The 72089-nt window shown below is 35.5% G+C and overlaps 1 protein-coding gene and 1 long non-coding RNA gene across 5 annotated transcripts; one reads left to right on the top strand and one right to left on the bottom strand.

Moving 5' to 3' along the window:
* The first annotated feature begins 9477 nt into the window (after positions 1-9477).
* Positions 9478-17282, top strand: LOC131069767 (ubiquitin C-terminal hydrolase 13). Of its 3 annotated transcripts, none has more exons than XM_058005315.2 (13): positions 9478-9876; positions 9959-10433; positions 10537-10589; positions 14018-14073; positions 14203-14380; positions 14493-14594; positions 14708-14779; positions 15696-15761; positions 15985-16050; positions 16176-16262; positions 16370-16486; positions 16611-16685; positions 16778-17282. In XM_058005315.2, the coding sequence occupies exons 1-13, from the start codon at positions 9631-9633 to the stop codon at positions 16859-16861; spliced, it is 1677 nt and encodes a 558-aa protein (XP_057861298.2). In that variant the 5' UTR covers positions 9478-9630; the 3' UTR covers positions 16862-17282. The 3 variants fall into 3 exon arrangements, with proteins under 3 accessions (XP_057861298.2, XP_057861300.2, XP_057861301.2); XM_058005317.2 differs by having other exon boundaries at positions 9499-9876; positions 16373-16486; positions 16778-17281; XM_058005318.2 differs by lacking the exon at positions 15696-15761 and having other exon boundaries at positions 9499-9876.
* Positions 17283-38034: 20752 nt separating this feature from the next.
* Positions 38035-52981, bottom strand: LOC131069766 (uncharacterized). 2 transcript variants are annotated; one of them, XR_009112216.2, is made up of 3 exons: positions 52487-52937; positions 40739-40846; positions 38035-38945 (listed from the first exon to the last, which is right to left on the bottom strand). It is a non-coding gene; the product is annotated as an uncharacterized LOC131069766 (long non-coding RNA). The 2 variants fall into 2 exon arrangements; XR_009112217.2 differs by having other exon boundaries at positions 40739-52981.
* Between the last annotated feature and the right edge of the window lie 19108 nt (positions 52982-72089).

Raw genomic sequence — 72089 nt, 5'->3', positions numbered from 1 at the left:
TCGATTCTTAAAGAATGAAATCATATCCATCATGAACAAATAACTCGATATCTAGGCATTCCCTTTGGGTTGGGTGTTTCTCTTTCAAAAATGTGGAAGTGGTTTAATACAAAGATGAAAAACAAGCTTTGGAATTAGAGAAATAAATTTTTGTCTTTTGTTGGCAAGATTCAAGTTGTTACTTAGATATTTTTCACTTCTCATGTTTATTATTCCTCTTGTTGGATGCCTTCCAATAAGGGATATGAAGACAACCAAAATGATCTGTCAATTTTTATAATCTAAGTGGGATGGAAAAGATGGTTTTAAAATTACTTCACCAGTTGTACTGCATTTGAACCAAAACCGAAGGTGGTTTAGGGCCTCTTGATCCCAAGACACAAGAGTTTTTTCTTTTTTTCTAAATAGATAGTTAGGGTTGTTGAGGGAGAGGAACCTTGGAAGTGTTTGGTTTGACATAGAATTAACCTAGCTATTGTAAAAAGGAAATGAAATGAGTTTAGATGGGTTGACAAATTACTTCTTTCTCTACTTTTTTGTACGAGAGCTTCTTTCCATTTGCAATCCAGTTGGAAGGCTTGTCAATTAGTGTACAAGTTCAACCTTACTTCCTCATCCATCTAGTGGAATAGTTTAATTCAATACAATCACCAACCCCTTTCCATTGTATTTACTGAACATGAATACTTTTTATTTAAAAAAGGAGTGAGAAAATTCAGTGATGTATACGATTTTGATACTTCAAATTGGGACTCTTGGCAGAAATCTCATATTAGATTTCAATGAAACAATAGGTCTAAAGGGTTATTGAATGTTTTCATATCTTTTGTGCTAGTTGAACTAACTATGAATATTTGCACCTTGTTACAATGATTTTTTTGCAAAGATTAGTCATGGCTTTCTAAGTTCCTATTCTACTACTTCCCTCTAAAGAAATTTATTTGAGCTTCCTTCCGAACATGCCATTAAACAAAACATTGAACCAAACAATGGGATTTCAAGTTTCATGAAAAGACATGGAGAAAGTTGAGTGCCCAAATATTGAGGTTTAAAGTTGAGGCTGACACTCAAATGTTTGCTTGAGAAATCCTACATTTCAAACTACTTGTTAGGGATAGACTGAAATACATGATGGTTCAATCAATCAAATGTCCTTTTTATCAACATCATGAAAGTCTTAAACAATTTTTTGGGGATTGTTTCTATGCTAAAAAAATGGAAGGCTATTGTTAATCTCCCCCTCTCCCCCCCCCCGTTTTTTTTAATCATGGTTTGAGTTGGAAAGCTACAATTTTGGATTATGCTCATCATAACAACGTGGTGGTAAATTCTTTGAGGCATACTATTTTACTTAATATCTAAAAAGGCATATGTTTGATGGTGTTTTCTAGTCATTTAGTTCATCAAGAAGTAGAAATGCTAAACTTTTAAGTTGACACATTGTTTCAAATTGTATTGTTTGATTTTCAATTATAGAGGGGTCACCAGGGATTGAGCTAAGAAAAAATGTTTTTGGACATGATCAGACTCTAATTCCTTCAGCTACATAAATAAAATGTAATGATATGTTCTAGACAGTCACATCTTAAAAATTAAATTATAATTTGTCTTGCTATTTTGTTTTGAATAGTTATTTTTGCAAGCCTTTGGCTTTTGTATCTGTTTTTTCAGTTTGAAGACTTGTTTGTTTGTTTGGACAAATTTTAGTGTTATGGTTGATTCTTCTTCTTTTGCTATTTATTAACAACCTCCTTTGTAATGTTCTTCATGCATTTTTCAATACAAAAACAAGTATTTAAACTTAATATTATTTTAATAATTATCACAAAAGACTTTATGCATTTTCTACTTTAGGTTGATCCATATAGCACTTTTATCAATATTGATTTGATAATGGTTTTTTTTTAATCCCTTAATATTAAGCACTGTGTTTAGGAACCCTTTTAGAAAAATTAGGTAGTTGAATGATTTCTTGCACTTAAATTTCAAACTCATGATTTTGATATCCTAGAAAATGAGCGATAAAATATACACAATAGAGATAATTTAAGAAGAGTATACCAAAGAAGTTATTATCTAGGGAAGGGTGTGGTTTTATTCTTTTATGATTTTTTGTTTGATGATATGAATGGAAATTATTAGCTTGAATGGTTTAAATTTATGTTAATCTATAAAGCTGCAGGGTCTTCTTATTTGACATATACATTTTATGTTAGTGTTTAAATGCAATATTCCACTCTCATCCATAAAGAACCGTACATAGAACATATAAGGATATTGATACACCTTTTAAGGATTCAAATAATATAATAAACTTGATTTTAAAAGATGTCTATAATGTGAATGTGATGGGTGGACCTAGCCTTTTATAGCTACCCATGCAATATATAACATGTAAGTTAAGTTGTCCATTCAAGAATCTACACTTAAACATGCATTACATAAATTAATGTATTACAAATGGCTTGGTAAAAAGGATTTGCATTTACTCTAGACTCACCCCTAAATTAATATAAATAGGGTCTTTAGTAAGATGGCATTTACTTAACAAATTTTACTAGGTACATTCCTCTTATAGTAAAAGGTTCTACCTTATAAATGTGGAATAACACTAGCTTCCCTTCATGATAACAAATTTATCAATTGAAAAGATGGTGGGGAATATAAAGAAGCGAAGTATGATCTAAATAAATGTCAATTACACATTCCACACCACAATAATTGTTGGAACTACTCCAACAATGAATATTCCTATAATAATTGAAAGACCTAATTGAGAAAGATCTCCAAATGAATAGCGGTACAAAAATGTTTGATTTGACCATGATATGATCAATGGTAAATCAACTCCTAGCAATGTGCATAGACTCTTGAACCTACATAATCAAGACATATGTGTCTGATGAATAAATCATATTAGTAAGAATATACCATTTATATAAGTGGCCATGATAACAAAAATACTGTTTATTTGCAATGAAAACATAAAATCAATTGAATTTATTAGAGTTTCACAGTTCGTGCTATTAATTGTGATAGATTTTAGGATTTAACCATGTAATGATTTTTGCATCAATGTTTTGGGTCAAGCTCCATGGACCATCATCAAGATGAAAAGAACAGTCAAAAGAGAGAAATGATAGATTGTAAACCAAGACTAAATAAAAAGACCAAAGGATAGGGGTGGTGATAAGGGTGCACACAATTCAAGGATAAAGGAATAAAAAGACAAAGAAAATATTAAAAATGGACCTAAGAAGAAAAAAAACCAAAAATAGGAGGAAACAAGATATCATTAATAGTACCTTATAATGATGTCATTAATAAGGTATTATTAATAATATCTTATCTAATTGACGTTGTCTTGCTAAAGATAAAAATATATATATCAAGAAAAGAAATACAAAAATTGAAATCAGAACTATAACATAGAAAAACCAAAGACTAAATAAAATATAAATAAAGCTAAAAAATGAGACAATATTTATTAGATAAGAAAATCATTAATAAAATCTTATTAATGATTTCTTATCTAGTTAATGTTGTCTCGTTAAAGAAATCTAAAAAATGACACTCACAATAAATCAAACTAGGAAACCTAAAAAAGCTAGCATCCTCAAAACTCTTATTGTGAGAGGCTTTTGTATTTGCAATGATGAAAACTTACCCCATGAGCTATCTTATCTCTGGAAAGTCTTTATTTTGAATAGGTGTAATAATAAAATCATCTCTAGAACCTTCAACCCAACCAAGTCTAAGCTCTCCTCTAAACCTAATTATATCCAACCCTCTAGCTTACCTATTACCTCCCTCCCTTACATTGAAGGGGTTTCTCACAAAATTTACAAAATTCTTTGTAAGAAAGGCCATCTTTGTGCTTTCAAGCCTTTCTTGAGTTTAAGAAACCTCATCCCTCCTATTAAAGACCCTAGGGACATCTATATTGAGTCGGGCATCTACAAATTTGTTTGCTCTTGTGGCATCCCCTATATAGGTGAAACTGGTCGTGCTTTCATTTGAAAAAATATTGAAAGAGCACAATGCTAACATTAGACATGAGTGTGCCCTCAAATCAATCCTTTTTTACCACTCCACCTCCACCAAGCACCATATTTGCTTATAAGACACTCCAATCTTGTTTAAAGAAGATAATCTTTTTAAGAGAAAACTCAAGGAAGCCATCAAAATACATAACCACCTATCTAATCTTAATAGATACGAATGGTGGTACCTAAGTTTCTCTTGGATTCCTATGTTAAATTACCTTAAAACCCGTAACCAACTCCACTCCTAACCTTCTCTTTCTCCCCTGTCAATCTCCCCTCCTTTCTTTCCTCTTTCTCATCCTTTCTCTAACCTTTGTCCCCCCACCCCCTCGACCCCTTACCTTGATTTCATTTCTATTTTCTCCCTTTGTCTTAGGAGTTTTCTTTTTCCTTCATTTTTCTTTTGTTTCTTCCTCTTGTGTTTCGCGTGTTTGTCTTGTTTGTGAATTTACTTCAATAAAACAACACCAATGAGACAATAAATCATTAATAATACCTTACTAATGATCTTGGTATTCTTAATGATTTCTTAGCTTACTAAAGCTATCTTATTATTTTTGTTTTATTTTCTTCATTTTTGAGCTCTTTAATCTTTGTATTTTTAGATTTTGTTTTTCATGTTTTTCATGTTTTTGCCATCTCTCTCTCTCTCTCTCTCTCTCTCTCTCTCTCTCTCTCTCTCTCTCTCTCTCTCTCTCTCTCTCTCTTCGTATGCATGTATGTTTATTTAGGTTTCTTAATTTAATTAATTATGAGCGTCATTTTTTATCTTTATTTATATTTTACTTAGTCTTTGTTTCTTTGATGTTATAATTTTGTATTTCTTTTCTTGTTTGTGTTTGTAGGTCCTTTAATTCTATCTCTTTTATTTTCATTAATATGGTAATATTAATCATTAATAGTGCCTAAATAATGTTGCTTCTATCTTGTTTCCTCCTATTTTTGATTTTTTGTCTTCTTAGGTCTATTTTTTAACTTTTTGTTTTGGCCCTTTTATTCCTTTTACTTCTAATTATTAAATTGAACGTGGTTTAAAATAGCCCTAAAAATTACCAATATACTAAATGAAGTCATCCTTCTCAAATTAAAAGTCATATAATAAATCTAACTTAAATAATTTTGATACCATTAACTCATAACTATGAATTAAAAGGTTGACCATTAAAAAAAAAACCTATCTCTCAAAATTCTTAAGAGGTTGACCATTTAAAAAAAAAACCTACCTCTAAGAATTCTTAACTTCATGATGAATGCTTTACCTATTCTTCAAATCTATTGATGTTGAGGAGAAGTTAGGCAACTTAGGCTGAGGTCTCAAGGAGGGGGGTTTCCTAAAAAATACAGTTGGAGCTCCAAAATTTAGGGAAGTTGGTGGTTTCATGAATATACAATTGGCCTTCTCTACTAAGTGCACTAATAAAACAAGTCAAATTTTCCGAATGGCACATAATGTCCTAAGATAGTGGGGCAATTTCTAGCTACACCCTATTTTTACGGGCTCAAATATGCAACCCTAAAAAGAAGGAACTTCTAAAAAGATTCCAAATAATCTTGTAACAATTGTTTCACATGTCAAGAGGCTTGGACACCTTGCCTTAATTATGGAGGTAATAAGGAGAAAGATCTATTGCATCCAAGTAGTGATAAGGACACAGATATAGTTGTGAATGGTGCCTTGACTTATGAGGAGCAAGCTACAACAACAATTTTCAATACACCTGATATGAGGCATGTTGAACATAAAAGGGATGATGGATACCAATCAACTAAGGTTGATATTATTGAGAAAGAATCAATCTCTATAGGAGAGGGGTATGCAAAGCTCTTAATTGGTGACCTTCAGATCATTATTGATAAAAAACATGATGAGAAAAACTCTCTTGATGATTCCATGTATGTTCATAATGTTGTTCCATTATGTCTACATGAAGAGTGCATGACATCGTCTAGAGAGACAATTAAGTGTGATGGTGAAAATGTTACTATAGTTGAGAATGAATAAAAAAATTCAATTTGTGACAATTCATTTTCCTTAGAGTAATTTGAACTAAAGCCTTTAGCATTGAAAGATTTGAAGGATATAATATTGGTCACAGAGGAGAAGATTGTGCAAGTATTGACAAGGGCAGATGATTCTCACAAGTACATTGAAGGTCTTATTTGGAAAACTGAAATTAAGGAGTAGCAAAAAGGTGTTGCAAGAGGAGTTACTAGTATTCATTTGCACATGGTCAAAATTATGATTCTCTCAAAATTACGATCTTCCTTTCAAGTTCTTGTCCATCATTCTTAGTTTGCAGGAATTCAAGCTTCAACTGATCATTCTCATATGTCAATATGCAACATTCATCAGATCTATCCTTCAATGATTGAGTCAGGGTTTCTTCATTCTAATTTCGGTCTTCAATCTCCTTTGTCAGCTTTATGATAATAGAATGCATTTCATTTTTCAGAATTGCATTCTCCCTAGCCAACTTCTCACATTCATCTATCTTGTCTTGTAGGGCTTGATTGTCTATGCTTTGATCTTCTTTCTCCTTTAGCTTATCCATCAACTCCTTTCTCTTCTCTCTAGAAGTGCAAAAGTATCTGGAGAAATAACTCGCAATCAACCAAATAAACTTCATTTAATTAGATTCATACACATGTGTACATACATAGACATGTGCATACACATGTGTAAATACATATACATGTGTAAATACATACACGAGTATATACATACACGTATGTGCATATAGATTTGCACATACATGCCACTGTTCATGTTTAAGGGTTTGAGGGTTTCTAATTTATTGTTTGTGCATTATTTGAAAGAAACATTGAAACTACTGAAACTTGAAGTATTGAAACTATTGAAACATGACAACATTGAAACTATTGAAACATCGTGAACTATTGAAACATGACAACCATTAATGAGTTCATTGAAAGAACAATAAAAGTATCTTGACAACTAACTTGCAATCAACCAAATAAACTTCATTTAATTAGATTCATACACATACGTCAATACATAGACATGTGCATACACGTGTAAATACATAGACATGTGCATGTACATGTTTAAATACACACACATTAGTACATACATACACATGTGCATACACATTTGCACATACATGCCACTATTCATGTCTAAGGCTTTGAGGGTTTCTAATTTATTGTTTGTGCATTATTTGAAAGAAACATTGAAACTACTGAAACTTGACAAGTATTGAAACTATTGAAACATGACAACATTGAAACTATTGAAACATGACAACCATTAATGAGTTCATTGAAAGAATAGTAAAAGTATCTTGACAACTAACTCACAATCAACCAAATAAACTTCATTTAATTAGATTCATACACATGTACATACATAGACATGTGCATACACATGTGTAAATACATAGACATGTGCATGGACATATGTAAATACATACACATGTGAATAGACATGAGTATATACATACACATGTGCATACACATTTGCACATCATGCCATTGTTCATGTCTAAGGGTTTGAGGGTTTCTAATTTACTATTTATGCATTATTTGAAAGAAACATTGAAACTACTAAAACTTGACTAGTATTGAAACTATTGAAACATGACAACATTGAAACTATTGAAACATGACAAGCATTGAAACTATTGAAAATTGACAGCATTGAAACTATTGAAACATGACAAATATTGAAACGTGACAGCCATTAAGTCACAATCAACCAAATAATCTTCATTTTATTGAGTGTAAACCCTCAGACATGTAACCATTGAAGCATTGAATGTACATTTAAGCATTGAAGCAATGTATTGAAATTAGGTAAAAATCGAGACAATGAAACCATTCAAACAGTGAAACCCTTCGAACCAGTGACAAACATGTAACCATTTAAGTGTTGAAGCAATGTACATTTAAGCATTGAAGCAATGTATTGAAGTGAAAGCATTCAAACCCTCAAACCCACAAACCCACATACTCACAAAGACTTAAACATTCAAATATTCAAATATACACTTGCACCATTGAAATCGAGAAACGCATAAACCCTAAAAAATTCCAAAATTTGACAAATTGAAACCCTTGAAAACCGAAGGCATTGAACTCTCCAAAGCATTCGAGCATTGAAACCATGTAACAAATATATCAATTTAAATCCTCAAACCCCCAAACAAAATTCCAACATATATCAATTCAAATCCTCACACCCTCAAACCCTCAAACCAAATTTAGTTGTACATCGATTAGAAGCCATCAATAGAAATAAAGATGCAAGAAAAGTAAACCCATCTTCTCGTAGCGGTGAGCAAAAAAAGAACAGCGAACCTTGAACAAAGGGTTACGATTCCGTTTTGGCATGTAATTGTGTTCAAGAACACACCGTGTTGTGCTCATAAACACAAAGACTTGCAGAAAGATAGAGAGTGATAAAAAAAACTGAAATACCAAAGGGAAGTAGCCTTCAAACAAAAACCGGATCGACATGCCTTAGTGAGGACATTTCCTCACTTGGGTCGAAGAGGGAACTGTCGTTGGTTTGCCGCAGCCATCGCAATGCATCCTTGTCACGGCTAAACCCTGCAGAAACCAAATGAAATGTCAAACAGTGGAACGAGGGCAAAAAAGTCGAACACAACCCAAAATTCGAAGGACAAAAACAAATCACATACTCAGCTGAAGGTGCGCACGTTCTGGATCCTTGCTGATTTGGTTGCATGCCATGGCGAACATGAGGTGAGCTGATTGAAACCCTTCACTGGAGAAAGTGTGCGAAATGGATGACCCTTTGTAGGAGCGAAGTGCGAGGAGATGAATGCCATGAATGCATCTCTGCTCGAAAAACGTGATGGGACAACTGGACGTAGGGCCAGTGGACGCAGAGTTAATGTGGCAGGTTGGAAAGTTTGAAAGTGGCGGCGTTGTTTTTGGAGAGAGAGCTCAGTGAAATGGATTGTCTTCTAAAAATTTGCCACGCGTAAACCATGTTCGAGATTGCCAGATATTGTCGACATGTAACAGGGTGGGTTCGCCAACGTTTCGATCGGAGGTTAATTTTTCGACACCTCAAACCAATGCACGACGGACACGTGGCAAATGAAAGGAGTGGACATCCACCTCACGATTTCGGGTTGCCAATTCATCGGTTGAGCTAGGGAAGGGTCAAACTTGATCTTTAGGTCCACGTGAGCCCCGAAGTTAGGGTGTGCACGTACTGACTACTCTCCCCTAACAATTTTTTTTTCCTTCCTGAAAAATAAAAGCTGAAACCCCTCCATAAGCACAAGAAATTAAGGCATTTTCCTTTATTCCCCTCACACTAGTATCCTAATCCTATTTTACCTGTCTATATTGGGAAAAACATTGATTCCGATAATAATCGCCTTTTAAGGAAGTTGACTTCCAGAAATGCAACTTTATTAATAATTTTTGCCTCACAGTTTTCCTTGCTTTGGTCACTTCCACCACTTCAAATCTCTGTTTTTTTCTTTATCCTCCGTCCGCCAAGCTCCATTGCCGTAACGAAGGAACCGGTTTTTGCTCTCCTTGCTTTGCTCACTGTACGTTTTTATCAATTGATTTTTCAGTGCTGCAAATGCAGCACATAAAAGCAAATTCTCATCTTTTATGCAATTCATGTGATAGAGATTTAGGGTTCGTTAGGCGTAATATTAATGTCGCACAATATCTTTACTGTGACGAATGTGTCATAGCTCAGAAATTTCACCCTGACAATGCATTCCTACAAACCTGGGACAAAGATGTATTCCTTGAACCTTTCACCGATTTCTCATTGGAAGGAAGCGATGGAGGAATTTTGAGGGCACATAAGGCCGTTCTGGTATATTAGAAACCCTCGCTGTTTACAAACCCCAAATTTTTACTCTGTTAAATGTAATATTGATATGTCACTTTTTTGGCAGGCAGGGAAGTCCAAAGTTTTCAAATCGATGCTGAGGGCAGGAATGTCTGAGTCTGTTAGCGGTAAAGCGAAAATATCAGATATGACAGCTGAAGAATTGCGTCCCTTAATTAATTTTCTGTATACAGGCAGAGTAAATCAAGGAAGCTTGGAATGCCATGGCGTTGCACTTTACAGGTCTTCTGTTAAGTATGATCTGCCTCTTTTGACGACCATATGTGAGCGTTTTCTTGAAAGTAATGTGTATAGAGATATTCGTGGAGTTTTCGAGCTTGCTGTAGATCATGAAGTGGAAAAATTTCAGGAAGCTGTGTTGCCTTTTATTTTCAACGAAGCTTTTGTTGAAAGCAATCCTCCCGCTTTAGTTTTGAAAACCGTGCGAACGGCCTCCAAGTTCGAAAGCTTTGCAAAGTACCGAAAGAAGAATTTTAAAGCGGTTTCTTTCCTTATGGAGCTCGCTTTATGTCGCATGGCTGGTACACCTGCAAATAGTTCAGAATAAGTATTTTTATTTATTTAAATATGAATTGTCTCTTCATGAAGTAAAATAAACGTTTTTTTTTGGTGGTCCTGACCTAGATCATCTTGACGACCCACACAAGGGGGTGGAAGAACTAAACGAAGTGGGGTCGGTAAGTTGAAAAACCACCGTCTATTTGTGAAGTAATAGGAATGTTTGGGTTGTCTTATGTCTACCATCTTAGCGTGTTCTATTATGCTTTAGATTTTTCATTTCATATAATATTGTTCTTTGTTCCTTTCAATATGATAGTTTAGGGAATGTTATATCAATTGAAGAGTTAAATATGTTATTATGTAGTAATTGAATAAAATTAGATATTTTTAATATATCTAAGTAAATAAATAAAATTATAAATCTTAAATATATATATGTAAAAATTGAAGAAATATTAATTTTGAGTTATTACTTTTGTTTAAGAATTGTTGTATTTTATTTTAAAATAATTTTAAAATAATGTTTTTATTTGTTTACGTTGTCTGTGATTGTTTTTGGCTTAGTTTGTGTGTTAATAATACTTACATTGTGTACTTAATTTTAATTTGAAGAGTTGGTTTATTTACTTAAGAGTTATTTAAACTTTCTTTAGAATTATTCTACTCTTTAATAGTTTTTGTTAACACATTCACAACATTACGCTCCATCCCTTACACTTTTTGGTAGTAAAATAAAATTGATAGCTAATAGATGGCTAATATTCTTCACATTAGTAATAAAGTAATGGTACACATATAATTTATATTTGTACGTAGGTACTATAATTTATATTTTCTTTCAAAGTCAATATATGTAATGTTTGGCTTACATTGTATGTCTATGAAAAACATATTAATACTTTGTTAGTTTATAATAATATCATATCTACAATAATTGATGAGATCTATATTAAAAAATAATTATTTTCAAAAATATCATGATTTATCAATATGGATAATTATTTGTAAAGACAAAAGAAAAATACAATAAGTGCCTTTAAATGTATTATACTTTATCAATATAGAGGAACATTTGCAAAGAAATTATAAAAAAAAAACTGCATTAAATATCAAGCATAAGGATTTTAATTTTTCAAAAAAAATCCTTTTAAAGGAAGTAGGGTATGCATAAATACTTCCTACTCTAGCATTTGAAGAGAGTGTTGTGCAAATTTCAATCATTTAACGATTATAAAATAGAAATAAAAATGTATGGGGTAATAGATTAGAAGCTATTGAGTGTCCTTTGGAGCACATGAAAGTATTGGAAGGTGATAGTGTAGATGAGGACAAGAAAACAGAAGATATTGCAATAGAGGATGAAGGAGAGGATGGTGTAGAAGAGGTAGAGATGGAAGAAGAACTTTGGTGGAGAAGGCTATAGGATAATGTTTTGAATCCCGATAGAGGGAGAAGAGGAATTAAGGAAAGAGAAAAGATGATGGAGGAGAGGATGGTGTAGATGAGGTAGAGATGGAAGAACAACTTTGGTGGAGAAGGCTATAGGATAATGTTTAGAATCCCAACAAAGGAAGAAGAGGAGTTAAGGAAAGAGAAAAGATGAAGAATATTGAGTAGAGGGGTATTTAAAGGAGGAGGTTGGCTGTTGTGGATTTAGTGCCATGAGAGAGGAGAAGAGAGTAGAGTACATTTAGAGGAGGTGATCAGGCTATGGTGGGATCAACCTCATAAAAGGGAAGAAGAATGAAGAGCAAACTAGGTGGAGGAAGACAATATTTGTCCCAACCAAATGTTAGAAGAGGCGAAGGAGGAAGACCCGATGAGCATGCTTCAATGATGGTGTTTGTTGTAGGTTGGGCACAACTTGGAAGGGTAGTTCTACTACTCAACTTCATTTTATGAACTCTTCCCACAAACTTCTTACTCAATTTGTTTGATGTAGGTGCATCCAAGATCATAAACAATTCAACATCAACAAAAACATCTTAAAAAGTTCGTGGTTTTCCAAGAGATAGCTTACAATGATAACTACCTCCTTCAGTTGTTCCCTTGTAGCTTGGGTGGTCAAGCCTTGGAGTGGTTCTTACACCTTCCCCATGGGTCTATAACTAGCTTTGCAGAGCTATTGGGAAATTTGTAGCTTGCCTTGGAGTGGTTCTTACACCTTCCCCATGGGTCTATAACTAGCTTTGCAGAGCTATTGGGAAATTTGTAGCTTGTTTATCCTACAATCTAGAACATGATATTACCATGTTAGATCTTTGTAATAAGAAACAATGTAATGGAGAAAGTTTTGTTTGCTACCTACAAATATGGAGGGATCTTGGCAACAGCCTTCTGTGGCCTTTACCTGAAAAATAACTGGTCAACATATTTTTGCAAAGATGAAAAATAGAAGAAAATAAGTGGAAAAGGGGAAAAGGAATGGAAAATTAGGCAAAGGAAAAGTGCAAATGAGCTCATTTGCGCAATGCCACTTGGAAAGAAAAGGGCTCTCAAGTGTGAAGTGAGTGGAGATGGCAGGAATTTGTCGTACTTGTCATGCAAGTCATCAAGCAGAGCTGGTGAGGACACATGATCAGCCTGAAGTACATGGACCCTTGGTATGTAATGAAATCCTAACTTTGTTTTTTTTTTGTCGTATATGCATACTTAAATGATTTGTAATTATATCAGGTTTCCATAATCTATAGTGAATAATGTAATTGTTTCTTGATTAGATTGTGTAGAGATTTTTTTATGCACAATCTAATCTAGAAACTAATCTAGAAACAATTGTATTATTAAATATATTTTTTTTATTCTTACATATAAATGGTGTGAAGAATCTAGGGCCTTTTCTTTGTCAGGGCAAACCTAGGGAAAAGTAGGGTAAAATGGAGGCAAAATTAGGACAAACCGGTGGCATTTGTTGTTGATCTGGCACCACTGATCATAGAGAACACATTTCTATAGCCAAGCCTAGCAGTTTGAAGGCAATTTTGCCCGTTTTGGTTCCTGGAATTGTTTTGGCACATTTGCAATCTCATGGTGCCATTGGTATAGAGTGGCGCACCTGTTTTGAGCCACTATGGCACCAAAGTTGGTTTGTGGTGCATCTGTAGTATACTCACGCAAGCGGTATAAATTGGCGCCATTGTTGGTTTGTGGTGCATCTGTATTATTTTTGAATAATTGAAGTTCGTATGCTTAGATTTGTGTTTTTGAAGTGCTTCTGTTTAGTCCTGTGTTGGCCCGTTTCTCATGATGTTCCAGATTTACCAATATAAATAATTTATTTTTGAATAATTGAAGTTGATATACTTAGATTTATGCTTTTGAAAGCAATTGGAATGTGAACCTTGAGAAAGTGTTCTGAACTCTCTTTTGATCAGAATTTAGGGTAATAAATTTCCATTCAGAACAATTGTAACTGCTTAGTCTTAAAGGAGGATTATGTTTCTTGTTTATTAATGATGATTTAGGATTTCCTCCCTTTTCAGTTGGATTTTTTTTTTTTTTGCGCTCTGTTGTCTTAATGAGAAATGATGAAGTGTTTTATGTAACAGAATTAGAATCTGACTACATTAGCGATGCTGATTTTGGATAACGTGTTTATATGTAGATTATTCATTTTCGAAGCTTGGATAAGCCAAAGGAAGATGGCTTTTGTCTTGAGTTGTAAGTGAAATTAAAGTAGTGTACTTCTTGGTTATGTTTTTCAAAATTTATCTATCATGACTTATAAGACAAATTGGTTAGTGGCTAATGACAATGGCTGATTACTATTTAAATTTCATTGCATTCCAGATCAAAACTCTACACTTATGATGATGTTATAGATAGAGTTGCACATACACTTGGTCTAGATGATCCTTCCAAAATCAGACTCACGGGGCACAATTGTTACTCTCAGCAACCAAAGCTCCAACCTATAAAGTATCGTGGCGTGGATTACTTATCTGATATGCTGGTTCATTACAATCAGGTGTAATACTTTTTTGAAAAATTTTAGTTTGTATTTTTAGACATAATTAAGAGAGATATATGCATGCTGCTTCGTATATTATGGCAATATTATTGAACTTTTTCTGTGACAGTGTTCTGATATCTTGTACTATGAAGTTCTGGATATACCACTCCCAGAGTTGCAAGGGCTAAAATCCTTAAAAGTGTTTTTTCATCATTCAACAAAAGATGAAGTGAGGAAAATTTCTGTTTATTAAACACACATTACTGGAGGTGTTAGGTTGTTGTTGCAGCACAAGTCGACTGCATCACTAATGGTTTAAACTTTTTTTCCTTGTATGTACAGGTTTCTGTTCACACTATTAGATTGCCAAAACAAAGTACTGTTGGAGATCTCTTTAATGACCTCAAGACAAAGGTAATCGCAGTATTTCTTGATGCCTGTTGTATTTATTAAAACTATTGTTTCCTTGTAGTTTCTAATAAACATAGCAAATGAATAGATTACTACGTGGTGAGTTTTTTGAAGTTAACACTTCATGGCTGTCTCTGCATATTTTTATCTTCTATATTTTTGCTGGTTCGATATCTCAGTTAGTGAAATCATTACTATCTATTTCTCATAACCAGTAATGGCCATGGTATGGGAAAGTACAGTCAATTCTGTTTTATTGGTATCGTTTTTGGATTTGGGAAACTCGGGTTTTTAGTCTGGACTGAGCTAAGAGAGACCACTTACATTCCTCTCACTTATCCTGTTCAAACTTGTGATCACAATGGTTCAGTGAAGGCACAAGACAGCAGTCCAGTAGAGGTTTGAAGTTGAACTTTGGTAACGTGTTTCTACCATGACACTAAACGTCTAAAGACTATTTCATTGGTATCTTCATCTTGATCAAATTATTTTTAAATTTTCTTCTGGATATTGTGTTTTGTATAACATCTTGAAGTGTGCTAATACCATGTCACAAGTGGTTAATATCTACCAAAAAAATTATGTGTCGTCTTCAATATATTTAATTTGATCAGAGTATTCATTTTTATAAATTCATTGTAAACGATGTGTGCAAATTACATTTATGATTGCACAGGACATCATTGGTAATTTGGATCTCAGGAACACTTCGTATTTCAGAAATCTATATCACTAAGTATGCTGTATATGAATATTTGATGGTCAACATCATGCGCTTGTCCCTACACTAGGAATATTGAAACTGGAATTCTGTGTTGAATGAAATGAATCAGATCTTAGAAATAGGAAAATGCTTATAGTCGTAAAGAAACAATTATCGTTGTAATTAAACACAGTGGCATTGTCTGATGTTAAAAAGGTTGAGTTGTCCAATCCCGATGCAGAGATTCGACTGCTTGAGATTTTCTACCACAGAATTTACAAGGTTAGTTCTTGGATGTTCGTTTTAATATGGTGGTCGTTTTTATCCTTTTTCCTCTTTTTGGGAGTATGTTTTGATTGTAGATTTCCTATAAATGATTTTGATCATGTAGGAAGGGCCTGCGTATGGTGTTTTTGCAACAGCTGTTTCTTCTGACATAATATTCCTGACTTGTTTCTCAGTTTTGTTTGTAATGTTACTATGTTTGTTACTATGTTTGTTACAGATTTTTCCACTTCATGAAAAGATTGAGAATATAAATGATCAGTATTGGACTTTACGAGCGGAGGAGGTATTCTATCAATTCTTGTGTTGCACTTCATGCATGAAGTTGTACCTGATTTTTTAATGCAATCTCATAATCGTTTGGAGGTGGCATTTTCTCTGATGAGCTAATTGCAATATTTACTTTAACAGATTCCAGAAGAGGAGAAGAATCTGGGTCCTAATAACCGTTTAATCCATGTTTATCATTTCACGAAAGATGCATCCCAGAATCACATGGTATATCAATTTTAGCATAGTTTGTAAGAATTGATATTATGGGCTAAATAAATCTATTGCTGTCCAATAAATTATATATTTGTGTGATATTTGATGATTGGATATAGCAGGTCCAAAATTTTGGAGAGCCTTTCTTTCTGCTTATCCACGAAGGTGAGACTCTAGCAGAGGTTAAACAACGAATCCAGAAGAAGCTGCAGGTGTCTGATGATGAATTTGCCAAGGTAGAATTTGATATTTTCAAATACTGTTTGCCTCATATAAGGCTTACTTTCATTTCACCCACTTTTAATCTATTTCTTTCTTTTTATCTAAAGTGTTTTATAATCTTATTTTGCTTGGAAATAGTGGAAGTTTGCATTCCTCTTCCTCGGTCGGCCTGATTGTCTTCAAGATACAGAGATTGTTTCAAGTCGCTTTGAGGTAAATGTCGTGTTTGTTGTGATGACTAATGTTCTTTTTAGAAGCAACACTAAAAAAAATATTTAACTCAATATTGGACACTACTCTTGTAGAGAGGTGTTTATGGAGGTTGGGAGCAATATCTTGGGTTGGAGCATTCGGACAATGCACCAAAAAGATATCGTCGGAACTTTTAATAAAAAATTCTGTCAGAAGTTTGCAGGATCTTATAAATAACAATCTGTCTTGCTGATTCGCTATCCTCGTAACTTTTAATGCTACTACCTAACATCCTAACTTGGAGAGTTGATTTTCGTCCAGTTTATATGAATTCTAGGAGATGGTTGCTCTTACCTTTTGAAGAAAATTGTGTCAGAACAGACTGGATCAATACCAAGGGAATTCTGCAATGAAGGTAGAGAAGAGCATGGATTTCACCCACAGATCATTGTGGGAGCTTTCTCTAGTCTTTTATGTCAAACAATTATCAATCAAATCTGTTGTTTTGAGGATGGCTGCATATGATTTGCAAGGAACATGTAATTACAGGCAAATAATAACAGAATGTTTTTGTTGTTGAAAACTGCAGTTATAGACTACTTTTTTCTTGAATGTTAAGGAGTGCTCTAAACCAGTTCATAAAATAGCCTGTTAGTATTTAGAAAAAAATTAGAACTAAACCATCAGATTTGACCATATATTCCCGAGTCCTAAGACTACAATATGAAAGGCACTGTGTTTATTTTAACTCCCAAAATAAGCAAAAATATGGAGAACTGATAAGTTCTTTTTTAATAAAAACTATAACGTAGTTTTAGATGAATTTTTCTTTGAATGTATGCTAGAGTTATGAATCAGTTCCGAGGTAGTGTAGTATTAAAGAAAAGAATTGGAGCTAAACTATCAGATCTAACCATACACCTCCACACACTACTCTACGATATGAAAGGGACTGAGTTTATATAGTTTAAAATATTCTCACACCATATTAATCAGTTGCCCCTACTTATAGCTTATGTACACAATGGAGTGAGGATATATTGACCAGTGATGCAGGGGTGTCTATTACTAACGGTGTTCAACGTAACGTTATCCTATGTGATGCCCCTTACATATATATGCAAAACATATTGGGCCATGCCAAAAACAAATGTGAGGAATTAGAGAGTTCTGTTAAAAAAAAGCTTAGAAGTATATATATATGTATATCATAGTTGAACTACTCATCAAAATCAAAAATTTGTCAAGGTCTAAAAAAAAATTCAGGAAAAATTCAATCAATATTTGGCAAAAAATTCGGGAACTTAAAAAATTGCTTAAGTTTAATTAGAAATGTATTTTTTTTGCAAAATTCAATGAGAAGATGCATCCCATGAGTCAATAAATGAGAAAACAAAAGAAACAAGTTGAGTCTAGATATATTTAAATGCAAAGTGGGTATTGTAGGCATCTAAAAATGGCCAACGCTTGCAGTGTCGTACTTTAACATGTCCACGTGACCTTATTTTAGGATTTTCGCATCTTATTAACATTTATTATATGTCGCGCACTTGATCTTTGTCATTTGTCGACATCTTGTCATTCTTCTGTGTTTCTTCACCCGTTCGATTCTATTTCTCTTGCATTTCAATTAGGTCTTGTCGACATCATTTTCGAGTTGCAATCAAGTGGTCATGATCAACTTGTCATGTCAATTGGACATCGTCAACCCTTAATTGGTGTTAAATTAGGGTTTTGTCCTAGATCTCAATCATTTTCAATCGTTAGTCAAACATCCTTGATCAATTGTCAATCAATGTGGATCATTTTGGACTCCTTTCAATCTTCAATTATCATCATTGTCAATCATTTTTCAATTTGTGATCAATTTGTCATTGGTCTTTTGTCATTCGACCTTTCATCAAATTATTTTTTTGTCAATCTTTGATCGATTTGTCATTGGTCTCAATCAATCATCAATTCTCGTCAACTTTGGGTCGATTAGTCATTGATCCTTGTTAATTGTCGTCTGTCAAATCAATCTTCCCGACCAATTTGTCATTGGTCTTTGTCAATCAATATCAGTTTCATATCATTATCATTTTTTTGTCATTTGAGGTTTTGATTGCGATCCTTATCGTTTTTTGGCTTTAATCATGTCAAGACCTAATTTCATTTCTAGTTTGTTTTCCTAGGGTTTTATGATTAATTCATTTAATCCTGTTAACATTTCTTCCCTTTAGGTTAAATGAAATTATTCATTTATTCTAAGTGTCCTTTTTGAGTCACAATTAAATGAATTACTTAATTGGCTAATTTGTTTTCTCTTTAGTTAGTTAATTATAAATAAAAAATTATTAATTAATGCCATTTAATTTTCCTAATTCTTCCTAATTTTCTAATTTCCTTTTTCCACCCAATTTTACCCTAATTTTCCCACTAATTTCTCTTCTAATTTGTTTCCATTTTTTATGCTCAATTATGTCATAAGTTATGAAGCTATTTTCATGGCCAATTCGTCATATTTTTAAAGTTATTTTCTCTCCATTTTGTCAGAAATCATGAAGCTATTTTTGTGGGCCAATTTGTCATAATTTTGAGGCTTAAATCTCTCTCAATTTGTCATGAAATTGACATAGCAATGTGTCATGATCTTGCATAGAAATTTGTCATCAATTTTGCATAGAATTTGTTATAATTTGACATAGCATTTGTCATGCTTTGTCTCCTCAATCATGCCAATTTCGAATGAAGTTGCTTCTTCCATTTTCTTCATGCTAATTCGGTCCTTTCATCAATTTGTCTATAAATTGGTCTCTTTCATCAATCATTTTTCAACCACAATTCAAGTACCTTTATACTGTCGCTTTCAAATCCATCTTTTGCAATCAAACTTGCTCTCACTTCCACTTGCATTTGTAGGTGACACCCACATAATTTGAAGGAGAAAGAATGCTAGTGGAGGTTAATGAAGGAAACACCTTGCGATGGTTTGCGTTTTTGTTTTAGTGTTTTGCCTTCATTCTTTCATTGTGTTTATTAAGATTGAATTTCATAAGCTTGTTAGGTTTGTGGTTGCCTAATTGTATGCTTTTGATTTTTTTTCCCCAAAATCCTATTTACATTTTCTTGTGAACCCAACATGAACATAACTAACTTATTGCCTTTTAAGTGTTCTTGAATCATTTGCAGGTCAAATTTGCAGAAAAAAGGCTTTCTAGACTTGATCAGGACTTCTGCGCCTATGTGGAAGACTTTTGCGCTTGTCTTTAAGTCTTTTGCGCTTGTGTTGAAATATTTTGCGCTTGTGGTCAAGAGATTTGCACCCATGTTTGGCAGATCTGCGCTTGTGTTGCCCAGACCTATGCATGTGCAGTGTTTAGGGCTAGTTTGTAATTAGCACTAAATTGGCTTAGTTTCTCACTCTGTGGAGTTTGTAGGGATAGAATAGAGTTAATTGAGGATCAAAATGCCTTAAAATGAGCTCATCTAGCATTAATTAGATCTTGGTTAATGAACAACAATCCTCACATTTGATTTTTTCATGCAATCGGTTTAAAAGAACATCACACTTTCAATTTGGGACATAAAATTGAACACAAACTTTTTAAATTTTGCCACAATTTGCTTTCAATTAGTCTAATTAGGGTTAAAAAGATTGAATGAACTCATCTAAGGCTAATTACGGCGGAAATCAACAACAAATTCTCACATTAGGGTTGTTAGGGTTTTAAGTTCCCTAAGTCTCACATTTTGTTATCATGAGCTACAAACTTCTGCATTTTTTGGTTTAAGGGTTGATTTGGATCCTTTAGGCATAAATTCATCATGGACCTTTGGAACTAGACCAATAAATTGCAATCATAGTCAATTTTGGAAGTCAAATAGGTCAAATTTCATCATAATTAGGCTTTATGTGCTCATTATGGCTTCAATGTCACAGGATTTGTCCTCTGTCTGACTGATTTTTCTATGGTTTGCAGGTGCATTGAACTTATGTGCCTGTGCAAGGCTGATCTCTGCATGTGCAGGGATTTTTTGCACATGTACAAGCCTATCCCGTACCTATGTTTCTTTGTTTTGTGCTTGTGCAGAAGCAGAACCTGAGGTATAACCGTTCAATTTGATTTTCAAGCATGGCAATTTCATTTTACTTTCAGATGTTGGGTTTTTTGTGTTACCGATATTCAATGCAATGCTTTGGCAATCATCGGGAAAAGAACTATAAACATAAACTACTAATCCATTTGGTGCAGGACGCGGTCAAAGACAAAACTGGAAACAAATTGTCTTCCTTCTTCATAGTTAGACAACATTTGAATTTGGGCATTAAAAAGAACATCTATCTTTTGTGTTTGCTTTGCTTGGGCACATTTGTGCATGTGAGTGGTCCCACATATGACACACACTATCTTCTCCCCTTGGCCCTCGTGGTCCTGGGTGCACAAGAATAGTGTTAGCGACACTCGTTTTTCTTTTTTTTTAGGTAGAGGGTCTGCATCCTGAGGAGCCCATACGACCAAGTGAGAGGGAACGATCCAAGTGGCAATAGCTGAAAGCGAGCTCTTCCAAGCCACTATAAATAAATGCATTTGTGAGGAAACTTGTAGGCGACAGGTGTCGACGTGTCATATCGATGTCTATCTCCCTTAGTACCCTAGTGGTGCATAAAAACCTGAAAGGGCTAAGAAGCCTCATTAATTTGAGAAAAACACCGCAAGTATGGCCACCTGAACGAATGCCCAAACTAAAAGAGCAATTGTTTTAGATTTGCCAAAAATCTTCTACTTGTTGACTCTGGTGTTGTGATACATGCACGCTAAAGAAACCCCTCATGTACCCCTCAATTTGAGATAGTAAATTTCTCGGGATCTTCGGGTCCTTAGAAATTCACAGCTTGGTATACTCGAGAAGCGAGTGTTGTGGAGGGGAGCTAGTGCTACAAAGCTTCTAACTATCCGGTTGAATGTGGTATTCTGGGCAAGGGGATTCAACAAGTATTGTCTTGGCCAGCCTTAGGATTATGCTTGAATGTTTATTTTCATGTAAAAATCAAACAAACAAACTATTTCCTATGCTTGTTAAAAAGTGAACCATAAACAAAGGACATAATCAATGTCACAAACAAACATTGGCAAACAAAACAACTTTCAAAAGCAGTCATAATCAACCTTGGTTCTCAAAAGCTACAAACAAGTGTCTAAACAAACTTCACTCAAATTCAAATTTGTTCCAAAACATTTCAAAGTATTCATCCAACATTTGAAAAGATTTCATAAACATGGCTTATCAAAATATTGGATATCCTTGTTTCAAAATTCAAGTCAGTTAGGATTAGCTCTTGCATAGTTCAAACTTAGGTCTTAAGTCCATTGCATATTCATTATTCCTCTTGCACTTAGGTTTAGAATCATTTCCCTAAGTCTTCATTACATTATCCTTATCATACCAAAACTAGGTCTTGGCTTAGGTTACATTTTGCATATATCCTCATTGCATTAGCTTTTATCATTGCATAGTCTAAACCTTAGGTTTTGTCTTAGGTTGACATTTCCATACACTCACACTCATATCCTTAGGTCATATCATATTATTGGGTCATATCATAACCCTAGATCACATCATTGCATCATAATCATAACTTTGGTCCATATCATAGCATAAGGTTGCATCACATCTTTAGAGCATATCATATCTTAGGTTACACCATATCCTTATTTCATTTCATATCTCTAGGTCATAACACATCTTGAGATCATATTCATATCATATCTTCGGTTCATACCCTAAGTCCTTGGCATTAATCATTTTCCTCTTGCATTTAGTCTCAAAATTAGGGTTTGTCAAAATTCAAAAAATCAAAACGTTAGATAAAGCCCTAAGTCATTGTGCAAGAGTCTAGACATTGTAAATAAATTCGTCCTTTTGTCAACATCATTTGTCAAACCTAGCGTAGTATCCAAGCGTATAGGTGAGACATTGTCATTTGTCTTATCATCATTTTGTCCTTTATCCTTTTGTCTTGCTAAGATCTTTGAACCAAGGGAAATTTGAAATGAAAGCAAATGGTTAATCTAAGGATAAATAAACATGAAATCAAACAAACTTAATGAAAACCATTATACCTCCATAGATCTCCTCTTGTTCCATTGAGTGTGATGAGGTTGGAATAACGCCCTTCTCCAACCTGATTGGATTTGCTCTTGGATTGTATGTGGTTGGCTCTCCAAATGTGCACAATATGATTGATGAGAGGATGAGATGGATGGATAAATGACTAAGTGATGGATTGCTATGGATTTGGCTATAGCTTGGATGATTATTTAAACTCAAATGGGAGCATAAACTTACTTGATTTGGAGATGGATAATAAAAGAGTGGAGTCTCCAATTTACAGAAGGAGAGAGGAAATGGAGGGCTAGGATTGATTGAAGATGGAGGGTCAAGATTACATGTGAGCCCACACATAGATCAAGAGGAGTTGACAAGACAAGTGTGGAGTCCAAGAGATATGCTATAAAGACATTTCTTGTCTCCACACTCCTCAATGTTCATTAGGAAGGCTTCCCAATGCACCTAGGGAAGACAAAAGAAATAAAAATATCCTTTGGATGATGAGGAGAAGGAATTAAAAATTCCCTAAAATGAGGAGCATGGGGATTAGAGGAATAGAAAGGAATTAGAAATTCCTTGGGTGAAGGGATACCTAGAGGAATGTGAGATTTTGAAAATCTCACATTCACCTAGGAAAAGAGCATTTAAGGTGGTTGAGTGAGAGGATAAGGAGTTGACTTTGTGGCTAATCATGAGGATTAGCCAATAGCAACTCATTAGAGGAGAGATTAGAAGAATGATTAGGTGAGATTAGGAAAGTGAGATTTGTAGAAGGATTTGACTAGGAGAGAGAATGAGTGGAGGCAATTAAAAATTAGGAAATAATGGTAAGTGGGATTAAGAGGACTTCTAGAAGAATTGATTAGGTTAATGATGGATTAGGAAAATGTGATTTGTAGGAATCACCTAGGTTAAATAATTAATTGAGATAAATTAATTAAAGGGGTGATTTAGAAAGGATTAATTTTGGATACCTTGGAAGAGTGGGGGAGAATTGATTTATTAAATAAATCAATTATTGGACCATAGTGACAATATTAATTTAATTTAATTTAATTAATACTGAGGAGAACAAGGATTAACATAATTAAATAAATTAACTATGTGAGGGAATTAAATTAATTAAAATAATTAATTTAAGTGTCTATAGTCTTGACTTCATTTCAATTTCCCAAGGTTGCGTCTTTAGGTTTGTATTCCAAAAGTTTATAAATCCAAAATTAAAAAGTTCAAAAAACATAGATTGCATTCTTGTCCTAGATTGAATGATCATCTTTTAAGGTTGCACTTAGTTGCATTTTATTATCATTCCAAAAACTCAAAAGACCAAAAAACATAGGTTGCATTGTCATCCTTTAGGATTGTGTTTGTCATTCCATTAGTTGCATTGCATAGTGACATGCATGTTGAAATGAGATCCCAATTTTTATATGAGACCATGTCATCACAATTGAACAATCAATCATGTCAACCCAATTTATACATGTCTCAAAACTTGGATCAAATTTTTTCTGATGAAACATGTGTCCAAATACAAAAACTAGAGGCAAAACTAGCTCGAGAAAAAGAGATATTGGAACAAAAGGAGAAAAACATTGAAAAGAATAGATCCCAAATGTTTTAAAAATTTCAAGGTCTGAATCTAAGTATTCAAGCAATTAATGTAAAATCTCTCATCGAACGATCAGACATACCAGCTCTCATTTCACAAATAAAGATGGTGAAACAATTTCAAGCAACAAGCACAAATTTTAACCAAATCCCATTTCAAACCTCATGCAACCATATTCCAATTCAAACCTCATTTGATCAAAGTACTTTCAACCAAATCTCGAATCAAAACTTATTCAATCCAACACAACCAATTGTCCAACATTTCCAATCAACATAACCAATGGTCCAACATATCCAACCAATACAATCAATGGTGCAATTTCAACAATATGCTCAACCAAACACACAATATCAACAATTCGTTCAACCAACTGTGGAGTATTGACAACAACATCAATCAACAACTCAATATCAACAAATACAACCAAAAAATCAAAAACAAAAGTTTCAATTCACATCAGGCAAAACTTCAAACATGTCTGACCAATTCAACCAAGTCCTAATTCAAATCCCATTCGACCAACATCCAAACTAAAATCAAAGCATAACACTGAACCAAAACCAAATCACCTTCGAACAAGTTCAAAATCAAAACTCAACCATGTCAAAATCTCGCAATGATTCAAATGCCTCTCCAAAGAAAGGTAGCTCTTTTACACATCTACTTAAAAAAATCCTAAGCTATTCTTGTGAGAAAGGTCAAAATTGTGTACCTATGTCTAGCAATGGCTCATCCCCTCATAAACAAATTGACTCTTCAGTGGCCTCTATTCCTACACCTTTCAAAGCTTCACAAGATCCTTCCATATCATCCTCATCAAACAATACACCCGGTGATGAAATCCCCCAAGGGCTATCCACAATTGATTGCCAAAATAATCGAATTCATGATGCAAGCCCCTACCATGCTTCAGAAATGTTAGACCCAATGCCACCATGTGCTTCATTTCACATCAAACCTATTTCAAAGGATCCCATTCAAATTCCATCTCCCTCATGTCAACACATTGATTCCTTGCTAGAATCCCTCGCATATATCCAAAGTCCAACCCCATGTCAAGAGGATAATTTGGAACATGAACAAATGAGTCCTAAAACAAATCAAGATCAAGATCCTCAAACCTTATCATTCCATCCAATTGTTGACCATGATCCTATCTTCCTAGACACTTATGATGATTCCCCCTATTCCTATCCATTCTATCCAAGAACATAACACCATTCCAAATATCATTGGCCTTCCACTCCCTGAGCAAGATCAAGATATCCCAATCCATCCTATCCCAAATTATCTCCTTCCATTTCATGACTAAAATGTCCTCTTAAATCCTCTTGGCATTCCACCTCATGAGCACGATCAAAATATCCCTTTCATTATTCCTAGATCCCATTGAAAGTCAAGAGCAAAACACCATTAAAATGAAATATGATGATCCTCGTCCTTATCAAGATCCCTCCATCTCCATGTCTTAATCCTCCATGTACCCCACCAGATTCCATCTCCCGAGAAGAACCTATCATTCCTCCTATTCTACCCAAAGAGCTTGTCATTGATCCTGATCCCCCTCATGATTCTAACATGTTGGTGCAAAATGTTTATGATTCCCCTACATGCACATTGGGTTCCTCCACTTTGTTCCAGTCCAATCCACTTCATGATCCCATCATTAATCTCATATCATATCCACCTCATAATGGACTCACGTCTTCTTCCCAAAGAAAAGAGTATCCTACGGGTCAACATATTTATAAAGTCAAAGGGGTAGACCTTCATAAGAAAGAACCCCTCATGACCAAATAAAATCTTAATGGTCATGGCTACATAGCCCACTCTCAAGATGTTGGTATCCCCACTAAATCAAAATCCAAACGTATGCCTTTCCCTTCATCCCTTCCATCCATTTTAGGTCCTCCGCCCACTATGAAGGATCAACAAAGGCACACATCTTCAAGCACCTTCCATCCATAAATTCCTTTCCCCTCCAAACAATTTGGATGCCAGGAATAAAATTCATACGTCGAACAATCCACATGTGTTTAAGGATCAACTTGTCACGTCTAATCGACATGTCAAAAAAAATAAAAATATGATCCAAAAATAAAGAAATATCCTAAAGGCCACAAAGGCCCCTTTCTCAAAAAGACAAGTCAAAAGCTATATAGGTTCCTAAATCCCTTGTGCAAGAAATGCATTCCGGGGAACTAGAAACGCATGAAAAATAAAAAACAATGTGGATTTCTAAGCGGATCCTTGAAGCATAGAATTCTAAAGAAAAATCTAGATTGACATCCAAAATTGCTATTCCTCCATCCAAGTCTTTCAAATCTATTCCTTCATCACCTCCTTCATCCATTTTGGGTCCTTATGTCCCAAAATCCATAGCTACTCCTCTATCAAAATCTCAATATCCAAGATCCATTTTTCCTCCATCAGTCCATCACCCGTCAAGGTGTGTGGCAATGTTGATCTTGCTAGCATTTCCATCTACTCAAAACCAATTCTTCCAATACCCTATATGTTTTCCAATGCATATTTTCCATCCTTCCATCCCTCTAATCCAATCTTTTGCGTAAATGAATGCTTACCTTAGTTCCAACTCATTTCCATGTCATTATTCTGCTAACGTCTTTGAGCACACTTTTAATAGTCATGGTCCATTTTTCAAGGTACCATCTAGACAATGAGATGCTTCAGTCCTTCCATCTCCTACCATGTGTCCATTTTCTTTTAAAATGTAAAAAATACAAAAAAATGAAAAAAAACAAGAAATCATCACCTTGGTGAAAACCTGACAAACAGGTGCCTTGTGTGAAATTAAAAAAAAATTAAAAATAAAAATAAAAATTTGTCCACTGGTGAAAACCTAGCAAACAGGCAACTTGGGCAAGTACCATGATGAAAACCTGGCAAATAAGAACCATGTGTAATCCATGAACTTCTTGCATACCACACTTGGGGATAGGGTTCATTTATGCTACCCTATCATACCCTCCATTACCTGATGTCCCTCATATCCATATCCTTTTTCCCACCTTTGATCTTGACAAGGTTGAGGATCTTCATGACTGTTATGCATCATGTTCACAACTTTCAGTCAATCATAGCTTTTGGTCTTTATCCATTGGCTTATTATGATCTTTCATCCATATTCCTTTGGCTTATTGCAACCTTCGTTTATTATCCCTTAACCTATCACATCCTTATCATATTCATGTCCCTTATCCATTTTTGATCTTGCTTATCCTATCCATATCCTATCACTATCCATACACTCTTTTTTGTCCCTTGATCTTGATCTGACATAAGGACATAAAATGCAAAAAAAAAAAAAAAAGTTTCAAAAATCCTCTTGTCATGTCCCTCATGTCATTCCATTTGCTTTACATTGTCATATCCAATCCCTTTTCCCATTGCACGATAGCCCTTGGAAATTGAATTTGCTTTAGTTTCCATAATAAATGGCCTCTGTCCTCCCTCAATCCACCAACATTTCAGCAAGCTTATTTATCCATTCATCATATTCCTTGCCTTGCTAGACAATGGGGGCAATATTATAAAAAATCCCTAAAAATTACAAAATGTCTTGAAAAAAAAACAAAAAAATTGAATAATGTCGTGAAAAAAATAGAAAACATTAATAAAATGTCCTGAAAAAATCCCCAAAAAAAAATCGTTTTCATTTCATTTCACTAATGAAATGTCCCCTTTGTACATAGACATATGTTTTAGTAGACATTAGACAAAAAATATAGAAAGCATTGCGCTTAAACAAGATCATGCAACAACAGATGAATAGTTCAATCAACTAAGCATTCAAACTGATCCACTTGTCATATCAATCAACCACCTTCAACATCAACATCATCATGGGTCTTATACAGGGTGTGGTATACTCGAAACTAGATTGTGTCCTATCTTAAACGGGTTATTGCATTCCTTGAAACTAGACAATATGATCATCCTATCAACCACAACATCATCCACTTTTACAACGAAGATTAGAATGGTTGTTTGACTTGTTTGAATTTGTGAGTCTTATCTTTTATTGGTTTATCTACGATCATGTTCCTGTGATGTATGAAAATGGAATCAAGTAAACTAAGACCTAATCCCACTCTCATGCACACATTGGAATACGAAAGAGCCTAAGGAGATGATTCACTTTGACTACTTCTTGTGAAAGAGAGTCAAGGAATATCTTTTAGGGTTTCTATTCCTTTCTTGCAATGATAGGAAGTGTGCAAAAATGTGATATTGTAATCAAATAGGCTAAGGAGATAACTAGAGATGCTAATATAAACTGAAAATACAAAAAAATGCAGATTTGGAACTAATACACAAAGTGCAAAAATGTATATCAAACTCAAATGTGTACCTGTCACCAAAAAATAGGTCTAACTAAGCAGGACCAGGATGTTGTTGCCATTTTGAGTTTGTTGGTATTTTGCATAAAGATTGCATTAATGATATGTTGTCATTGATGTCAATTAAACCGGTAATGGTATTCATGTTATTGTTGATATTGTTGGTTTTGATATTGGCCAGTAACTAGTAAGAAGAGCTTTGTGGAAGATATTGTAAATCGGTATGTAAAGTTTGTGAGTTGAACCGATGTAAAGGGTTAAACCTTTCTATGTAATGCAACCGGTAAACCTTATCAACTGTTAAACCCTAACCGATCAAGTTTGATGGTTTATTATCTGATAAGCGGTAATGACAGAGACACATGTGATCATTGAATGAGGATATGTTCAAATTGTTTTGGCGCGTTTATTTTTTTCTAGGGAAGGAGCAAACTGGATTGCATCTAATGCACAACGCATGATGAGTTACAAAGTCCGATGAAGCGGTGATCATATAGCGGTTGGAGTTTTATTGAAGAATGTGAAGAGATTGTTATGATTTCTAACGATCAAGATTGTACCGACTTGTTTGTAATCTTGATGATGAGAATTAGGTTTTTCTTGTGTTACCGACCTAATTGATTTGTATTTAAGGTCGATGAAGTTGTTTGTAAAAGTAGTTGGCAAGATTGGTAGAAACCTGTTGAGTGTGTAGTTGCCTAACTGGTGAATGGATCGACACTTTGAGTAAAGGAAGATTGAAGCTTAAAAGGATCTGATCAAGCAAATGTAGTGCTATTTAGACAGATCAAGAAAACCTATTGTTTTCTAAGAATTACAGCAAAAGTGAAATCCCTTAACTGGGTAAGCTCTAACAAGCTTGGTTACTTATTAAATCCTCTAACAAGGTGGTCCATTAGGTTGGATTCTTAAATCCTCCAACGAGGTTACTCCTAATAGGGTATTGTGCTTTTAATGAAGGCATATTTATAAATCCCTTAACCGGGTGATTCCTAACTGGAATTAGTTCTTAACAGGACTTATTGTAAAGCTTTAATAGGCTTGGCTCCTAATAGGGCGAACTTCAGAAGAGTTCAGATAGCTATCCTTGTGAGTCTCGTCTCACCATGGTTTTTACCTATTTGGGTTTTCCACATATAATCATTTGTGTCAAGTGGTGAATGCTTTTGTGGTTGTAATCTTATTTGTTGATGTGGTTAATTTCTGATAAGGCATGTTAAGTAGAAGTCTTGAGAGATGAATATGTTGAGTTATGATTAAGAATTGTTGATGTTTACAAGATTGAAGTTGTTTACTGTTAAAGTTGTCATAACAGTTAAACCGGTTGATATCAAGTATTCTTATGAATATTGATCTTGACTGAGATATATTTACTTTGTTTGACTGAGTTTGAGTTTGGGAACTTTGTATTAGTTTTTCAATATACTGATTCACCCCCCCCTCCTCTCTTTATTCTACCAGATACTTATTCTTTCATCATACCATCAGATGCCACACCCTGGTCCCTGATACTGTAAAGAGTTGTACTTCTGGAAATTGTTGTCTAAGAGTTTGCACTGTTGAACTATCAAAAAATGCTCCAAAACACAGAGGACCAGGATGCCATGCCATGGTCTTAGAAAACTAAGATTTGCCTCTGAGACTAAGTCTTCACTTGTGTGTTCCGTCGGTCTCGAAGATCGTGCGTCTGTCGAATTCTTGTATCTGTACCTACCACTTGAAAAATGGTGTCTAGGTGGCTATATAGGGTTTTGCCTTAGTCAAACCCCTTGTTTTGGTGATTTCCACCTCCACAAGTAGCCAATAATGTACTGAAAAATGTGTGTGTTAGAATCTTGTGTGTGTGCAAGATCCTAGAATGAACAAGAAAGTAAATCTAGAGTTCTACCCTATGCTTGAGAGTAAACCCTAAATGAATGTAAATGATTTAAATAAAAAATGCAATAATGGATCTAAAGCATGAATATAAATCTGAAAACGATTGTTATGAAGATCATTCAAAGACATGAAACCATACCAAACCCTAAGGGAGAGGTACAAGTCAACCAAGAGTTAGTGATCTCCTATTATTCTTCAATGTCTTCAAAGCTCCAATTGATAATGAAAATGGTTGATGTAGACTTGATAGATGTTTGATTTGTTGATAAATAATTCACATAAACCTACACTTTCACTTCATAAGAGACTCCTTCAATATTGCTAGATGGATCACTCAAATGAGGAAAGTAAAGGCTATATGTATGAAACCCCAACTTTGTTTTTGATCATAGGCCGACCTAGAATCAATATAATTTCTCAATTCTCTGGATTCAAACATTAAAATACCGCCAAAACATGCTCCCGAAATTCAGGGAGAAAAAGTCGGGACCAAGAGGCCGCCTCTTGGTCTGACCAACTTTTTTCCAAATTTTCGGGGAAGCAAGATATTGTGATTCTAAAATCAATTTTAGGAGTATGTGAAGATTCAAGGTGTTTAGATATGCAAAATCGAGCCTTGAAGTTTGAAATAGGACATGATTAGGGTTTTTGATAAATTAATTAATTGAAAGAATAAAATAAAAAGGGGCACACTTAGGGTTAAGGGCCCAATTTTATGATGTGTGGAGTTATGAAAGAATACTTTACATTTAATTAAATTAATTAATTAAATACTTCAAGGGAAATTAAAATGCAAGACGCAACACACTAAGGCAGGTGCTAACCTAAGCGTGGAATTGTACCACCCAATTAAGGGTGTACAATTTACGACACTACAGTTCCTATGATGTTCGATGATGTCACTGAGTTAGTTAGAGTGGTCGGGATGGTTCATGGTCTCTTTTGTTTTATTTTCTATTTGCAGAGTGTTTCATTGCATTATGGGGCAAGTATGTCTTGGGTGTCTGTGTTGGCATGTCCACACCATGGCTATCACACATACCTCGACCTTTGACACACCTATTGTCTTAGGATGGTTGAACCATTACTTGTCTACGACGTGTCTATTTTATGCAAAGGCATTTCATTATCCCCCCGACCTTCCTTGCCATGGTGCACAATATCCATTTTTCCATATTAAATAAAGGATCTCACCTACTATTTTGCATTTGTGAAAGCGAGTTTTTTTTCACTACTAACTGTTCTTCATCTAATCTCTGCTTACTAGCATTTCTTCCGTCGATCCTCTCAATTATCTTGGTTTAGTGTTGGCATTATTTTCAACAAATTGGCCTCTTTTTTGGATTTTCCGACCAATTCCTCGAGGGGGTATACATATATCCTATTATCATCTGAGGCATATTTTTTTATTGTTCTTTGAAACAACGCTCATAATCGCATTGTCTCAAAGAGGGGCAAAAATGTAGGCATATAAAAATGGTCAATGCTTGTGGTGTCATACTTTAACATGTCCACGTGACCTTATTTTAGGGTTTTCGCATATTATTAACATTTCTTCTATGTCACGCACTTGATCTTTATCATTTGTCGATATATGGCCATTCTTCTGTGTTTCTTCCCCTTTGGATTCTATTTCTCTTACATTTCAATTAGGTCTTATCGATATCAATTTTGAATTGCAATCAAGTGGTCATGATCAGCTTGTCATATCAATTAGACATCATCAACCCTTAATCGGTGTTAAATTAGGGTTTTGTCCTAGATCTCAATCATTTTCAATCAATTGTCAATCGTCCTTAATCAATTGTCAATCAATTTGGATAATTTTGGACTCCTTTCAATCTTCAATTATCATCATCGTCAATCCTTTTTCAATTTGAATCGATTCGTCATCAGTCTTTTGTCATTCAACTTTTCATCAAATCAACTTTTTTTCTCAATCTTTGATCAATTTGTCATCAGACTCAATCAATCATCAATTCTCGTCAACTTTGGGTCGATTAGTCACTGATCCTCGTCAGTTGTCGTCTATCAAATCAATCTTCCTGACCAATTTGTCATTGGTCTTAGTCAATCAATATTAGTTTCATATCATTATCATTTTTTTGTCATTTGTCGTTTCGATTGCGATCCTTATCATTTTTTGTCTTTAATCGTGTCAAGACCTGATTTCATTTCTAGTCTGTTTTCCTAGGGTTTTATGATTAATTCATTTAATCCTGTTAACATTTCTTCCCTTTAGGTTAAATGAATTTATTCTTTTATCCTAAGTGTCCTTTTTGAGTCACAATTAAATGAATTACTTAATTGGCTAATTTATGTCCTCTTTTGTGAGTTAATTAATAAATGAAAATTTATTAATTAATACCATTTAATTTTGCTAATTCTTCCTAATTTTCTAATTTCCTTTTTCCAACTAATTTTCCCCTATTTTTTCCCACTAATTTCTCCTCTAATTTGTCTCCACTTTTTATGCTTAATTATGTCATAAGTTATGAAGCTATTTTTATGGCTAATTTGTTATATTTTGAAAGCTATTTTCTCTCCATTTTGTCATAAATCATGAAGATGTTTTTGTGGGCCAATTTGTCATAATTTGGATGCTTAAATCTCTTCAATTTGTCATAAAATTGACATAACAATGTGTCATGATCTTGCATAGAAATTTGTCATCTATTTTGTATAGATTTTTTCATAATTTGACATAGCATTTGTCATGCTTTGTCTCCTCAACCATGCCAATTTCGAATGAAGTTGCTTTTGTTAGAGTTATCTTGTATTAGCTAATAATTACTTATTTAATTATTAGTCTATTAAACTCTGTGCTTAAGCTAAACTTAGGCATTTAATAAATATTGTAGGTATCTAATTATTAAATACACATTATCCCTTCAGGGTTTCTTTAGGGTTGCACACCTTTAGGGTTGTTATTATCCTTTTATAAGGATTGTATTGTACTTTTTCATTAATTGATTCCCTTTCTGAATGATAATCTTCTTCTTCAGAGCATTTATGTTTTTTTGCTTTATGTCCCTCCATTCTTCTCTTGTGACAGGTATTTGCATGCAGGTGTTCTTGGGATCTCTGAAGTTGTATTTCCTCAACTTCTTCAACTTCTTCCATTTTATTCATGCTAATTCGGTCCTTTCATCAATCATTTTTCAACCACAATTCGAGTACCCTTACGTTGTCACTTTCAAATCCATCTTTTGCAATCAAACTTGCTCTCATTTCCACTTGCATTTGTAGTTGACACCCACATAATTTGAAGGAGAAAGAATGCCAATGGAGGTCAATGAAACACCTTGCGATGGTTTGTGTTTTTATTTTAGTGTTTTGCCTTCATTCTTTCATCGAGTTTATTAGGATTCAATTTCATACGCTTGTTAGGTCATTGGACCAGCTGGTGCTTCCTCTACCTTCCTTATGCACAACCGAAGATTATATTGCACAAAGACAAGGTCATTGAGGCATTTTTTAGCTAACTAAATCCTCTTCTTCGTGTGGATGGCCTCAAACAAGCTCCAATTGCATTCACAACTGGATGAACTACAAGGTTGACTTAAGATTCTGAGGGCAATTTTTTAAAGATTTGGGATATTTCCACCCCAACTTTGCCACCAATTAGTTGCAAAATAAAATTAGGTTGAGGGTAGCACCCCTAGCGGGGGTCCGAGGGTGAGAAAGAGAGGGGTAGAGAGATAGGTCAATATCTTGGGGGAGAGAGGAGAGAGTGAGATGGAGAGTGGTAGAGAGGGGGATAGAGGAAGAGTGATAGGGAGAGAGATAGGTCTAAAATTCGGGTCAGATAAAGTGAGTGAGATAGAGAGAGAAAGAGAATGCTGATAGGAGCCAATTGATTACTGAAATTTGATTGTCTGAAAAATTAAAAGATCTTATACTTAAATGTTATATTTAATGTATATATTTCGATGAAGAGAATGATACCAACTTGAAGAGAAAAGAAAATAGATAATTTTTTGACATGTTTGGGCCTCTTTTTTTAATGCAGTCGAGTTTTTTCTAGAAACTCGTTGAGTTTTTGTGAAAAATTTGCGAAAAACTCAGCAAGTTTCTTCTGCGAATCAATGGTGTTACTACTCATCAACCAAAAAGACTTGCGAGTTTTTAGAAACTCACAGAGTTTGCGGCTAGTAGTCTAACTATGATCATATATCTATATATATATATATATATATATATATATATATATATATATATATATATATATATATATATATATATATATATATATATATATATATATATATATATATATATATATATATATATATATATATATATATATATATATATATATATAGTGATGGAAACAAGTTGGTATACATAGATGTTTTGATTTTTTTTATGGAAACATGGTTTTGATATTCAATTCATGTAATTATGAATGTGGTTTTAATGTCTTAGGTTTTTGTAGAGAGAATTCCGACATTACAAAAATTTCTTGTTGATTTGATGGCATAGCGTCACAAAAGACGAAAGATGCTAAGTTAACATGCTTTTATCAAAGTGATTTTTAGACAATTTTCATGCAAGTGATGTCGAGTGTGACTTCAAGTTTATTTTGTGGCCTTAAAGAAAGTTATATGGGAAGGTGATGTTTGGTATTAGTTGGAGGTGGTCTATGCTTGGAACCAATTTGAGTTTACTACCTTTGTGTGATGGAGTGATGAATCATGCAAGAATTGAACCAAAGAAAGGTTCACAAACATGTCTTGAACGTAATTGGAACCAAATGGAATTTGATGATTTGTGTTTCTTGGAGTTGAGTGGTGTGTTATGTATGAGTGAGGTGTGTGGAAGGAAGAAAAGGGAGTTTCATTTGTGTGACTTAAAAGGTGAGTTATGTCTAGAAACAAAGGAGTTTGGTGCCTTTGTATGACTTAAAAGGTGAGTGTATCTAGAAATGAAGGGGGTTTGGCACCAATGTATGGATTTAGCCAAAACGAGGTTGATATTTATCACATCCCAAACTTTATATGGATGTGATGGGAATAAAAGAAAGTTTAGTATATGTGAGTGAGACGTGTATTAGTGATGCGTGTTGAATCAAAGTTTGATGCCTTGTGTGTTTTGGATGCAAAGTTGTGTATGAGTGGAACCAAAGTGAGGTTAGGGGTATGTTAAAGATCATATGAAAATATGATATTAGTCATACAAAAGGGTACACCATTATGTATGGAAACCATAATAAAGATGTAAGACAATAAATGAGAAGAAAATAAGTACAAAAAAGGCCTTATTGAAACTCCTTGACAAAATGTCATGATGTGTCAATGAAAATAAACAATTGATTAATTTCAAGAGGTCTTAGGCACAAGGAGAGTTAACCAAACATCCCTAGGAAAAAATGATTTATTTGAGTAACCAAAAAGAGAGATAGCAATGAAGAAACATTTTTTAGTTAGAAGGCAGATATTTAAAATTCAAGAATTAAAATATAAGGATATGAGGTGAGATGTAAATGGTTTTAAAAATCAAAACAATAACTTCTAATTTTTTTCTTTGTTTTTGTTTTATAATTTAAGCTTTATGATCCTAATTCTATATGGCACGATATGCTTCCAACTTATTCATAGGAAAGCTATAGACGGTAAATTTATAATGCAGAAAGCTATTGAAAGCTTGCATGTAAGTGCACTTTTACTATCCAAGTAATCATTTTTCTTAGTTTTGTTTTCTAGTGTTATCCATGTGGGTGAAAGGATGTTTTACACTAATTCTATACCTATACTTACAATATGCCCTTAATTTCAATTTTCAAATTTGATTTTGGTCTAAAAGATTAGATGGTTGGAGAAACAAAACAATCAATCAAAGGAATTTGTATAAGACTATAAAAAAAATCAAGAGATACCATTTTTCATGTTGCATTACTAGATAATTTGGTACTCACTCGAGAATGATTCTACAAACAAATTCAACTATGAACAAGCATTCACAACTCGTTGTATTGCATTAACCAAACAAGATTGGAAAATATTCATCTAGCTTAAGTTCCTTCTTAACTATATATTCAGTGACGAAAGAAGCCCTAGTTAACATATTTTTTAATTAAACTTTGAGAGAGTAGAACCACCAAACTATTACCTAGATTGCCTTATAGATCAAGATGAATATAATTGATTAAACCAAGTTATAGAAAGTCACCGAGTTGTTGGGTGAGCTATAAACACTCACAATGAGTCCCATACATGATGGAAAGGAAACATTTTCTCTCCTCTAAGGGTAAAATGAAAGATGTCTCAAATAATAACATAAATATAATAATAAGCTATGTCTATGTTTATAATTATGCTAAGGTTTATAGTGGTAGCAAGGGACATAGGTTTATAATTGATTAAACCAAGTTATAGAAAATCACCGAGTTGTTGGGTGAGCTATAAACACTCACAATGAGTCCCATACATGATGGAAAGGAAACATTTTCTCTCCTCTAAGGGTAAAATGAAAGATGGCTCAAATAATAACGTAAATATAATAATAAGCTATGTCTAGGTTTATAATTATGCTAAGGTTTATAGTGGTAGCAAGGGACATAGGTTTATAATTATGCTAAGGTTTATAGCGGTAGCAATGGGTGGAATGTCTTACCAAAAGTTCTTATCTTTTGTCTTTAAGTTTAAATGGATATTTTTAATATTAATGGATATTTTTAATATTGCCAAGCATGTGAATGTGTCAACATATTAATATTTAATAATAAGTAGGATGTTATCATTTAAGAATAAAAATGAAATACAAATGAAGACAATATAGAGCGACGTGAAAAAAAAAGAATTAGAGTTGTCATTAGTGAAAAGATATCATAGTTAAAAAAAGGTTTTTGTTTGTTTATATTATTATTGCTAAAAGTTAATATTTAGATTGAAATATTTTAGTTTTTATAACAATTTCACAGTGGTTTTATTGAATAGAATTGTTGTCTATTTTTCATCTATTTAGTTATCTAAGCAATTTGAAAAGTGTGTAATTGAAAATTTTGTCATGCTTTCAATTCAGGCATTCTAATTAGTGTGGCCAGTTCCACCTTAAGCTTCACCAGCTTCAACATGGAAGGAGAGCATTTCTCTTGCTTTACTCAGATGGATTTTTCTGTTAGATACCTTGGTCATAACAAAGAGACTAATAGCTCCAAGTTAAATGATACAGGGAAAAATTAGATGGAGATATGTAGCAATGGGAGGAGCAGACAAATGAAGAGTGACAAAAATATCATTGCTATAATTCAATTTGGAAAGAACCAACTTTAAAAACCAAATGCAGATATCAAAATAATTTAATCTAATATGATTCAATTAATTAGTTTGAAATTTGTGAACTCCGATTTAAATCATAAATCCAGATTTTGATCTTTAAATAGCCTCGGTACACCAAAATATCGTAACTTGGCAATACAGAAACTAAATTACTAAGTGCTTTGCTTAGAAAAATAGTTTTGGCATATGAGTGAATGCTTTCCATAGTACTGCAAATTAAAGCAGCATGCAAAATGACAGCTAAGGAAAGAGAAAACATAGTCCACACAACAATAATGACACAAGACATATCCTGAAGAAAGCCACAAAGGATGAGAACTCCAACATATAGTGGGTTGTACCAGAGTTCAAATCACCAAATTTGCAAGAATACAAGCCGAGCTCAACTATGGAGCATACAAAGACCACTGTTCAATATCAACATCACTATAATGATCTCCAACAAGACATATCCTGAAGAAAGCCACAAAGGATGAGAACTCCAACATATAGTGGGTTGTACCAGAGTTCAAATCACCAAATTTGCAAGAATACAAGCCGAGCTCAACTATGGAGCATACAAAGACCACTGTTCAATATCAAAATCACTATAATGATCTCCACAATTGCTATGCAGTGAAATGCCACTCAACAGCAGTCTAAACTGTTCCTAAACTCAGTTCAAATGTTTCTCAAACTATTGATGATATTCTTGGGCTACAACATTGATGCTTATGCTTGCACAAGGTTATCAAATGTTTGCAGAGATCTGCAGCCAATAAACCATTTTAGCATTGGACAATTTCCACTTCCATTATGACCAGTTGCAGCTCTTCAATCTATTATGTTAAACACATTCAACAGCTATGCCCAATTAGTACTGTCTGAATTTAGCAAATTTGGCAGGAGCTGAATCTGCCTAGTGTAGTTCCATTGTGAAGCAGGCATTGCTGAGACCTGCCTTGGCCATTCTAAGCACCCCTAGATTAAAATGCACGACTTTGTCCATATTCAAAATACCCCCTAGCCAAGATCACTGTAATTCCCTTTCAACTGTTGGGTGATGCTAGACCTGCATTGCATAAAATCAGTAAGAGAAACAAAAAGAAACATTACAACATTACCCTATTAAAACACAGAAATTAATTACAGGTGTTAATCTGTGACATCACTAAATTTCTTGCGGTTTAGAATAATCATAAAAATTGATCAGATTAGAAAATTTATCTGAATGTCGTACAACAATATGATCATAATTTAATTCAGACAATCATTTGTTGAAAGTTCATATTCTTCCATACAATTTGTGGGAAAATATTCAACACAATTTACATGCGAAATGATGGCTAATTAACCAAAATGAACACTAATTACTTTGTGGAAAATATATATCAAATCGTTGGTATGACCATCAAAATTATGAATATCAACATGTAGATTTTAGATCTAGGTGGCTTTAATAGAATCCGTCTCCACTATGATTTTTACTTCCAAAAATAAAAAATCATTCAATGCTCCAGTGATTTAAATCCTTCCCAATATTTGGGTTTACATTTGACTGTGGAAGAAATTAAACAAAATAGTTCCTACAAATACCTAAATCAGAGAAATTCACATCGCATGCTCCACTACAAACTGTGTTTCATCTTTCATGTAGCGTAATAGAAGTAAGTTTGCACTCTTATGGTCTCAAGAGTACACATACCACACTGTTACTAGCTGAGTCAATAACACTCTCCAATTCTGACCAAGAAGTTGTAGTGTCTAGATATTTTCCGCTACGAATTTGTTCCTTTATTTTCAAAGCAATTCTTTGGCACAAAAGAACTACCTAATGTCAAGAAAGTAGAGATGGATGGGAACTTTGCATGTTCCTAGGTCAATTCATGAAAAACAGTTCCATTTCCAGCTAATGTGTTTTCAACTTGATGGGACCATTTCAGTTTACTAAAACAGGAGAGAAAAGTTTGTGCACTATGAGCACAATGTGTTTAGCTGCACCTTGTGATATTTTCGGCATCAGCCAGCTCCAAACATGACACGTCTTTAAGCAAAGGTCCCCATGAAAGCTTGTAATCAATAGATATTTATTAAATGAGTTTTTAGCTGAATTGGAAGTGAATACTAAATTTCAATCAATAGAGCTTTGTCAAGCGTGATCATATCTGAATTGAATGTGAATAATAGTATCATTTATTAGGTTGACTGTAAATACTAAGCTTACCACATAATCCACATAAGCTTAAAGCTAGGCCTACCATACTTGCAGGTTTTCCTCCATATGATTCTCCAAAAATGAATATAACTCCTGCAAAGTACTATTTTTAAAGAACTGTTCCAAAAAGGTTAACAGGTCAGCTGCCACTTGTGCATCGGGTTTAGATAGCAGTGTTTCGTTTTCTACATAGCTAAAGCCTGTAGAAAAGTCACAAACTAATCAATTCTCAAAAGAACCATAGCCTTGGATTTGAACATTATTGCCAGTAAGCATGGGTTAGAAAGGTCTTTGAAATACTTATAACAAAGAAATGTAAAAAAAAATTCAGTGAAAGAGAAAGTTAACAATACCTGTACCAACAGGGCTATCCTAGCAAACATTCAATTGAAATTTCATGGTGATTGCATCACAAGTCAGGAGTTACGAGAGTGAGTAACAAGTAGTACAAATATATTACAACTGATAATTTTTATACAAAAATTTAATTGACGAACCATTTGAATGCATATAGATGACTCAACTTAACAGGAAAGAAATACGAAAGCTCCTCTCTACATTAAGAACAAATATTCATTTTACACCTCTCAGCCTCACAACATAAATGTCGATTTCACAATGTAAGCTTATTAAATAATAGGAGCCATTACCACAAACACTAAATCAGGTTTTTGCAGCCATGCTGTGTTTCTGGGCTACAATTGAGTGTCCAAAGGACCAACTTCTTGAAAATTGCCTATTCCAGTCCCTAAAGCTCCCTGCAAAATATTTGAAATTTTATGAATGTTGTGATTTCATGTCAGAAACACATGATCATAGGACTGGTTTTTTAGTATCAGTAATATGTATAGAACTTGTAGTCAAAAAAAAAACTGGTAGTTTGCAATAAAAAAAATGAAGTACTAATGAGAGAGAAATTTCATGCACCCACCGGACCTCCCTGCAATCACATAATAATAGGCCAATCGATTCCTACTCTCTGAGGGCTGATGTAGGGCTACCAGAATATGTGGGCCTCTGTTGTACATAATGACATCAATATACAACTTCTTATCAAAGCTTTTCTGAATGAGCCTCTGAACAAGTCAGTCCACTAAAAGCAATCATCAGAAAGCTTGTAAAATGAAGTAAAATCGGCCTTACTTGGCCTGACTTCAACATAACCCCACTCTTTAGATCCATCAGGGGTTCCAGCCCTTAAATTCCCTTTACATTCAACACTGCTAATTCCCATACACAAGAGCAGACTCAATAAAAATACCAGCACATCGGAGAGAGACATGGCTGGATCTTGCTCAAGGTGATTCACAATCGATTTTCCACACAATGAATATAAGAGAAAGGTCAAAATTTTCATTTACTTATTTTTTGGGGACAACTATATGCAAGTTATTGATATGAACACTTATAATGGGATCATACAGGGCCTACCCACACTTCATTAATTGACCCCTGAATTATAATTTCTCAGGATGACTGAACGTAGAAAACAAGATTTCCTAGCACCCTGACATGCTCTTGAATAAAAAACTCTACACAAACCAACTCCTCAGAAGAATGAAAGTTGAGGGCATTAGGCCTCCGAGTGGTACGTATACTCATATTCTTAATGAATTTGTAAAAGGTGGAGAATTTGACAATGCACATTTGATTCTACTTCAGGAGAGCAGAAATAATCCTAGCTTGGATTCAAGTAACTATGAAAGCTTGATCAGGGCATGTAGCAGTGTAGGCATAGACAAAGAGGCATATGGGCTTTTTATGGAGATGAAATCCAGAGGCTTTGAACTTTTGAATGATTGGCTGTGCAAAGAGGTTTTAGAGATTCTACAACCAACCAAATAAGTAAACAAGGGTAAGAATAAAGGTTATAAAAAATACAGGAATGTAAAGAACACAAGATTCCTGATGTACAAAGTTACAACTTACTTGCCTTGTGATTCTCAACAACCACTATGAGCCAACTCTGCAGAATTGCGGCAATGAAGAGAAAGATTGAAACACATTCCAAACATGATTGTGATTGGGAAGACATTGACCTTACAAAAAAGCAGAAATTGAAGTAAAAGAAAGATTTTAAAGTCTCCAAGTAACTCACATCCAAGTGAAACAAATGACTCATGCCAAGACAAAGATTTAAATTGCAAAAAAATATTAATCCTCAGTGAGTACTAGATGTTATTCTCTACGTTACCCGGGGACATGTCCCTGGTATTTTTTCAAATGTCCCCATCCCGAGGACGTCCCAAAGACAGGGACTCTTAGGGGACGTCCCCATAAATTCTGCATATAGACAGTGAATTTTGACAATGAATTCTATAAGCAATTTGACTTTGACTCTCAATTTAACACAAATTTGCCATAAGAACTCTGCTGATTTTTATATGTTAAGGTTCTATATTGTATATGTGCATGTTTTATCCATGTTTTCATATGAATATTTTAAATTTCCCTATTTTTATATAGTCGTCCCCTTTGCCGTCCCCTTTGCCGTACCCAAAATTGACAAAAACAAAATCACCGTCCTGGAAACGCGTACCCTGTGATGTCCCCTTCTAGTTGACATCTGTCAGCTGAGTAGATTAGCCTATCACTGACCCTCGTAAGCTGATGAGGTTGGGTAGAGGGTCCTCCAGACTTTGATTCACCACCTTCAGAGCAAGCACTCCAGGTCTGGTCTTCGTTTGAGGTCTCCAGGACTCCGTTTGAGATACTTTCTATTTTTAGCAGTCCTGCTATTTATAGCCAGTAGGTTGGGCAAGGACAAATTATGGTTTGGCAGTCTCCAGTTCAGACGGCAGGCATTTCTGATGAATACTTAGAGAGATATTAATATTTAATTATTTTTAATTAAATATTAAATGGTGAACTTTAATGTTTTAATGTTTTAAAAAGTCACTTTAAGTTATAACTTAAGTGAGGGTCTATTTCTCATCAGATGGGGCCAGTTTTTATATTAAATGGAAGATGATTTATTTTTGACACTTCAATAGTCAAAAATAAATAATAAAAGTTAAAACATCATTAAAGGCCAAGTCGCACCTTTCTTGGGAATCGCGCCAACCCTAAATGGAGAAGATTAAAGAAGATTTTAGGTCTTCTTTTTCATTATGCTAAGTTTCAATATTTTTGTTTGGAGCTCTGAGAAGAGTTTTGGCCTAGGGTTTCAGCAAAAGATTCTTCTGCAATGATCAGAGGTATCGGTATAGGAAAACGTGGGATTCTTGTGCAACAACATCAGAGGTTGTGAAATATCAGCTGATCTTGCTCTTTCAGTTGGTTTTATCCAGAAACCAAGATTGGACAGATTGGAAAGGGGTTTATTAATTTTTATGCAAAAGATTGATTGCAGCCGCAGAGTCAGAACAGAGGCAGAAATAAGTGTGTGACAGAAGAGGGTTTTGTGCATGTACAGCTTGCTGATCTGTCGTACCTTTCTTCCTTGAAAGGGTACGATTTTTGCTGAGGAGGAGTCCAAAAATTCCGAAACAAATGCCAGAAGGGACACCTTGCCAATGCCTTTCCATTGGGCTAACATGCGAGTATTTCGGGTCAGTTTGAAATAAATTGCAGCTTGCTGTCATAAAATCTGTGCATGACCAGCAATAGGAAAATAAGGGTTTTAACAGAATATACTGGTATTTATCAGTTCTTCTCTAGCTGCTTGTTATTTTTATTAAATAAATGATGAATGGATGTAATGAGGGTTTGATCAATGTTGTTGCATATAAATTGATTTCCAGCAAATACCATTAGTTGCTTTTTGTGCTTAAGATTGTCAAAATTCTATTTGCTGTCATTATTTGCAAAGAACACACTTGAAATGCAACAGGTTCAGCAAAACGTTAGTTGTCTTAGTTGAGGACCTTTTGAGGTTCTTACAGTGATATCAGAGCTAAATCCTGCCATCCTAAGGGTTTAGCAATTACATGCAGTCGCAGGAAACGGGTTCACACAGGTATTACACACGCAACAGAGCCTTTCATGAAGGAGAACAGAGTTTTAACAGGCAGTCAAATACCATGGGTGAAAGGCATACAGGCAGTCCAACCAGAGGTCACAGAGCTAAGGATGAGGAGACAAGAGAATTTTTTAGGACTATGGCCACTAGGTAGCAGCAGGTTGCTTAGGCTTTACAGGCACTCACCACCATGATGAAGCGTATGAATCCTCCAAACCGAAACAATCAAGAACCAAAGGACAATAGGAGTGTAGCCAATATTCCTAGACCTCACAGGGTAGCTACATGCACAGTTGACAGGCCTTCAAGGCCTAATTTTTTGGCAGACGAACCTGAGGATGTTGCCAGAGCTGAGGCAGAACCCGTCTTTGTTGATAATGTTATGACGGTACATGATGAGTGGAGTCTTCTTCCACCTGATGTGAGGCAGAATCTGAATTTTGATCAGTTCATGAGGCAAAAACGGGAGGTAGAGAGAAACAGGCAAGAGAGGAGGCTTCGTTCCCAACATAGAGATCTTGAGTTTGAAACAAGCAAGCTCACCCTACCTTATTATGATGGCAGCGGTGCAGTTACAGCTAGATCTTGGATCCATAAACTGGATACATACTTCATACTGAGACCCATGATTGAAAGGGAAGCAATTAAGTTTGCAACCTTACACTTGGACGGTACTGCACATGAGTGGTGGCATAATGGACTCATCACTCTCCAACATGATGAGATTACCACCTACCAAGAGTTTGCTGATTTGTTAGTTGAGAGGTTTGATAAGAAAGACCCTGAGTCATACTTCTGGGAGTTAGCACAGCTGAAACAAACAGGGGAACTTGGAGGTGTATGTTTCAAAGTTTTTGAAGCTGTCATGCATGGTAAATGACATGTCAAATCAGCGATTAGTAGTGTTGTTTATAGAGGGACTCATGGAGCCTTTGAGAGGCTGGGTAAAGGCATTTGATCCCCCAACACTTCTACTCGCCATTAAAAAGGCACGGAGTATGGATGGGACAGCCACTCAAAATAAATTTGGGACAAAAGGATCAACATCTTTCAAAGATAATAGGAATTTCAGCAAAGGGAAAGAAAAATCAGACTTTAGAAATGATTACAAGCCAAAGCTAGTAGCCCCTCCCTTAGATCGGGAGACACTTAACGATTTAAGGCAAAAAAAACTCTATTTTTATTGCAAAGGTCCATATGATGCCAACCATGACTGTCCTTTGAGGCCTAAGGGCAGGGCAAACAGAGTAATGTGGGCATATTATGAAGATTCTGAATCTGATCATGAAGGTCAGCCTGCTGGTTATGAGAATTTAGGGGCTGAAGATGACACACAGGGTCCTCCGAGACTCGACAAAATGGATGCAGAGGGTGATGAGCACCTTAAGGAGGCACTTCTCACGAGTATTCAACGGGAAGGGTCATTTAGAATGAGAGGAGTACTTGCTGGTCAGAAATTTATTACACTGCTAGATACCGGAGCCACACATAACTTTATTGATGCCAGGTTGGTGGAGAAGAGAGGAATCCAAACTGCTGGATACCGGAGCCACACATAACTTTATTGATGCCAGGTTGGTGGAGAAGAGAGGAATCCAAACAGAGGAGTTTGAGGGCATTCGTGTGAGGGTGGCAGATGGTTACACTTTAAAGTGTAATAGGATGATCACACAACTCCCATTACGTTTAAACAATTATGAATTCAAGACTGATTTCTATGTGGTTCAGATGGGAGACACAGATTTGGTCCTTGGTATGAAGGGGTTGCATGAACTAGGCAAGTTTACACTTGACTTGCAGGAGATGGAGATGTCTTTCACCATTGATGAGAAAACACATGTGCTGAAAGCGATTAAGAACAACAATTTCAGAATGATTACACTCAAGCGGATGGAGAGGCTTGTACGCCATGATCAGACTGAGTGGGCAACAGAGTGTATGATCATGCCCATACAGCAAGATGCTCAAAAAGTTGAATATCATCCGGACATTCAGATACTGAGAACCAAACATAGCAAGGTTTTCAGTGACATACCATCAGGGAGGCCACCAAATAGGGGCTTTGAGCACATCATTGAGCTAGAGGAGGGAGCGAAGCCAGTAATGATTACTCCATATAGACATCCGAAGCGCCTGAAAGATGAAATAGAGAAAACCATACAGGAGCTTCTGGCCATGGGACATATTCGGCCTAGTAAGTCCCCCTTTGCTTCTTCAGTTGTTTTGGTGAAGAAGGCTGGCACATTGCGGATGTGTATTGATTACAGGGTCCTTAATAAGCGGACGATCAGAAACAGATATCCCATCCCGCGTATTGATGAGCTCATAGATGAATTACATGGGGCCTGTTATTTTTCAAAGATTGATTTGAGATCAGGCTATCACCAAATCAGTGTTCGTGAGCAGGATATTGAGAAGACTGCTTTTCGTTGTCATTATGGACATTTTGAGTTTGTGGTTATGCCATTTGGGCTAACCAATGCTCCTGCTACTTTCGAGTCCACAATGAACAAAGTCTTCAGACATCAGTTGAGGAAATCAGTATTGGTGTTCTTTGATGATATATTGGTTTACAGTCGTACTTGGGAGGAGCACCTCAGTCACCTAGATACAGTTTTGAGCATTCTGAGCAAGGAGTCCTTGTATGCCAAGGAATCCAAATGTGACCTTGGAATGACTAAGTTATTGTACTTGGGCCATATTATCAGTGCAGAGGGAGTGCGGATGGATCCCGAGAAGATCTGTGCTATTGTAGATTGGCCTACTCTAGTGAACCTCACTCAGTTGCGTGGGTTCTTGGGCCTATGTGGTTTCTACCGCCGTTTTGTTAACAGTTATTCGCGCCATGTGGCGCCTTTGACAGACTTGATGAAAAAGGGTGCCTTCTTATGGACTCCTGAGGCCCAGGAGTGTTTTGAGAGGTTCAAGGAGCTCATGACTTCATGTCCAGTACTTGCTACACCTGACTTCTCGAAGTCATTTGAGCTACAATGTGATGCCTCTGGTGAGAGCATTGGGGCGGTGCTTATGCAGGACAAGCACCCTATTGCTTATGAGAGTAGGAAAATCAATGGACCTGAGAGAATTTACGACATTTATGATAAGAAAATGTTGGCCATAATGCATGCACTGGCCAAGTTTAGACAGTACTTAGTGGGCAGCAAGTTCTACATTAAGACTGACCACAATAGTTTGAGACATTTCCTTGGGCAGCGTGACTTAAATGACAAGCAACAAAAGTGGGTCAGCAAACTTCAGGCTTACAACTTTGATATTTCCTATATCAAAGGCACACAGAATGTAGTTCCAGATGCCTTGTCACGTCGTCCCCACCTGAATTCTATGGTCTAGATAGCAAAGGATTGGCGGCATATTATAGTGGCTGAGTACGCCAAAGATAGCTGGGTTGTAGGTGTGATAGAGGGGTCAGTAGTGGACAGCAGGTATACAGTTGTAAATGAATTGATCATTTACAAGAGGAGAGTGTACTTGATCCCAGGATCAGAGTTGAGGAGTAGGGTACTACGGTTCTGTCATGATGAACCGATAGCAGGACATCCCGGGTTTTTCAAAACCTACATACAGGTGCATGAGTGCTTCACGTGGAAAGGGCTCAAGGCGGATGTTCTACAGTATGTTAGAGAGTGCCCTGTTTGTCAACAGAATAAACAGGAGCATACATACCTTGCTAGTTTACTTCAGCCACTTCCAATTCCTGACAGGAAGTGGGAATGTTTGTCTATGGATTTCATCACAGGGTTACCAAGAGCGTAGGGACGTGATTGCATATTTGTGGTTGTGGATCGTTTGACGAAGTATGCTCACTTCTATCCGATCACCACCACTTATTCAGCTATTTAGGTAGCAGAGTTATTCTTCAAGAGGTATTCAGATTACATGGGTTGCCTTGGACTATTGTTAGTGATAGGGACACGCGGTTTTTGAGCCACTTTTGGCAGGAGCTTTTCAAACTCTGTGGGACCGATCTTACACCGAGTACCAGTTACCACCCTCAGACTAATGGCTAGACTGAGATAGTTAACAAATGGGTGGAGGGATACCTTAGGAACTATATTTCAGGGCAGCAAAAGGCGTGGGTGGAGTGGATTTACCTCTGTGAGTACTGTTACAATACCACTCACCACATGTCCATTCAAATGACTCCATTTATAGCACTGTACGGGTATGAACCTCCCAGTTTCATTGACTTATTGCTGAGTGACAGTAGGGTGCCTAATGCGGGAGACATGATACAAGAGAGTCAGGACATTGTGAAGACTCTTAAGGAAAATATAGCCAAGGCACAAAATCAGCAAAAACAATATGCTGATCAGAAGAGGGCAGAGAGGTCATTTGAGGTAGGAAACATGGTGTATTTGATGTTGCAGCCTTATCGACAGTCTACTCTTATGAGGAGTGGAGCAGAGAAGCTCAAACCTCGATATTATGGCCCTTTTAGAGTAACCACGCGTATAGGTGAGGTGGCTTATGAGTTGGATTTACCGGCAGATAGCAGAGTACACAATGTGTTTCATGTGTCAAGTCTCAAAAAGGCGTTGGGACACCGTATTGTTCCTTCCACGGACTTACCACCCCTGGATGATGAGGGAAAGTTGATACTCATACCTGAGGCTATCATTGAGTTCAGGGAGAGGAATTTCAGGAGACAAACTATCACAGAATACCTGGTGAAATGGAAGGATTTGCCGGTAGAGGATGCTACTTGGGAGAGCGAGGAGATTTTACAGCATCCGGAGTTGAGATTGCTTGAGGACAAGCAATTTCGGGAGGGGCGGACTATGATGTCCCCTTCTAGTTGACATCTGTCAGCTGAGTAGATTAGCCTATCACTGACCCTCGTAGGCTGATGAGGTTGGGTAGAGGGTCCTCCAGAGTTTGATTCACCACCTTCAAAGAAAGCACTCCAGGTCTGGTCTTCGTTTGAGGTCTCCAGGACTCTGTTTGAGATACTTTCTATTTCTAGCAGTCCTGCTATTTATAGCTAGTAGGTTGGGCAAGGATAGATTATGGTTTGGCAGTCTCCAGTTCAGATGGCAGGCATTTCTGATGAATACTTAGAGAGATATTAATATTTAATTATTTTTAATTAAATATTAAATGGCGAACTTTAATGTTTTAATGTTTTAAAAAGTCACTTTAAGTTATAACTTAAGTGAGGGTCTATTTCTCATCAGATGGGGCCAGTTTTTATATTAAATGGAAGATGATTTATTTTTGACACTTCAATAGTCAAAAATAAATAATAAAAGTTAAAACATCATTAAAGGCCAAGTCGCACCTTTCTTGGGAATCGCGCCAACCCTAAATGGAGAAGATTAAAGAAGATTTTAGGTCTTCTTTTTCATTATGCTAAGTTTCAATATTTTTGTTTGGAGCTCTGAGAAGAGTTTTGGCCTAGGGTTTCAGCAAAAGATTCTTCTGCAATGATCAGAGGTATCGGTATAGGAAAACGTGGGATTCTTGTGCAACAACATCAGAGGTTGTGAAATATCAGCTGATCTTGCTCTTTCAGTTGGTTTTATCCAGAAACCAAGATTGGACAGATTGGAAAGAGGTTTATTAATTTTTATGCAAAAGATTGATTGCAGCCGCAGAGTCAGAACAGAGGCAGGAATAAGTGTGTGACAGATGAGGGTTTTGTGCATGTACAGCTTGCTGATCTGCCGTACCTTTCTTCCTTGAAAGGGTACGATTTTTGCTGAGGAGGAGTCCAAAAATTCCGAAACAAATGCCAGAAGGGACGCCTTGCCAATGCCTTTCCATCGGGCTAACATGCGAGTATTTTGGGTCAGTTTAAAATAAATTGCAGCTTGCTGTCATAAAATCTGTGCATGACCAGCAATAGGAAAATAAGGGTTTTAACAGAATATACTGGTATTTATCAGTTCTTCTCTAGCTGCTTGTTATATTTATTAAATAAATGATGAACGGATGTAATGAGGGTTTGATCAGTGTTGTTGCATATAAATTGATTTCCAGCAAATACCATTAGTTGCTTTTTGTGCTTAAGATTGTCAAAATTCTATTTGCTGTCATTATTTGCAAAGAACACACTTGAAACGCAACAGGTTCAGCAAAACGTTAGTTGTCTCAGTTGAGGGCCTTTTGAGGTTCTTACATACCCCCATCCCTTGCCGTCCCATCCTGGAAACTCGGGGTAACATAGGTTATTTTGTATTAGCAAAATGCATACTAAGATCTTGTGGGCTTACATTGTATAGCACAACACAAACAAATATGTTCAAAGGCATGTGGAAAAAGTTCATAATTGTGCTTCGAGCCTCCTCAGGAATATATTGTGATCGCATTTTCATTATTGAGGGCCAGAATATCCCCACACAAGCCTCAAATACACAAAATCCAAGAAGTTGGAGACATCATTGTTACAATAAATCATGAATCCATTTTTTTTGTTGCATATTGGACAAAGTAGTACAAGCATTGAGAAGTAACAGATAGGTGAAAGAATCAAACTCCACAACTGCCCATTTCATTTGATCGTGTAGATCAAGTGCCTCCTGATATAACCATTGTTGGCATACCCTTATCATTACAGTATAGAAGAAGGTACTCAGACAAGGCATTTTATCAAACAATTGCCATACATCTTACATACTTGAGCAGGACAGGTTTGGATAGATTTAGTTGCACCATAAATAGAAGAAAGTGCATAAGAATCTAAGACGGGATAAGAATTCCAGAAGAACGTATTTTGAGCGTAGAAAACACTGTATTACAAAATAAAAATGATGGGCTAGCTTTTACGAAAAGTAATTGGAATTTTTTTTGCCTCCATGCTTCTAGAAGAATCCAAGATGGAGTTGTATAAACCAAAGATAGAATTAAAACCAGGAACAACTTGAGTTAGCTTTAAAACAATCCTAGAATATATTCAGTTGGCACTACGAATAAATGTCTACATGGAACCCTTTGTAAACAGTCGTAACACATAGCTTTTAACTCACAAATAGATATAGCAAAGGTTTGCAAAAATCAGTACGTAATGCTTTTTCCATGAATATTTATGAATGCTTTGTATGCTTTATCAAAGTGAGATTAATAGCGTGCATGGGCCTCAAGCATGCCTTAGGTGAGCAGAGTTATGCCTATTATGCCGCTGTGCAAGGGTTATTAAGTGATTAGGCTAAGGCCATCGAGACACATGGATAATAAGGCTAACATAGTCAGCAAGTGTTTAAATTATATATGACCATGCTTGTATATATGGAGGGCCAAATGCTCAATAACATCTAATTGACATGAACAACAAATGCACTGGGCAAAATTCAAAACATCGGTTGCTTGGGCACATTAAGTGGTAAATTTAATATCATGTACATAGTTGACTTGAGGATAATACATGTTGATCTCTGTATTAGAAAAGTAGATTGAAACTTAAAAACTACTTTGCCTGGTTGAAATTCTAAAAGGGATGTATATCAACACCCTGGATCACATTCTGCTTGTGGAATGTTATTCTTGGGACCAGGAGTAGATGCTTAATGATTTGAATGATCTCATTCTTGAAATTCCACAAATCTTTTAACAGCTAAGATATAAATATAAAATATCAACTAAACCACAGATGGTAAAAAAGCTTATCATAAAATGAATGGACATGATCCGAGGGTTTGTCGTATGATGGTAACAAAGGTGTAAGCTGACTTTCAAGTCCCCGCACTATAATAAGGCCGACAACCAACAAACGGGTAGAATGTGGCCTAATGATTGGGGGTACACTTAAGCATGACCAAAGTTTTAAAATATTAAGAAAGCAATCCAAGTGCACCCGCATTGCATTATACGAATAGCCTAGTTTCAGCGAGACAAAAATAAAACAACAATGTGAGGTGCTTCTCACAATCTACTCAAGTAAACTGAAACTTGTAGAAAAGTCTCAACTTAGAGTCACCTAAAGCTTTAATTAAAGAGTGTTTTTTCCCAGCCAAACCTTACAAATTAAAATGACAGCAACTTGCCACATAAATATCTTAAAAACACAGTAAAAGAAACAACAAATCTGGGTAACAGTCATTTATTCCCGAATCTTGCTCTGAACACATTTTATATGTCGATTTCTAAGGTTTATCTAACCTTCAATTCTTAAATTGTAATATGTGAAGATTCTTTTGATTTCAGATCTAAGCTTAGAAAATTATTTGAATGTAAATTGTGTTAAGAATGAAAATTGGGCTAGCTTAGCTATCATGAGACTATAGAAGACAAGATAATTGTTCTTGAAAGTTTAAAGGAAGCCGGAGTAGGAAGGCGATCTTTGGAACCCTTGGTGAGCTCCAAAGCTGCTACCACAAGTGTCATTACTCCGAAAACGACATAACAAAAGAATTCCATGGCTTTCAGAATTGGAAAAACTTCAACGAGTCAGACTCTGATCTAATACCGAATCTACACGCACCAGGGGAAAATTTGAGCGACACAATGACAGAAACTGTCCATAACACACTTGTGAAATAACAGGTCATTTCCGCATGCAAACACGTGCACAAACCCTAATCAGCAGTTGTGTCACTCGAATCCATGCTATGCAGGCTGCCATGTGATTTTCGCCAGCTGTTCCTTTCAACCTGCAGGCCCTTTTTGACGACCATGTCTTTTGAGTGACTGCGTCCTCTGAATATTCTGTTTTGGCGGCCCCTGCAACTACCTCTGAAGATGCGCGTTCTCTCCCGTTGAGAACCGAGCAAACCCCCTGCACACCGCTAGCAACTCCAATAAGTAGGCTCCATCAAACTTGCCAGTAATATTTCGCCTAAATAATACGCAGGTTTTACGGGTGGAGATTAGAGAATGCAAAAATATTTGCAAAAACGTGACTTCTGATTGGTTGATTGCAGCGGGAAAAATCAGGGGTTAATGGGAGAGGCCTTTGCTATAATTCCTACGTGCAGGAACTGATAATCTGTTTCCATAAGACTTTGACAATATTTGATATAATTGCATAAATATATTTTTTTAAATGTTGGCATCTTTTATATATATATATATATATTTTTAAGCCGATAGGCTTTTAGTGGGGGCTTTTGCCCGTCGAAGTGTAAGACAATCCAATCATTGACAATTTTCGGTGATTGGTTGTTTTTTCGGGCAAATGGTGCGTGGCATTTTTTTGTTAGGTGAAATTTTAATTGTTGTCTTTGAAAATCGTACCCATATTGTGGCAGGTTTTTCGTCAATTATCTGCACTCCACATTTTTGTCGGCGAAAATGTCTGACATAGCCAAGCTTTCGTGGATTTAGCTGCCCTGCAAAAGGTCGTGCAATACATCATGTGAAGTCTTTGATAATGTAAACATGCATCGGGTTGCTTCTTAAGTCATTTTTTAGCCGGTATTATATTGTGGGCATTGCCCATCGGATTTTAATTTCTCACGTCGTCGGTAAATTTTGCGAACGGTTTAAACAGTCCTCGTTTCATACCTAAAAATTAATTTGTCTCCCATGTCGTCTAAGGGAAAGAATGCTACCTAGTCGTTCATGAATGTTGTGGGTAGCAGCGGAAGCTTGCAGAGTTCAAGTCCGTTCATTGTGGTTTCGTATAACAAATGATCACGTTCGTAATGAAATCCCCTGCCAAAGCCGCCCATGGATGGCAACTCCATTCTCCGAGTGTGGTCTCTCCAACCATTGTCGCCGCCCTCCATTTTCCCAGTCGCTTCCATGTGCCTGTAAGAAGAAAAGATCAGAGGTTATGCACAAAATGGATTGGTTGGAAAGGCGGTAGAGACTTTCAAGGAAATGCAATTGGCAGGGTAAAGCCAAATTCCACAACCAAAATGGGAGCTTTGGAATAGGGTATGGATATGCATCAAAGAAAAACGGAAGGAGGGCTTTTGTCAGATATTATAGTTGGGAATGCTCTAGTAGACATGTTTGCAAAATGTGGAAGCATCGACAAGGCACGCAAACTGTTTGACAAAATGCCTTAAAGAAATGTGGTCTCATGGAATGCCATGATCACGCGATATGCACATTATGGATTCATTGAAAAGACTTTAGAAACTTTGAAGAAAATGCAATTGGCAGGTGTAAATACGAATTCCACAATGTTTGCCAACATCCTCCCTCCCTATGCCAAAATTGGAGCTATGGAACAGGGTATGGACATCCATTAATCCATAATTGGAAGGGGATTTCTTTCGCTAGATCTGCAACTTATAGAATATATGCTTTGCTTCACGATAAAGTTAGAAATCATGCATTGACAAGCGAAGGGTGTGGCAGAGGCAGGGGCATAGTTAGATTTATCCCATTTTCTGGGTGCGTACAGGTACAAAAGCAATCATCATTATTGGACTCCCGCAAAGTCTGTTCACAAATTATTGCAAGAGAGGTACCATCAAGACCCCTAGCAGATCTTGGTTAGCTTCATGCTTCTCAACAAAAGCAGTGGGGGCCAGGTATGCACCACCTTACACATCTCTTTGCCCTTCACATCTTCCATAGGTTTTCAGTAAAGGGATTTTAGTTTTTTGGCTTTTTCAATGACTCACAATAAACTTTACATGAGTTAGTAAGGGGATTAAAAATTTAAGACAAACGGAGCCATATACCCCTTCAGATATTCCATAAATGATCAGAACTCGAGAGATGAGAAAAGTCCTATTCCTTTTACTTTAGTTTTAGCAAAACCAAAAAGAAACACTGTCTTTATCTTTTACTGATAAAAGAACTCAAGCAATATAACAATTTTTTTCTCAGAGTGAAAATTACATTTTTTTCTTCAGAGTAGAGGTTATTGAACTTCCTTTAAAATATTATATTTCTAGTCAAAGTTTAAAATTTGGGTTTGATCTTTCTATGCTAATTCTAGTATATGGTGACCATGGAAAGAATGTTAAAACACATGACCTGGGTTCTGGAAATTAGAATTAGTCTTTTGCTTGTGTTGATATTAAGTCAATTTTATTTTTTATAAACATTCTCCAAGATGCCATGGAGCTTCCCCTTAGGAAACTAAGGGGAATGCAGCTTCAACCAAGCTCATCTGACATAGTGAAATTTTATCCTTTTTGAATGCTAAAAGGGGTGTCATAGCATATGTTTGATTTTGTTTAAGAGATTTAATGGTAGCTCGTAATGAACTATGACTTTGTAGGTAATACCTTGATAGTTTTTTCTTTTGCTTGTTGAAGATCAGACTGTGTGTCAAGTGTCTATAGAAAATGAATAGTTGAGGAAATTTCATAGTGAGTTGCACATATGGATGCTGTGACTATTACTCTTGGATGTCATCAACTTCTTTAATGGGGATTGATCATCACTATCTGATAGTTAGAGGAAGAACCAAAACAAAAAATGCAAAAGCATAAGATTACATGCTAATTATTTTGGAGTTCATAATTTTGATATAGGGTCTTTGGTATTACATGTTCATAATTTTTTTTCTTCAAACATTTTATTCTATATTTTTTACAATTATGTGCAATTTTAAAGGGTGAGCAAATATGATAGAGGGATTTAAAAAACACTTGTATATGATGTTATAGAGATGAAAAAATATATTATTTTAATCTAGAAGTCTTTTAGAATAGGTATTATTACTAATCAAATCTTAAATTAATTCATTAATTGACTTAAAATTTAATTAAAAGATAGCATGATTGTTGATATAAAAATGAACACATCGTTTTAAAAGAACATTGTCTTTTATTCAATAACGTGTCCACTCACAAATATCAACAATTTCTATCAATACAAATCATGCATATCATGAATAGATAGAATGAATCAATTAAACTTTATTTACCTCCTAAAGATCTATATCTTAGATTTTTTCACAATGGTGATAAAATTATATTGGAATGTGAAGCATTACTCAAGCAAAAACTCCAATAGTAATAATTACAAGAACTTGAAATGAAATAGATTCTATGAGTAGAAGAATTTACATTGCATGAAGATTAGTAAATGCATAAGAGCAAGGGGAAACTACAATATATCATGTCAGGAGTTCATATTTTTGGTTGCTTCTAATGTTATAATACCTATACAATCAGACCTATTGGCCACCTATTGCAGGCACTCCCCCTGCAACTGCTAGTCTATACTTTGATTCACCTTAATGTAGGACTTTAAAATATATCATTTTATTAAAAGGAGGTTGTATATCATTGGTGTAAATATTTAGTATACTTTAGAATATCAAGCTTACTTACGTATAACATCTATTTATTTCTTAGATAGTTTATGTTTATATTTTATCCTCATCTCCATTTTATTTTTAGAGAATTAGGTGTCATTGTTATCTCCTTTCTAATTCTAGAAAATCATGTGAATGACTCATCATAATCTCATTCTTTGTATTTTTTATAGAATGCATTTAACTTATTTTTTTTGGACAACACTCGATGAGTAGAGTAACTCATAGTTATTCTTTGCATGTTGAGTTTCTTCAAGTCATGTTTTTGGTCAAATAAACCATGTAAAATATAGTTCTATTTTTGCACCTAAGGCTGTAAATTAACTTTTTATAGAACTATTATATCAGACAATTAAGATAACATAATATTTAGTAAAATACATAATATTTAGACGCATGCTAATATATTAAATCATGAGAAAACAAAAGGAGAAATTAACTATGATATTGAAAACATTTTGTATATGGCCTTAGATAGATACATTTGATATAATGTTATGAGTGGAAATGGGTTCTAGAAGCTTGGAGGAAGATGCTACATGGTTTAAAAGTTTTGATGTAGTAGGATACAAGACTTAGTGATAGATGCTAGTGCCCTACAAAAGTGTCTAACAAGTTGGTATTTATAAGTCGACTTTGGTGTCCCATATAAGGACTTTCTAAAAATTCCCAAAACCTAGATAGATAAATCTTTAAATTTACTCAAAATCCTTTAAAATCTTGTCAATGAAAGTAGTTGTGATTGGTACCTCCACCTTAATATCACCCTTTGGACTTACTACATGAGCATTCATATCCCTATTGATTACAACCCATACTTTCTAGTTTATGGTGTCAAAGATATCTCACTAATAGAGGTTGAACTCCCATTTTTTATGTATCTCATTGAAAAATATTATCAATGATGAGGAGTATCGAGTTGCACACTTCAGTTAATTAGAGATTCTGTATGAATGATTCCTCAATTATTGCAATCATCTCCAAGCATATTAGAATAGTCTTAGAAGAAGCAATAACAAGATCATGCCTCATCAATTTCAAATTGGTGATCGTGTGCTCAAAGAGAATTGAATGAATGAATATGACAATGAAAAGAAAGGAAATTTTGAGCCTAATTGGTTGGCTACTTATGTCTGTAGACGCCTAAAACTTGCACACTTAATTAAATAAATTTAATTTATTTATTTATCATTTAATCCATTCATTAATAAACTAAGGTTTATTTAAATTATCCCCTTTCTTCTATTAAGTGAATAAATATATAATTTATTCACTTTCCACCATTATTTTAATTGAATTTACATTTAATTAAAATCCCTTCTACATATAAATAAATCAAATTTATTTATAACCCCCCTCCCCCCCGCCCCCGCCACTTGCATTTTCCTACAAATACAAGTTGCATTCATTTTGGTTGAAATAAATCTTTTTATTTTAATTAAAAATTCCCCTTTTCCCCCACTTGCATTCTCCTACATTTTCCATTAGCCTCGTAAGCATTCTTCTAGAACTAAAGTCCTCAAATCCCACTTAACTAGCTTGATCTTTCCATCATGTGTCACATCCCTAAATTTGGGGAAGTCACTTCTCCAAATTTGGAAGAAAGTCTTCTAAAGACTTTATCTCTTCAACAAGTTAACTTGTTGAGTTCCCCAAATTTGTAAGGCTCTTACAAATTAGCCTCTAAAGTCTTCTAAACCATTTAATGCCTCTTACAAGATATCACCCTAGTCCATGATGGTTGTCAGTTTGACCATCTTCCAACCTTGCACAAGTGTTTAACTCTTGGACAATAGCCTTAATCCTTGGATAATAGCTTTATTCAATGGCTCATCCTCTTAAGGTTAACCATCAAAGCTTAATAAGCATCTAATGCTTACTTAACATCCTCTTAGGCCTCCTCATGGTGACACTTGTCAACATGAGATTGGGTTGAAAATCTCACATGGATTGATAACTTTTGATCTTGACCCTTCTTAAGCCAACTCAATCTTGACCATCCATTTGATCATTTCTTCTATAAATAGAGCTCCATTTCCTCCATTTTAAAGGATCCAAGTTTTTATGTATATACATTATAATCACATAGCATTTAGCATTTTGGCCTCTCTTTGAGATCATTGTAGTAAGCATCATAGCATAGATTTAATATCATGTTTTGCATATCATATCTTAGTATTCCATGCTAGCTTAATATCATCTTCATATCATGTTCATGCTAACTTAATCTCACACTAATCTTATCAGTTTTCACCATACCATAGTTTCATATCCATATCATATCACTAAGATCTTATTTGCATCCATTTAGATTTTAGATCAGACAATATCTCTCGTTCTTTGAGTAGTCATCCCAAGATCAAGTGCTCTTCCAAGCTGAGAGCCATTTTGAATTAGGGATCCTTGGAGATAGAGGACAATGCAATGTGCTTAGGATTTGGTTTCATTTTCTTTTTTTATGATTTCTAATCTCTAACATAATGTTTCATTGGTGTGCTTGGCTTGTTTCTCTCATTTGCAGGATTCCACGTTTCTAAGCATACAATTTTGGTGCCTACCATGGGGCAAAACCCCATTTTTAGACATGTCTAACTTTTTTTCCATAGGATGATCTACAAGAATTTTTGAATACGCATTTCCTCGGTTTGGCACATACATCATATTCTGTAGCGTATTCATACTCTATTCTAGCACATACGTACCTTGTTCTAGCACATCTATAACCTGTTCTAGTGCATACCTACCTTGTTCTGGCACATTTGTAACCTGTTCTAGCACATTTATCCAGTTTTCTAGCGCATATACACTTCTTCTAGCATGTTTGTGTTGTCTTATAGCACATAAGTATTGTTCTATAGCGCATTTGCTCTCTGTTCTGGCGCATATGCAACATAAAAAGAAATTTGTAACAGGGTTTTAGAATTTTAGACTTGTCTAGCCCACCGAGATTTTACAAGTTGTTAACTGATTTTTCCTTGCAGGTTTTAATAGTGATTTTATAGGATTTGAAGGAGATTAGTTAATTCTTTTTACTTACTTTCTTTAAAGGTTGGTTAAAAAGAATTCACCTTTCATTATTGCAAGTTAAAAAGAACCTCGTTGCTATTAAGTGCACATAAAAAGAACCTCGTCTTTCTTTTGGGATTTAAAAGGAACCAAAATCTTTTCTTTCTTGCAAGGATAAAATGAACAACAAAGTCAAACTTCATTTTGCAAGTTAGGACCTCACACTTTATTTGGGCTCTAAAAAGAACACAACTTTCCAATTTTTGCAAAGGGGTTAAAATTGAACATCACTTTCCTTTGGTGCTCATTAAAATGAATCCCATCTTTCAGTTGGAAGCTTAAATAGAATCCCCGTTTTACTTTTTTTTGAAGCTTTCAAGTTAAAATTGTTGTTATTCATTTGGCGACTTTACTTTCGTTGACTAGGACTTCATATTCCTAGCTTAGAAAATCATTGCTTTGTGGGATTAAAAAGAATGCCATGTTTGATTGGAGCAACATCTCCAATTAGAACTTAGAAAATGATTGTCATGAAGGTTTAAAATCAATCACTTTTTGCTTTGTCTTGAGTGAAAGGTATATGCTCTCCCTTTAATTGGGTGACCAAAAATCCAGACTCACTCCTTCATGCTTTATTTAATTTCAAGCAATTAAAACCTTTAGAGGGTCTGCCTTCTTGAGTTGCCTTGAGAGGGCCAGTGAGAAGGGAACGACCTAAGTGGGGAATGACTTTTAGCCAAGTATTCCAACCCACTATAATCAAATGTGGAGGCTGATGAAAATCCCCTCCAATGGTTTTTCTCAGCGATTAGCCTTCCCCTAGTATCCTTGTGATACATAAAGCCTTTGTTCTAAAGGTTAGGAAGCCTCTAGAGGGATTTTATCACCGAAGACTGAACGAAAGCCTAATTACGAACTTTAGAAATAGAAGCCTCGCTGAGTCAGTATCCAGACATTAATAATATCATAGTGCAAGGGTGGTGAAGAATCCGCCCCCAATACACTCACCATATATCTCCCAGGATAATGATTCAATTGAGGAGCAATCCTCTTTGAGTTAATTTTCGGACAAAGGCAAAAAAATGGGTGGCCTTTAGGGGGTGACATGGTTGTTTGAGTTGAAGGAGTATCCAGATGTGGGCTATGGTACTATTGATGACCCTTGATTAAAGAGTCTACTTGGTGTGTTTTTCTTGTGTCTAAACCAGTGAAAACATCGAGGATTTGAACACATCCTCAAACAAGCATACACTCAATGTTTAGAATTAGAATGACCATTGTCTTCATGCTTGCCGTGTATTTTTGTCATAATTCCTAAAAACATCTTGCAAAAAATAAACATCCAAAAATCAATTCTAAACTCGAGTCAAAATTAGGAAAACATAGAATAACGCATTTAAAGCATCCTATGGCGTATTTAAAACATCATGTAGCACATCCAATTGAAATAGCGACGCATAGGAAACATCCCATGGCGCATTTAAAACATCTTGAAGTGCATCCAACTGAAATAGTGGCACATAAGAAACATCTTGTGGCGCATTTAGACAATCCTATGGCACATTTGAAAAATCCTAGAGCACATTTGATTAGCGCATTTAAAACAGGGGCATATCCAGCAGAGATTCTTAGAAAACAACAACAGATATAGATACTCTTTTGAGAGGTCTTTTATTTTCAACTATCTCAGACAAAATTTCATCTTCCAAATCAAAGAGGTATCAACTAGTGATCACAAGTTTCAAATCAACCCATATCAAACTTCAAATACCAAGTTCACTTTCCAAGTTAGTCAAATCCATCTAGTTTCCAATATCAGAAAGTTTTATCATACCATTTGATGTGCTTAGTCATATCAATAGGGGCATATCAAACTGTCTATTTGACTAAGTAGACTTAAAGATCAAAATAAAGTATTCATTTAATTAATCTCACAATCGAAACTTTGATCACTTGCATGACTATTCTTCAACACATAAAAAAGAAGCATACTTGTCTAAAAACTAGTTTAAAAAGAAAACAATCTAGTCAAAAGAAGGTCATGAAGAGAAACAAGTTCCTCTACATCAATCACAAACTCCTTCTAAAACATAGGACATTTTTACATCATTTCCGAGATTATCTCCACGGTAAAAATATTGATTTTGACGAGGAATACTTGAAAGAACGTGCCTTCATGCAAAGGTCAACACTATCACAAGATATCAACTTCAGTGGAAGGATATATTTAGCATACTTACTTGAAGAGCTAATCACATATTAAATCAATTTAAGTCATGCCCGCAAGTACATTATCCTATTAAACATCGAGTGGGAAGAAGAGTCGGAATCAAGCATGGGACGCAAAGAAGTTAACACTTGGAAAAACTACATGAATTTAGACGAAGAAGAAATAACAGATGAAGTTATTACCGAGGCACAACAAGACCCTGGCCTACACAAACTTCTTTAAAAACTCATCAAAACTAACAAGCAAAAATACTTCCTCCTTCTATCTAGCAAAGGTATCAAAATCCCTGAGGATTTTGACATGAAACCACCAAAACAAACTAAGAGCATCAAAAAGACAAAATCAAGAGCACACACATCTGGCATTGATCATGAAAATACACATGATCATAGTGACACTGATAATCAAGGTGACACCAACCATCAAGATACCAATACTGGAAGCAATCTTCTCACTACACTCATGCAACAACTAAAAGCACTTCAACAGCAAATGGAAGACATGAAACAAGGAACTACCACATGATATTTCTTATAGGATATTTAACCTTATCCATTTGATCGAAATCTAAACATGGCACCATTCCCACCTAACTCTAAAATACCAAAGTATGACAAATACAATGGTAAAAATGATCGTTGTGATCACGTAAGGGAATTTTGCACGATGATCTTGGAGTTTGCCCACAATGACACCTACATGATGAGGTTATTTACAAGAAGCCTAGGAGGACAAACAATGAAATGTATTTCAAAAATCACACCTACCATCAGATCGTTTGAGGAATTGGTAAACAAATTTGTTTCCCAATATTCTTATAACATTCAACACGAGGTTACCATGCTTGATCTTCGCAACATGAAACAAAAGAACAATGAAACATTCATGATGTTCTTGCAAAGATGGAGAAGATTGATATCTAGATATCCCCGAACCATACCTGAAAAAGAGAAAATGGAAATATTCATAGACAATCTTAATGACAAGATGAGCTATCAACTGAAACTACAATGTTAACCTAGTTTTAAAAAGTTGATCAAAAATGGCATCCAAATAGAAGAAGCCTCAATCAAAAGGGGAAATTTGAAGTTCTCTAAAGAAGGTTCTAGTTCATCAAACAATAACTATAACAACAACAACTACTACAACAACTCAGACAAGTCCAAATTTTGGACAAGAAATAAGAATGTTGTCAATGATGGTGTAGTAGACAATGTTAAAGAAAAATAATTGGTGTTAAACATATCTTGTGCTACTCCACCAACCAACACTCAAGAAAATACAAACCAAAGAATCAACAATCCAAGAACAAAAAATCAAGGAAACATCAACCAAGGGAACAACAATCAGGAAAACAACGCCAACATGAAACTGGCACCATATTGATGAAAGTTCGCACCTTTAGGACAAACCCTTGAATCAACATTTCGAGAACTATTGGTAAATAAACTCATTACATTGCCAAACACAAGGGATTTTGAACCTCGGGTCAAACCATCATGGTGGAATGACACGCACTATTGTGAATATCGTAGAAACAACGGGCATTGCACAAATGATTGCCTAAGGTTGAAGAATTTGATTCAAGATTTGTTAGATAACGGTGACATAACGGTAGACGGTCACAAAACCAACGATAAACATGAGGCCTTTAAGAATCCACTCCCAAATTATGACAAAGGCACATCATCATCCTCAAACAACAAAGAGGCTTGTATCAATCATGTATACAACAATGTTATCAATCACATATCAGCATACGACAATCAGGTAAATGTCATCAAGATCAAAGACAAACAAGAATATGTTCCGGTCAATGTGACTACACGAACTCAATCTAGATATGTACTGAAAGGGAGTGCCTCCAAAACAACAAAATATCTAAACAATCAATACAACCTAGTAGATCAATTGAAGAAGACACCGATGCACATATCCATATTAGAGCTTCTCAAGATCTCACCCGCACACAAGGATATTCTAGAAAAGGCTCTTGTTGACACTACAGTTCCAAATAACCTGGACATTGATCAATTCCAAGACATGGTGGGACATTTGACCGTACCTCATAATCTATTATTTTTAGAACATGATGACGTCTTTCTAAATCATCCACATAATACTCCACTCCATATCAAAGTCTTGGTTTATAAACATAGAGTGAAATGAGTAGTAATAGATGGAGGAGCCGATCTAAATATTTGCACTCTAAAACTTATCCATGCATTGGGTTTCTCAGAAATAACCATTGATCCTAAGAAAAAGATAGCAATCAAAGCATATGATGATGAAGAAAGATCATCAAAAGGGCTCATCGTATTACCTATTCAAGTGGGACTAGTTCAAAGAGATACTCTATGTCAAGTCTTGGACATAGACTTATCTTATAATATACTTTTGGGTTGTCCTTGGATCCATGAAATGAAAGTAGTGCCATCCACATATCATCAATGCCTGAAATTCCCATATGATGGACAAGAAATTTCTATTACAACAAACACTAATCCTTTCCAGTATTGCAATAATCTCAAAGTAGTTCAAAATTTTCTAGTACCACATAACGGGGAAGCTCTTGTTTCCACATCATCAAACAGTAAGGATCAACTCCAAACTCTATCTCTAGATTTTGAGAAAAATATGAAGCTAAAGGACAAAAGCATGGGGGAATACTCTTTTGAACCATCCTTATGTCTATCGAAATTGCCAATTTCACCAAGATCTCATGGGAAACCATCAACTTCAAAACAACAATCTTCACAACCTATCAAAATGTTTGATGGTATGTTCATTCAAGTAGGAACACTAGCAAATGAAACAAAAGACAAAGATGTCTTGAACTGGTTATACAAGGATAATGAGGGAAACCAAGCAACAATGTTAAGTGTCACTCTCCCAACAGAGCAATATGGCAATGGGTTAGAATCATGCAAAGGATGGGATATTCAAGAAATGGTCCTATCGAAAAAATAGAAAGAAGGTATCATAGAACCAATCCAGCCACACTCACAACTTGCCAAGGACAAATTAGACTAGGATATGGATAACATCAACATAAAACCGATCAACAAAACCGACAACAAGAATCTATATGGAAAAATAATCGACAACAAGAGTCTACATTGCAATAAGATCAACAACAAGAAACCATGCGGCAACAATAAAAGAAACAGGAATAAACACGACAAAAAGCAACTAATGAGGGATTACACAACCACAAAGAAGAAGAATATGAAAAGCAACAAGAAGAGCTTTCCATACAAAGAGAGGAGGATTCTCACAAAAAGATTCATAGATTTCAACCTAGTAAAAAGCCCGATTCAAACAACATGCTAGTCAGTTCAGAGATAGAAGCAAGGACTAAATTATTTTCACCAAATGGTATCCCCATTACCTACAACAATAGAGTCCTAGAGAGTGAATTTGAAAAGAACTCACATGAATATGAATGGGATACTTGCTCTGATATAACTAAAAACATTGAGGTAGATACAATCCACACATATAGACCCATGCCTGATGAAAGACAAGGCTCAAGGTCTAGATCATTTAAATTTGGACCACAACATATCTACGAAGCCAACAAGAATGAACAACATCGCTAAGAAATAGGAAAATACCGAAGAGGGTTCCATTATAGACCTTATGCATGTTACTAACAACTTTGATAACATTTCTATAATGGCCCTTATAGTTGTTGACATAAATCCACCTAACGTTTCCTTACCCCTTATACAACCAAAACTCATAGACTGGGAACAATCTGAACAACTCAACATACCTATCTTCCCAGATGATGACACTATTGTCTAATACCTTTGTTTTGTAAACCTGGAAACATGTTCCACCAATTAATCTCATAATGAAGTTCTCAATCAGGAGAGTGCCAAGTCTCTTAGTCACAAAATGAATAACTTAAAATAGATTTAATGGCAGTATTAGATCATAAAAGAGTAAAAACAAAGGACGTATCTGATGGTGAAAACCTCTTTGAGGCACTAGAGGATGAGAGTCTTGACACTCTTCCTGAACATTATCAAGAGAGATCACCAATTTTGATTGAACAACTCAATAAATCAACATCGACACTAAAGCAGCAACAAGAACCATACACTTGGTAGAATCACCAACAAACTAAGAAAGACCTAACTTCATCAAGTTATTCAAAGAAAAGAAAATCAATTTTGCATGGTCCTATGCAGATATGCTAGGGGTAGATCCAAATGTAATCATGCACCACTTATATATAGCTCCAGGAGCTAAGCTCGTCAATATCCTTGCTTCCTTGTCCTTGTTCTGATCGGTACAGGTTCCTCTTCCTCCGGAATATCCTCTTCCTCCTTGAAATCTTCCTCCAAAAAACCTTCCACCTCTACCTCTCTATCTATGCTCATGTCTTTTGTTAAAATTCTCTTCTGCTTTCAGGGCATGTTGGTAAGATTCCTCAACACTCTGTAACTTGATCAAACTGAGTTCATCCTGTATAGAAATTCACAATCTATTAAAATGTCTTGCAACTTTTTCAACCTAATCATAGACATGTCTAGATCTGATATTCAGCTTGTAGAATGCTTCAGTATACTCCTTCACACTAGATTCTTTCTACTTCAAGTTCTGCAACTTTCAGAATAGATTTACTTGATGATCACTTGGCATAAACTTTGATTTTAACTTGGCAACCATCCGCTCCCATGTTTTGATCTTCTCTTTACCTCTTCTTTGTCTATCAATTTGTAAATGTTCCCACCAAAGAGATGAATGACCTTTATACCGGGTAAAGGAATATTTCACCTTTCTTTCTTATACAGTATTTTCAAAATGAAAATACTTCTCCATCTCCGAGATCCAATCTATTAATTCATCCGAATCCAGCTTTCCATCATACTCCGGTGGGGTAAAATGAGGTTTATCGTTCACCCTACTCAAAACTCTCAAGAACCTCTCTTCCTCTGGATCGATCGCCGGTTGATTTTCTACTTGTTTTGTTAGTGCTTCTTCTTATTCATCCTCACTCACATCTTCAATATCTCAACCTCTTCTCTGGGTTGTCTCAATGACTTCTAACCGGGATGCAATTCCTCTCAACATTTCCATCACAACAGGGTCTGCATTCCCACATGCTCCACCATTCTTATTTCCTCTTTTCTCCATCATCACCCCAGTCCTCTGCAGTTGTAGGTTGGATCCATAGTCTGCCACCCTACAATAAGATTCTCAGGACAATGCAATCTTCAGAATGAAATCTTGCTCTGATACCACTTGGTGCAGTCACCGGGTTGGGAGGGACCTCAAAGAGATCAATCTGGATGAGGCAATAAGAGTAAACATAATGGAAACAAGAGGATATGATGGAGGTGATGCATAACTAAATGAATTAGATCATGAAAACTGACTACAGATAATTGGTAACATCTGGGTTACAAGATTCAACTCACTGGCCGACCACATACATGCTCAATTACAAAATTGGTCAACTCCGAACCTCTAAATCCTAATATCTATCCTCTATTTTCTCTCCAACTAATCTCTAATGTCCAATTACAATGATTTATATGATCCAGAAGATCCAGTTGGCCCAAAAGTGATCAAATGTCGAAGAACAAGATCAAATGTGTAAAACCAATAGGCCAGCCTCCACCAAAGAGATTCCTCCAGAAAACCCAAAGGATGAAGTGTAGATCAACATGAAGGTTAGACACCAGACAAGGAACATTGGAATCCACGAACAGGGGCTCTGCAAGCTACGGAAAGGGTCTGCAAGATTAGCCAATAGCAAAATAGGTCCAGGCAGTTCTGATGTCCAAAGCCAGAGAATTGTGTAGAAATATGGAATCGATAACTTGCCAGAAAATGATTCAAATGCTTTGTGGTTTATGAATAAGGAAGATGATAATTTCCTCAAGAAAAATCCAACTCTACACGATCTGATGAGCCAATGCAAGAAAATACAAAAATAAATGTTGAAACTGCAAAATAGAAAACAAATTAAAAAGGAAATATTTTTGGTTGATGCAAGATTGCCAAGAATTGGGGATGCTCCTGCATCAATCACCAACTTCAGCTGTGTAAGATTTGACTTTATGGTTGGAACTTCTACACGTGCTACTGACATGCTCTGAGGTGATCAAAAGCAGTTTGTCTTCTTTCATCCAACAATTCTAAGTTAAGCAAGGGGGAGACTTTGTAGTCTTCATCATCGATCAGGTTGCACAAAGAGACCTGTAGGGAGGGTATCTCAACCTCAATGGGCAATATAGCTTCAACGCTGTAAATAAGAGAATATGGTGTAGCGCCTATGGGAGTGTGGGCACTTGTGTGATAAGCCCACAAGGCAAGGTTCAACTGGATATGCTAATCATGACTAGCTTCATTGACTGTCTTTTTAAGGATTCTGAGGATATTTTTATTAGAGGCCTCAACCTAGCCATTGCCTTGAGGGTAGTATGGTGTGGAGAAATAGTGTTGGATATAAAATTTCTTGCAAAGATATGGACATCCTAATTCTTGAAGGGACGATCATTATTAGTAATGATGGAAAGGGGCACACCATACTGACATATGATGTAGTTTAGGATAAATGTGGATTTTTTTTTTTCTAGTGATATGGGTAAGAGGAATGAATTCAATCCATTTTGTGAAATACTCAGTATTACTGATGATGAATTTGTGGCCATTGGATGAGGGTGGATGGATTTTTCCCATGATGTTGAGTCCCCACTAACAAAAGGGCCAAGATGTTATAATTAGTTGCAATTCCTACACCGACACATGTATCAAGTCTCCATGTATGTGGAATTTCTTGCATTTCTTGACAAACTGATAAGCGCCCTTCTCCATGCTAAGCCAGTAGTAACCAGTGTGCAAGATTTTCCTAGTTAGGGTAGGACCGCTTGAATGTGCCCCACATATACCTCCATGCACCTCTCACAAGGTAGTGTTGGCTTCATTGCGCTCAAGGCATTAATTTAAGGTGCCATCAAGCCCCGACAATATAATATATCAGCTAAAATGGCATAACGAGAGGCTCTATGAATAAATTTTTTTGAGCCTTATTAGATAGATCAGGAGGTAAGGTATTATCATGTAAGTAGGCATAGATATCTCCATACCACTAGGAATTAGAACCGATGATGAGAAATATCATTTTATACTGTGTTACATTGTAGGTAGGCTCTAGGAGCGGTTCGACCAAGAACTCATAGTAGTCAACGTTACTCAACATTATTATAAGGAATGCGTTTGTAGTCATTGCATCAGTTGCTTTGTTGTTGTCTCGAGGAATTTTCTTGAATGTGATTATGATAAAGTAATAATTGAAATCATCCACCATTCTCTTGTATGGCATAATCTTTTCATCCTTTGTCTTATAATCATCATTAACCTATCCAATCACTAACTAGGAGTCACCAAGAACACACAACTCTAAGATTTTTCATTGTACGACCATATGTAGTCTAGAAAGTAATTCTTCATATTTTGAATATTGTTTGTACAAGGAAATTGTATTTCATAAGCCTTAGGTATACAATCCTCTTGTAGTGTGACAAATCAAATTCCAACGCTAGAACCACCATGTGTGAAGGAGCCATCAAAATATAAAGTCCAGATATTTGAAGATTCCATGTTGAAGATTGAATCATTAGGTAACTCTGTAATAAGGGGATGATCAGATATGTGATATGAGCATCAATGAGTTGATATTCTATAGCTTTTTCTTTGATTGCTTTTATTTTACATATTCAATGTCAAACTCATTGAGAATCATGACCCATTTAGCTAGTTGTCCTATAAGAGTTGCTTTACTCAGAAGATATTTAAGTGGATTTATTCTTCCAGTGACCTTTGTTTGGTGTGTAAACATGTAATGTCACAATTTTTGTGAGGTAGAAACTATAGAAATACATTCTCTCTCAATAGGGGTATAATTGAGCTCATATCCCACTAGGGTATGGCTGATGTAATATATTGCATGTTCTTTTCCTTCAAAGTCATGTTGCACCAAAAGTGCCCCCAATGCTATGGTGGTTGTGGATATATACAATAGTAAGGGCTTGTCATTTGCAAGAGGTACTCATATTGGTGGTGACATCAGATACTCTTTGATGCTTTTAAAAGATTGTTCACATTTGTCATCCCATCTAGAAGAAACATTTTTATGTAGCAAGTGTTGTAATGGCTGATATTTATCCACTAATTGTGCTATGAAATGATAGATAGATTAGAGTTTTCCTTGCAAGGATCTCAGCTGACAGGTTTTTTTTGGTGGTGACATTTCAAATATGGTTTTGACTTTTTCAGGATTGGGTTCAATTCCTTTGGATGAGACAATGTATCCAAGGAGTTTCTCAAAGGTTACCCCAAAGACACATTTCTTTGGATTCAGGCGCACCTTATTTTTTTCCAATCTTGTAAATATTTTATCCATGATTTCTAAATGTCCCTTCCTGGTCTAAGATTTTCCAAGCAAGCCATCTACATAATCTTCCAGATATATATTGTCATAAAAAATAGTGGTGATTGCATGTTGATAAAGTAACTCTGGCATTCTTCAATCCAAAGGGCATGACATTCCAACAAAAGGTTGCCCAAGGACAAGTGAATGCTATTTCGATCCGATCTTCAAGAGAAATTTTAATTTGATTATATCCCAAGAAGCCATCCATGAGGGATAACATCTCATGTCCTTCTGTAAAATCTACTATCATGTCAATATTTAGAAGTGGAAAGTCATCCTTAGGAAAATCTTTGTTTAAGTCTCTGAAATAGGTGCAAACATGGACACTTCCATTAGGTTTTGAAACTAGTACCAAGTTTGAAATCCATTCAGCATAGTCAAGAAGTCTTATAAATCCAACATCTAGCAACTTTTGTAGTTTTTCTTTTACCAATAGTTCCACATGAGGATGCATTTTTCTCAATTTTTGTTTGACAGGTTTTGCCCTCGGTGGCAAATACAAGAGGTGCATAACCAAATTAGGATCAAGTCCCAACATGTCTGCATAGGACCACACAAAATTAACTTGTCTTTCATTGCAAAACTGGATATGTTCTTGTAGTGTCATAAAATTGTGACCCTAGCAATTTTCGACTGCATTAGGGTCCTCATGCATACAAACTCAAATCCTCTAGCTTGATTGGAGACCAAAGATTGCTCGGCTTGCAAAAACAACTTCTTCCTTGGCCTCTGCATCATCTCGTCCATGCTCTGCCCTAGAGAAAGGTGTAGGATAGGGGCGTAGCTCCACTGTCCCCCCTTGGATAGGGGTGTGGCGTCGTTGTCCTTGCCCTATTTTGGGGCAGGACCCTTCCTAGGGTTGCATTGTTGGTTGTGCCTTGGGCGGGAAACTCTCCCGATGTCAGTCCGTGACAAAATTCAAATCCACTATCATATATTTAAGGGGCGTTTGTCCTCTCATTTGCATAAGGTGGGATGAGAGGAAAATTCACAAGCGATCAAGCATTCAAGAGTATTCAAGCATTCAAGCATTCTTTTCCAACATTGAGCATTCTCAAGTCTTCCTTCAAGGCTAGGTGTTGCATTCAAGTCAATGATTCAACCATTGAAGAGGATATTGATCTCAACATTCAATTCCACACAAGCATTTCTATCAGCATTGCTACTACAACCTCCTTTGAGGTGATTTACAATTCAGTCTTTCATTTACATCTACTTGCAAGTACTTTCTTTCATTACTTGGTTAATTCAAAAACTGGGGTTTGACCTAAAGGCAAACCCCCAATCCCAACCCATTTTCCTCTCTTTTCTGTGTGTAGGTTGCAGGTGCACAATTGTACTTTCGAATTCAAGCTTCATTTGCAGAGGTAGAAAAACTCTTTTTTTTCGTGGATTTTTCGGAGGATTGTGTACATTCCCGCCACAGTCTGGGCAACTTTTCCTCAAATTTGCAAGGCAACTTCATCTCAACATTTTATTGCCAGATCCAAGTGCATAGCTTCATCCCATATTCCGATCTCAAGTTATAATCGATTCTTTGTCACTTTTACACTACATAATTCAATCAACTTCCTTTCCAAATCAAACAAGGAAGAGGGGATCAACTTAGCATTCCCAATTCATTCAGAATTCAATCTACCATCTTTGTGTGGAGAGATCAAATCTAGTGAATTATCATTTCCTTCTTCCTAATGTAATGGTGAAAAGTGCTTGAAGGATAATCAATAGTGAAACTCTCATCTCTCTTTGAGGGAAAGGGTAGTTTTCCTCTTGATCTATCATTCACCATTTTCCCACCATTACATTTTGGTGAACCTGACATCTTGCAGGCTTTTCTTTGAACAAAATTACATATTTTTCATTTACAAGTTTCAAATTTCTACAAAGTTAGTGGTTAATTAATTAAAAACCCCAGTTTTTCAAATTCAAATTGAACTTGTGATTTGTAAAAGTTGCTTGTGGTTATCTTAGATCTAAAAATTGTCTTGATTGTCAAATTCAATTTCCTCATTGTCTTGTTCAATTTACAATTAAAATTTACAAAATTAAGAGGTTACTTGTTAAAACCCTAATTTTCAAAAATCATCTTGAACTTGTGCAAAAATTGGATTTTCATTTAATTTTCAGATTTTTGATTGTTCTCATATTTGTCTTCAATCCTACAATTCAAA

Source organism: Cryptomeria japonica, chromosome 4 (assembly GCF_030272615.1).
Source record: "Cryptomeria japonica chromosome 4, Sugi_1.0, whole genome shotgun sequence".
NCBI classification, from domain to species: domain Eukaryota; kingdom Viridiplantae; phylum Streptophyta; class Pinopsida; order Cupressales; family Cupressaceae; genus Cryptomeria; species Cryptomeria japonica.
The sequence above is the reverse complement of the archived record's forward strand: the minus strand, read 5'-3'. Positions and strand labels throughout refer to the sequence as shown.

Bases quoted from the DNA above. Each gene is read 5' to 3' on its own strand.
- LOC131069767 (XM_058005315.2), top strand. From the start codon at position 9,631: ATGCAGCACATAAAAGCAAATTCTCATCTTTTATGCAATTCATGTGAT. The intron at 9,877-9,958 runs GTATATTAGAAA...CTTTTTTGGCAG, and splicing joins GGGCACATAAGGCCGTTCTG to GCAGGGAAGTCCAAAGTTTT. The intron at 14,381-14,492 runs GTGTAATACTTT...TTTCTGTGACAG, and splicing joins TGCTGGTTCATTACAATCAG to TGTTCTGATATCTTGTACTA.